This window comes from Rhinopithecus bieti, unplaced genomic scaffold (assembly GCF_001698545.2).
Source record: "Rhinopithecus bieti isolate Rb0 unplaced genomic scaffold, ASM169854v2 scaffold_22522, whole genome shotgun sequence".
Classification (NCBI taxonomy): Eukaryota; Metazoa; Chordata; class Mammalia; order Primates; family Cercopithecidae; genus Rhinopithecus; species Rhinopithecus bieti.
The window spans coordinates 3,235,703-3,302,603 of record NW_016811454.1 but is presented as its reverse complement, the minus strand read 5'-3'; the positions used below and the strand labels follow the sequence as shown (position 1 = coordinate 3,302,603).

The 66,901-nt window shown below is 40.4% G+C and overlaps 1 pseudogene; it reads left to right on the top strand.

Moving 5' to 3' along the window:
- Positions 1 to 14,501: 14,501 nt before the first annotated feature.
- Positions 14,502 to 15,024, top strand: LOC108543429 (destrin pseudogene; annotated as a pseudogene).
- The last annotated feature ends 51,877 nt before the right edge of the window (positions 15,025 to 66,901 follow it).

The following is a 66,901-nucleotide window of genomic DNA, read 5'->3' as shown; positions in this document are numbered from 1 at the left end:
CCTTCTCTGCATTAATTAGTCTAGCTGTCAATTCTTCCACTCTTTTTTCAAGATTTTTAGTTTCTTTGCGCTGGGTACGTAATTCCTCCTTTAGCTCTGAGAAGTTTGATGGACTGAAGCCTTCTTCTCTCATCTCGTCAAAGTCATTCTCTGACCAGCTTCGATCCGTTGCTGGCGATGAGCTGCACTCCTCAGTTGAAAATGCAGAAATCACCGGTCTTCTGTGTCTCTCGCTCTGGGAGTTGGAGACTGGAGCTGTTCCTATTCGGCCATCTTGCTCCGCCCCTCCAGTATCCACATTACTATTTTCTTCTCACAGACACCCCTACTTACAAATATACTGAGTTCTTTTACAAAGGAGGAAAATGGCTGCTTCAAAACAGAGCAATGAATTACCTATAACAACCCTGAGATCTTTTGCTTACCCATATTGAGATTACTTGATTTATCTTCTCAGTCCAATGTTTCAAATTTGTGACTATGTTTTTACTTCTTGCTGCTGTGATATGACACCTTTAGGATTTTGCCCATGTGCTAGCTACCTCCTGGTATACACAGTGGGCATGAAGTTTTAAAACAGTGCTTCCTAGCTATCACCAATGGAACAAAAGTGCTTCCCGTTTGCGGTAGAAATCACCCCATGTCGTCATTTGTCAGCTAGTTGCAAAGGAGCTAAAAAATTCTGAAATCCTGTTGTAAAAGACAATCCTCTCCAGACTTGTCCAGCACTTCCACTTTGCAGCCAAACTGCAAATGCCATCCCAAAGGTATTAGGTGGCTCTTTTTCTATGTTCATGACAAGAAATAGGAAAATGAAAAGTTGCACGAAGCTGGGAAAATTGCAGAAACCTGGCAGGGGATGACTTTCACCTGAGCAATTTGTCAGCTCCAAAGGGACATGTAAAGCAAGTTTTAAGAATAAGAGGCATCCGGTTCTCATTCTGACTGGTTTGCCTGGCCATAATTATTGCAATGTGGGCTAACATCTCCAGCCCCGCAGTGCACCTGTGTAGGCTCAATAACTACAACTGACCTACAGTATTAGTTAACGTTGATGACAAAACTCCGAAAGGTCTTTATTTATTACAGTATGTTCTCTTTTTAACTGTAAACATATTGTATTTTCCCCACTCCAGCCTGTCAAAATATACTTGCATATTTTCCCCTCTCACCTCAAGGGAAGGAGCTCAATGCCCTCTGACTCCATTACTAGGCTTCCTTCCCCAGGACCATGAGGGAACTAGCCCAGCAATGGTGCAAAATGGTGCAACCCCTCCGACATATGAATCTCCTGGGAGTCAAGTCTCTTGGTAAATATGTGCCTTAGACTTGAGAAGTCTAATTTTAATTCTCTCCTGCCCAGTCCCCTGGTCCTGCTAGATTTGTAAGGACCTAATAGTCTAAGACAATACCCAAAGTGAAAGGTCAACTTTTTTTTTTAAGTAGTGATTTGTAAAGAATTCAGGGCCAAGAACTGTAGATACCAATCCTTATTCAATCACTAGTTTGCAGGCCTTTTCAAACCTTTTAATTGTTGTGCTTTTGTGTGTGAAAGAACTAGGACTGCCCTACCTTACACTAATGCTGTAAGGATTATTAAGTGTCAGAAAATCCCTCTGCAAATACAAAATGCTATGTAAATAATAACAAACTACTTGAGCAGATATTATTGAAGAGATCTTGAACCAGCTGTCCCTACGCATACACATACACACACTCAGACACACATGCACACACACAAACACTGTGGATGCTAAAGGATTTATTGATGATGATTCTCATGTGGATAAATGGCTTGAATGCAGGCTTACCTGATGGTTGCAGCAAACACTGGTTGACCTCCTAAGGTCCTTTTTTGACCTATTAACCTGTCTTTTCATGTTGATGATACTAAACCTAATGAATATAGAGTGGGGGCCATTTCTAAATGTACCCTCAGCAGTAAGGACAATATTTATCAGTATTACTGAGCTTTAGGCTTCATTTACAAAGTGTATTAGCATCAATCATTTTACAAGTATGTATTTCCCAGAACGACTGCACTTTGTAAAACAAACAAAAGAACTCTGGAAGAATCAGTGGATATTATAATATACGGCACAGTGCTGAGGTAACAAAACAGTTGTGTAATTATTCCCAGCATGACATGTTGATGCACAAAAACTTTGGTTTCTTTTAAACAGTGTCTCAATTTCCCCACATCAGTGCAGGAATCACTGACATGCACAATTTTCCTCATCAGTATGATGCCCAATTACTTGAAAAGGGTGAAAACTTTATGCCACTTTCCAGCATGATGGACATAACCTTTAAATATTGGCAATTGCCGAGATGTTTCATGTAAATTTTCTGAACATAATTGTGACTTTTCTCTTGCCATCAGCTTTACTTTTTATTCAAATTAGGAAGTATTAACAAAGTTTTGCTTGTCTCTCTTAAGATTCAAATTTATAGCCATAAAGTATGCTTAACTCTCTGGGTAAATGAATGCTAAGGGAGATTGTGGAGTCAGCTTTGGGGATATTTTAAAACAGGAGTTTTCCTGCCTGAGCACTTTATGTATAGAATAGCCTGAACACAGAGTAGAGTTTTGCATAAACTCTTATGGTCCTATCTGGATATATTATCCAACACATAATTCTCATTTAAAACTCAGACCTAGTCACACATAAAATCATTAGATACTTTTGGCTTCATGTTGACCTGAAAGAGTGAATAGTCTTCCTCAAATGGAACATTAAATTTTCAAAATGTGGCTGGGCGTGGTGGCTCAAGCCTGTAATCCCAGCACTTTGGGAGGCCGAGGCGGGCGGATCACGAGGGCAGGAGATCGAGACCATCCTGGCTAACACAGTGAAACCCCGTCTCTACTAAAAATACAAAAAATTAGCCAGGCGTGGTGGCGGGCACCTGTAGTCCCAGCTACTGGGAGGCTGAGGCGGGAGAATGGCATGAACCCGGGAGGCGGAGCTTGCAGTGAGCTGAGATCGCGCCACTGCACTCCATCCAGCCTGGGTGACACAGCGAGACTCCGTCTCAAAAAAAAAGAAAAAGAAATTCAAAACGTGAATTTGTATAGCAAATAATTATAGCTGTGCATTGTGTATTTCAATAAATGTGTATTACATTTTGGGTATTTATGTAAATGAAATTTAGAAAACACTTCAGGGCATGGATGACCTCCCAACTACAATGCCCAATGACCTTTTCTATTTCTCTTCTTTGGTATTTTCCCATTTCCTTTATATCAAATAAACGTTTGGCACTCTTCTCTTGGAAATTATTTTTTTTGAGACAGAGTCTCGCTCTATCACCAGGCTGGAGTGTAATGGCAAGATCTTGGCTCACTGCAACCTCCACCTCCTGGGTTCAAGTGATTCTCCTGCCTCAGCCTCCCTGAGTAGCTGGGACTACAGGCACGTACCACCACACCCGCCCAGCTAATTTTATTTTGTATTTTTAGTAAAGACAGGGTTTCACTATGTTGGCCAGGATGGTCTCAATCTCTTGACCTCATGATCTGCCCGCCTCAGCCTCCCAAAGTGCTGGGATTACAGGCGTGAGCCACTGCACCAGGCTGGAAATTCTATCTACTCTTCATGGCCCTGCACAAACATGGCTTCCTCTATGACTCTATGACAGGCATTTGTTGGATTTTTTTGACCAGTTAATATCTAAATTCCCTTTCTAATTTGGGGGCACCCACTGCAGGAGTAGAGAAGGCCAGATAATTGTTCTCCAAGAGCCCTGGCAGCCAGGGGAGGGCACATGACCTAGGCTTAGCAGGTCAGATGATCCATCCAGAACTCTGTTCCTGGAGCACGGAAAGCAAGAAACCATTTAACTTCCACTGTAGTGGGGGAAGAGGGTCTATAACCAGTGTCTGGAACAGTGGCGGCCGTGGAGTCAGGAAACCAGCAGTGCCCACTGGGGAGGTCGTCACAGGGGTTTCTGATCAGACAATTCCTGCAGCACAATCAACTGTGTTCTCAACATCTTTGATTGCTCACTGCCCAAGCCTGTTTCTCAGTCTTCTTGTGGATTCTGTGAGTGACCAAGTCAATGTCCAATAAGGGCCTTTACAACTTAAGTGAATCAAGTTTTTGTTTGCAAACAAACAAATAAAAAAATCCAAACTCACCTGCACAAAATCACACCCCACCTCATGTGCTAAAAGAAATACCTCCTTATCAGAGCAATTTGGGGGTCTTGAAAGTCTTTCTCAATTATCTTCCATTTACATTTTCTACTCTCCAGCCAGATTGACCTAGTCAATGTTCTCTGATCACACTTTTTCCGAATCAGGTGCCTCAATTTGAATCAACTTTCTTGTTTATAAGAAGCCCGCCTGTCATTCAGATCTACATTAATCTGGCTGGGAATGGGGCCACGTTTAGTATCTGCCATAGCAACAGGTACCAGAGGTTTCAAATTTCTCCAGATGCCAGCTCCACTCCCCACCAACCAGACTTCCCTGTCTTCCTGATTGCCCCAAATCCCAGAAAACAGATGTGACCTTGATCTTCTTTGACCTCTCATAACATTTTGCATCTTTCTTATGTCAAATACCACATTCCACGTTGGAAAAAAATGGTCGTTTGTTTTTGTATTCAATCTATTCTAGATTGTGGGTTCTTAATAATATAGTAAAGGTTATAACTTATGTGTTTTATATCTGTACATTTTCTAGCAGTGATATTGCATGTTGGTTGAAAAACAAAATGGATATGTGTACATCTTTCTTGCTGAAATGAAGATTATTACAAGGCTTCTAATATACAACTTCCTGTGCCTCTAAAATTCTACCTACTCACTGCTTAACTTAAAAAAACAGAAAATATTATGTGATCACAAATTATGTTCTATGATCTCTACTTTAAAAAGAAAATAACATATTACATAGTCAAAAATTTAATAATTAGGTTTTTTAGGAAGTGAGTTAGTAAAATTAACTACTTTATTATGGCATATTTAACTGGATATTTCAGATATTTAGCAAACAGTTAATGTATCTGGATATGGTTTTGGGTGCAGTCTATGTAAATAGACAAGCATTGTTTTCATGCCAAATGTTCCTCATTAGAAGTTTGTTCCCAGACAGAAAGTGTAATACATTCTTTGATGGACACAGAGTTTCAGAGAAAGGAATAAAGGAATTTAGACAAAACTTAGGGGGAAAAGTCAGTTATTTGTACTTCTGTGTTTTATTTCTCAAGGAAATAGATTTGAAGAAAGCCTAGTTTTACACCATTAACAGCTGATATGGATGAGATAGAGTTGCTTGATAGCAAAGAACAGATAGGAAAAGAATCCATCTGTCTGGGAAGATCTTCATGGAAATGGATAAGTAGTGCCTATTCGGGAAAAAATTACTACACATATAATATATTTCTGGAAGGTTTTGTGCAAAACATATTTCTTGTCAGTTGCTTGTTTTCTTTTTAAAAAAGAAGCTTCTTTCGGGCTGGGCACGGTGGCTCATGCCCGTAATCCCAGCACTTTGGGAGGCCTACGCAGGCGGATCACCTGAGGTTGGGAGTTTGAGACCAACCTGACCAACATGGAGAACACCATCTCTGTTAAAAATACAAAATTAGCTGGGTATGGTGGAATGTGCCTGTAATCCCAGCTACTTGGGAAGCTGAGGCAGGAGAATCGCTTGAACCTGGGAGGCGGAGGTTGCAGTGAGCCAAGATCGTGCCATTGCACTCCAGCCTGGGCAACAAGAGTGAAACTCCATCTCAAAAAATAGCTTCTTTCTTCATGTTTTTTCCTCCATGACTGCATTTAGAAAACAGTGACAGGGTAAGTGCATTTGGGCTCTTCAGATAGAATCGATTCTGGATTTCTTTTATTACCTTGTCACAGTGCTTCAATGATGGTTCTAGATTAGATAAATTGATCACATTTGAGGAGGGTTTCCTGCAATTCACATATGAACACACACACACACACACACATGCTCACACATACACGCTCACACACACACTCCAAACATTCTAACCCAAAGCTGTCTTTGCTCTTTGCTTTCAGCATGGCTTCCATCCAGAGCCAATTACGGAAAACAACAGCTCCCCAGCACTATTGCCAACAGTAATCTCAAGGAAAGAATTGCACCTACTCAAGCCTGAGAACATATTCAAGAAGTTAATTATTTTCCTAGTGTGGTCCTTGGAGCAGCCCTTTTTTTTTTTTTTTTTCCTTTACCTTTTTCCCTATAAAGTGCCATGGGGTATTATTCCTGTGGAACATATGGGGTACTATATAAAACTAAGTTGTTGCTGATTTTACTTGAAATCAGTTTTTATTTCCTGTTTTATGTCTACTTGTTTACAGCACCTTGAAACATCATCCCTGTGCTGAGGCCTTCGCAGTCAGAGCCGCCTCTCCCTGGTTCCTGGATAGCTCACTTCGGAGTGCTGCATGTCCCTGCATGTCGAGGGAAGGAAAGAGGTAATGCCAGAAACTAATTTTCAAATAAAATGGCAACATGATTGAAATGCATTCCTCTAAATTCAGTATCAATTAAGTTTAATGGTCACAAGTCTTTCATCGATTTATAGAGCTGTGTATATCATGATTTTTAGAGAGAACATTACTCCCTAGACAGCTCTCTAATTGAGAAAAGGATTCTATAGCACAGAGACCTTCGATTAATGTTCTATAGACATAATTTGTAGCTTTTTGTTCTGCTGGTCACTGCACCAGTCATACACGGACTTCACTTAGCAAGTTTGGGAAATTTAGTTGCAGCCACAGCAAACAAAGCCTGACAACTGTATTCTCCATGACAACAGAAATCTAAAGAAATGGTTAGTAACTGATTGGGCTTTTGTTCTTGTCTCATTTCCCATTATGGCAAATCCTCAAGGCAGCATGGAAATAACAAATTTCTAGTTGCTATTTACACAGATAACTGCCCCCAAAAGACCAAGTAGAAAAAGTAGCCAATGGATTGTGCCATTGGCTTTATTCAGGAGCACGTTTCTAGAAAGAAACAGGCTTAGGACTTACATAGGCCTGGGTTCCAATGCTGGCTCAATGATACACTTGATGTGGACAACGTGACATAATATTGATTATTCATTATTGGCTTTGGAAGTCATGGTGAGTAACTTACATACAGCTGTATGTATCAGTGTCCTTATGTGGTAAGCACTTATCAAAGACTTCCCACTCTACTTCCTAACACCTTAGGGTCAATGTTCACTACACTTATGGGATGCAGTGACTTCCATGTGAAGGGTAACCCGTTAAAAAATCTCAAGAAATGGGTGAGAGTGGCATGGAAGTGTCCCTACACCACCCGCAGATGATTACATTCTAGTTGCCGTCTGGTTTTTCTGTTTTATATTGATTCTTGGCAGCGTACTATTGCTGGACTTAGTGATTGCTTACAAACTCAGCTTCCCCTAAGAACTAACGAGCTAATTTGAGCTTCCCAAGAATGCAGGGTAGTGATTAAAATGCCAAAGGCATGAGCCAGTTAAGCTCTAAAGAAGTCCTAAGACAGAAAGCAAAAAAAAAAAAAAACTGAGAAACTTGGAAAATCTAGTGACACCTCAGGACTTCACATACTTCCCTGGGCAAATCAGTGACCCAAAATTCATGCTGGCTCTGATGGAGGTAGGGGAGAGCTGGGACAGCGGCCACTTCATGGCACCCTTGGAGTTCCATGCCAAGAAAGGCTATTCGTTGCATCACATAGAACTGGATTTGGACCTCATCTCTGCCACTGGCAAGCTGTGTGAGCTTGAGGAAGTTACTTAACCTCTCTGGGACTTGGTTTCTATCTCTAAAAGGAGTACTTTCTTCATAGCATTGTTTTGGGGATTAGGTAAGAAAATGCACTGAAAACAAAAGGCCTAATGATGTGAAAAGTATTACAATTAAGGCTTAGAGAGCTTCAGAAAATCTCTTCAAGGTTCTATCTCCTCTCTAAAATGATTATGATAACGTTTCCCACTTTTTAAGGCTGTTGGGAGGATTATGAGCTAGTTCATGACTAGCATTTACAAATATTCCCTGGCATATATTAGGTTCTACATAAATATTAGAAATTTATATTCCCCCTATTGTCCCATTCCCTAGACCATTTGCTTTTTTCTCTACATACCACCCCCCAGCACCATGCTTGAACTCCTGTATATGTCTCTCCTCTTATGTCCAGCTAGGATTCCACAAAGAGCCTTAGAAACCAAACTTCAAATGGACAACATGGCTTCCTAATAGGGTAATTCTCCTATCTCTGCCCTGATAGTCATGATCAGCCATTTTTAGGTTAACTTCAGCTTTTCCTAGGAACAATAGCCATTAGCCAAGTAAATGTGACATCTCAATCTCTTTTATAAAAGTGAGAAGTGTGCTAAAAATATTGCTGGTTATTTCACAGTTAATCGGCTTCCCTTGAAGAGGTGGTATGCCTCTGTCCTTGTAGGAAGTCTCATGTTCACTTCTGGTCACCTTGTTTCAAGAGAAGTGGGAGTGAGATTGAAAAGTGCTGGAGAAGGGTATGATCTTGCTCAGAGGTGGAGGAAGATTTATGTGCTATGAGAAGCAACAAAGAAGAGGATTAGCAGAAGCTTAGGATGAATTTGATAGCAGGACTTAATATTACAAGGGCTTAATAAAAATTTATCAGTCCCCCTTTGTCAACTTAACAGCAAAATATGAGTGCAAGTGAATGCTCAACAATACCAAAAGGCTGCAAATGAGAATCCATACTGGAAAATAGTTATTCACACAAAATGTTTACTTGTGCAAATCTCCGATGTCAAAGACATTTCTATAACCAGGATTCTGTCCCTACATTTTAAAAGACTGAACAATTTTGTGCAATAAAAATATATGATTATGCAAGTATGTCCAACATGGGTAATTAAATTTCATGCTTCAGGAGACAAATTAGTTGTTGAGGGATATCTGGAAGACAATTCTTCTGCATGTATGTCATTTCACAGCTAGCCAGCCTTCCCAATGGGGCTTTGCTGTCCTGCTAGGAAACGAATAGGGGCACTGTCTAGAGAAACATTTAATAAAGCAAATTCCTTTTCATTTACTCTCAACATTTCTTACCCTCAATTTGAGTGTTGATTAGCCCTTGGAGTTTGAGCTTATGCTAGGCAGATCCCAAACTAAAGACCTTGAAGAGACCAGGTTTGTTGGTGTTCGTAGTTTCCCAGAGTGGCCTGGAAAATCTATTTGCAGGTTCTTAACCAAATTCTTAAGATGACCTCAGGCAAACTCCATCTTCCACTGAAGTTCTTTAGGCCCAAATGAATCAGGGAGAAACCATCACTGTGGAGCTTTACTTTGCAAGAATGGAGGCCCAGGAAAAGAGTTGATGATTTCTGGATTGTGGGCTTTCCAGAGTCCTAGTCAACTGCATCAATGAAGAGTGTACGTTTGGATTTAGTTACCCATTCTTGTAAAAATATAATTCTTCATTAAAAGTGGAAAGTGTATCGGGAGGAAATGGCAGTAAGATTTTATCTCTCATGAAAGAAAACTGTATCTTCTGAGAAAAAATGATGTTTTTGAGACGATTTTCTCAAAAATGATTTGAGAAGTGTCAAAAGAAAGGCTCTTTGTCAGGGAGATGCAGCACAGCTTCTAATAGACAGCATTTTCATACTCACACATATCAAATGGAAGGATTGAAAAGTAAGAAAACTTTTTAGATCATGACACTATTTGGATAAATTGCTTCTTTTTTACGTCTATGTTTTCACATTATTTTACACATTATTTTGGGAAGGACAAACCATTGTCAATTTTAAGCTAACTTTTGCATTAAAGTTAGTACTAACCTAACCTTAGTTTCCAGCATTTCATGTGTCCCTTCCCTTATTAATTAGGTGACAATCTACTGACTTCAGTTAAAAGCTCTATAGATCTAAAGGGCACTGGGTCCTGTCTGCTAATGGTCAGATTCCAGTTCTGGACTCACTCATAGCAGGGTTTACACTCTATGTCCTGATGTTCAGGGAGAAATTGTAGCCATAACTCCAAACACCATAAATAACTCAAGAACTCCCTTGAAGGTATATGAGGCAGGATAGAAAAGATTACTACTACACTCTGCTGGGTTAGACTCTTTATCAAAATCATCTCTTTTAATTTTCACAACTGTGAAAAATACACATCATAATGTGTATTTGCATTCCCATTTTGTGGATAAGAAACTAAGGCTCTGAAAGGCTGGAAAATTTAGCTGAATTTATTGTTCAATTATTAACTATGTTAATAATTTTAACTCTCACCTGAATGGCTTCAGATCCCATGTTCTATTCATACTCAGATCAGAGCAGGAAGGAGAAAGTGAATACGGCAGATTGTATTTTCTAAAAATGGCCACAGCAATATTTCCAATCCTGCATACTCTTGCAGTTTTGTCTCTTCTCTTGAGCATATGCGGCCTTTGTGACTATCTTGATGAATAGACTGCAACAGAGGTGACATTACAAGGTTTTCAGGGCTGGGTCATAAAAGGCAGTCTGCTTTCTGTCGCCTTCCTCCGAGTGAGCCTTCAGACGCCTTTGAGCTGCCACTTCTTGGAACAGAGATGAGCTATAACTACCAGGCCCAAATTGCAGATTTGCTAGCAAAAACACAAACACAAAACAAAACAAAAAACATTGCCATTGTTTTAAGCCACTACATTTTGGGATAATTTGTTATGCACCCATGGTAATAGTGACAATCACAGAAAATATTAACTCCATACTTAGAAGCATGATTTTAGCACAATAGGTGAATCATGCTAATATACATGTATGCTTGTATGCATAAATGTGAATACATAAATGTGGACACCCTGAACATGGATCTAGTAGAACTCATGACAAGGAATCATAAGCATATACCTCGCCTGCCTGCTCTATTCCCTCCCTACTTGCCCACATCTCAGAGACATTTCCAGAAGAGTCAAAGAGTAAAGACCCGTTTGCATGTGATTTTCAGACAGTTTTCTTATAGTGAACAGTGGCAGCTGTGGCTACTATCCACTAAGTCTGCTTTTTCATGTCCCTTTTTTTTGTTCCTCTGGAGAGCTCTTCCTGCACTCCATGTCGTCCCCAGGAGCTACCAGTTCTAATGCCCTGTTGCCCATCATTAACAGCACTTCCATAGAATGCACTGGCTCACTCAGGCGGGCAATTCAGTTCCCCACTTGCATCCTAGAGATTGGTTCAAGGATGGGCATGTTACTCAACCAAGGTCAATTTGCACGTAAGCTGAAATTGATAGCCGGACTCTGGAAAAGAGATGTCTTCCGTGGCTGACTCATTAGTCCCAGCTCTTTACTCTTCCTTCTATCCACACCCTTTGCCCTATAACTTTGCAGTTCTTCCAATTAAAATGTAAGACATATCTCCTTGCCCCTTGACTTTGGACTGGGCTACATAGCTTATTTTGGTCAATGGGATATTAGTAAACATAATGTGAGCAAGGGCTTGAAATTTGCTTGTGCTTTGGGATGTGTACCTCTGCTTTTAACTTGAGAAAAACTTCCTCGGGGAGCTTTGTTCCTTCATTGTTGGCCCAAGAATGAACACAAATGGAATAAAGCTACTCTGGCTGCCTCAGAATGAAGCAAAGCCTCCCTACAGTCAACCTTCGAATTAATGAAATAAATTCTTCCTATACTATGGAGATTTTGTGGTTTATACGTAGCATTTTTGAAAAACAATGGGTAACATACGTTTTCTCTCCGTGCAGCTGCTAAGCCAGAGAAAACATAAATTCAAGTTCCTAGTGTCTGTCTTGTGGAGACAGCTCAGCTGACAATAAGGCTAGGTAGGGGTTAGCAGAGCCAAGAGATGGAGAGAAAAACAAATCCATCTGAGCCCATGGACCCAGCTGCCTAAAGCGTTTGAATCTTCCTTTGTAGTTTCCAGTTACAGGGGTAACAAATCCCTTTTAAAATTATTTATTTATTTACTTATTTATTTAACTTCCTTAAGATCAGTTTGAATATCGCTTCTGTCACTTGATACAAGAATAGCCTAGACTAATAATGTGTCGTGTAAACCATCTCTGATGCCTTCCCTGCCTCTAGATTGCATTCTTCGCTGCTACCCACAGAACCGTTTCTGGCACCTGAATAACTGGCTTTCAGCCAGATACTGTGTTGGAGGGTATAAAAGATTTTCCACTTAAAGTTTTCTTAAAGCTATGAATGGTCCCATCGGCCCACCCTTCCTCCTGCATGGGATGCAACAGAACGGGGCCCACAGAGGACATGGCTTGGTTTCCATCAGGGGTGGCAGGGTTTCGCTGTCATTTGAAAAGACTAACTAGATTTTGACTCTCTTGGGGGTCTGGGAAGGACAGGAAGCTGTGGTTGAATGCAGGAGACTTCAGCTTTCTCTTTCTTCCTAGGGGCGGGCAGTATCTAGCCAAATTTGGAGCATGGGGTTGGTAGCTTCATGCTTGAGTTACTGGTTCGAATCCTAGAAGGTTGATTTATGTCCCAATGATACAAGATTCATGCCAGAAATAGAGAGCCCCCCGCCCCCACATATGTGTACATGTGTATTTTTCTGCTGTTTCCCAGCTCTTGGGGTATTTCAGAAATGTAACCCAAAAGATACTGTGAATATGTCCTACTCTGTGTGAATAGCATGGGAATGCCTGAAGAGCTCCATTTTTCTTACCAGTGAGTGAGATTCTAGTTTCGTGTCTTTCCCAGGTTATTCTCTTCTTGCAAGTCTCTTCCCCCTCCCTGCTCTTCCGTCACAGGGCTTCTATCCTACAACTCGCCAGCAAGAGCAAAACAACAGCACCTCATGCACATACTTGATAAGATATTGAAGGAGGTTGAATCGCCATGGTGAACAAAGGCCCCGGGCCCCTGCCAGCATGTGGGGCCAGGCCTAGAAATCAAATGTGACGTCCCTTCTGTGGCAGCCACTCCACATGCTAATGACAGGTCCAGTGGGCTTGTGTTCTTCAATTTTAATTATGAAGCAGAAGTGTAATAAGACCGTGTGGCAGGGAACGCTGTGGAGCTTGACAAGGTATTTTATCAACATATTATTATATTCAGACATAGGCGAGCCCAGAGGATGGTGCAGGGCTCTGAAACCAGCCGAGGTCTTGGCAGACCCACTGTTTCTCACCTGTGGGAGTGGCCTCAGGGGGAGAGGCTTAACCACCCTGAACATGAGTCTCCTCGGGCCTGGGAATACAGGTCAAGAGTGTTGACAGAAGGTGTCATAGTCCCCTGTGGAATCCGTCAGTGTGGATTTGGTTTTCTTCCTGAACATCCACACTCATGGCCACGTGAGGGATGTGGTCCCATCAAAGTCATGTTGTGAAGCGACCTGTTGCCAAGCTCCTTGGATGCATTAGGCATTCTTCATAAATGTCTCATGTAATGTTCACAACGATGCTGTGAAGTAGACCGTTGTAAACACTGCCATGGCCTCCAGGATCCATTTTCCCCTTTATCCCCACAAATGCACAGCGGCCTGCTTTTGTTCAGATGGACAATATCCCAACTAAACAAAGTTGATTTCCTGGGCTTCCTCAGAGCTACGGGAGACCCTGTGCTTCATCTCAGGCCAATGAATAGTACGTGTGAATCCCCTGGGGAAGGCTCTCTGGAAAGCTATTGCTTTCGGACAATAAATGACAGATTCAGTTGGCTTGTGCCCTTTGCCTGCTACTTAACCTCTTCCTTTTTGCCTGTGTGAAAGATCAAGATGCCTGGAAGGACAGCAGTCTCCTCACAGTCATGTGCATGACAGGACGGAAGAGGAGGATGAGAGAAGGAATCCAGACTCCTGACCAGTACATCCGTATCATCATCTCCATGTTACAGATGGGGCATTGAGGCTTAGAAAGGTGAAGCTGTTTGTATAAAGTCACAAATTCAAACCTCCATCTCTCTAAATCCAGATTCCATGCTCTTTCCATAAGTTCTGGTTAGAGTATAGTCTCAAGAGCAGAGATGTTAAAGAATATATGTGTGCATTATTTATTTTTATTTTTGTTTTTTTGAGACAGAGTCTTGCTCTGTCACCCAGGCTGGAGTGCAGTGGCATGATTTCAGCTCACTGCAGCCTCATTCTCCCACGTTCAAGCAATTCTTCTGCCTCAGCCTCCCCAGTAGCTGGGATTAGAGCACCTGCCACCACACCCAGCTAATTTTACTGTTTTTAATAGAGATGTGGTTTCACCATGTTGGCTAGGCTGGTCTCAAACTCCTGACCTCAGGTGATCCACCTGCCTCAGCCTCCCAAACTGCTGGGATTACAGGCATGAGCCACTGCACCTGGCTGCATTTATTCTTAACTCTAAAACATACTGTTGGTTCTAGGTGGGGCTAAATTCCTGGGACAGGGAAGCTACTTAACAGGCAGGCATGGATGGGAGGTCAGTGACCACGGAGGGCTCAGAAAATTCTTTCGTGGTAAGATTTGGTCCACAGCCCTGAGGAGGATACTCAGTACCCACTGGCTCTCTCTTCCTGCGACCCTGTGACTACTTCAGAGAAGATGGCCTCAGGAGTGCAAGTTAGTGATGATGTTGCATTTTTTATGACATGAAAGTTTGGAAATGCTCCATACCAGAAGAAATCAAGAAAAGAAAGAAGGCTGTCAATTTTATTTTATTTTATTTTTTGTTTCAGTGCAGACAAAAAGTGCTTCATGGTAGAAGAAGGCACAGAGATCTTGGTGGAGATGTTGGCGTAACCACAACTGGTCCTTTCAAGCATTTTGTGGGAATGCTTCCTGAAAACGATTGCCACTATGCTTTGTATGATGCACACTTTGAAACTAAGGAATACAGAAAAGAAGAGTTGATGGGTTTTTGTGCTTTTTTTTTTTAATTTTAATTTTTTTTGGCACCTAACTAGAACCTGTGAAAAGTAAACTGAACTACGCAAGCTCCAAAGATGCAATCTAAAAGGAATTTTAAGGCATAAACATGAACAGGCCAGAAGATCTCAATCGGGCTTGTATTGCTGAAAAGTTAGGTGGGTCCTTAATTGCAGCCTTTGAAGGACGCCCTGTGTAGATCATCATTCAGTGCCATACATTGAAAGCATCCATGTTTAATGTTATTCTTTCACTATATAAATAAAGCATATATATTTAGGCCAGGGTCTCACTGAAGGGGAGCTGTCTTGTCATTTTTTAGCGTAAATATTCTAGAAACACATGCAAACAGTCCTAAATAAATCTAAAGTCTGAAGTTAAAAAAAAAAATTGGGGAATTTCTAGGTATAGCCTTGTATATACTAACAGCAAGGCGATAGAATTAAATAAAAGCTACCATGAAGAAAGAAAGAGGGGTATCACTAAGTGGAAATTGTATGTAAATTCGAAGGAAGCAAATGAACTCCTATGGTGTTCTAGTGACAACAAATAGGATTTTTATTTTCTTCTCTACCCCTTTCTTCACCCCAGTGAAATAGATTTCAGAAGCACTGTTACATCAGAAAGGAAAAGAAAGAGATTGCATTTGTGTTCAAGACGCTGGATTTTAAAATTTTTGCTATTCAAAAGGTTCTGTGCCCTTTACAAGTAGGGGTGAAATTACACTGAAAATCACTTTTTTTTTATTATCTTTGAAATGGGGTTTTACAAAAGGGTGGCAGGAGGGAATCTTGTCACGGACTTCTTTTTCTTTAATGAGCTCTGGTTTCTTAATGTATCATGGATCTGCTTTAAAAACCTCTTTATTCACATGTAGTTTAACTCAGGGAGAATTAAGCAGGTCAAACCCAAACACGTTTTTCACTTGTACCAAGAGTAAATGATTTTCCCCTGGAAATACCTGAAGAAGAAAATTATAAAGAGAGATTTGATTCTAAAGTCCAGAACCCTTGAGCCCTGAACTTCAGGGATATTGTTCTTGCTTTGATCACAGATACAGAAAAGAAGAAACAAACCCCCAGTATGTTCTTATCTGTTTCTTGCCTTTAGAGGGGAAAGACCACATTGGATTTCTCCCAAGAAGTGAGAAAAGACATGCATAATTTAAAGGTCATTTCTGGAGGGATGTATGGCTTAGGACCAACTCTCCCCCAATCAGCTGACTTAGAACTGCGTTGTCCCCAATCAGATGGCTTAGTACCATCCCTTCTACATCATCAAAACTGCCCACAGCAGTCTGGGAGTATCCAGCAGATATTTATCTAGTTACTACAGTGCAGTGGGAATAAACTCAATGCTATAGGAAGGGAGAGATAATGGAAGATGTGGCATCGTATGTCAGGATTCTAAGCCAATCTGACACTCAGGGTTATGCTAAGGTCATGTGCAGTCCAGAGAAGGCCACTCCCTGCACTCCCTTCTCCATGCTGCAGGATTTTTATTCAGGTGAATCCAGATAAAAAATGAATATACCCTTAAATGGTGAAATCATAAGCAATGGCTGTAAGCAGAAGTGGTTCAGGGCCAAAGAAGCTGTTTGAGGTAACGGCACCTCCCAAAGACAAGGGACAGGAACAGGAAGGTAATTGATGCAAGGCAGTTGATGATCAGAAGATAATGCCATTTCCGTTCATACTGGCTGGGAGAGCTGGTTGAGGTGTGCAAAGGAAATAAGGCATGGCTGAGGCTGACACATGCTCATTTGTACAGATATTTTAATAATAATAGCAAACACTTAGTGAGGCTTTACTTGTGCTAGGCAGTGTGCTAAGAACTTTGCATGGAGTGCATCATTTTGTTTTCACAACTCTATGGAATTATTTCTAGATCCTTTAATAGAGAGGAAGATGAGGCTTGGAAAAGTTAAGTAACTTGGGCATGTCACTATGGTAGTTAGGGTGGTTAAACCACGATTCAAATGTGAGCAGCCAGACCCTCGACTTGAACTCTTAACCCTCACTAAAGTCACGATTTCTACTTTGTGCTGGTCAATGCCTTGAGCCCTGGGAATACCAGCGTGATTGAGACATTTCCTTCTGTCTTGGAGCTGATTATATTTTAACTTATAGATTTGCAATATTAAATATTTTTGCCATGATAATCATCTTTCTTTTGAGGACTACAAATATAATCTACCTGATACATTTGAATTCTTTCTAGTCATTTTTCACTAATTACCAGATTTCTTCCCTGCCTGACTTAGTGTCTTGTCCCAAATCAGATAGGGAGGAGAGGGGAAGGAATGGAGGTTAGAAGCCTCAATTCACCTCACCACATGGACACGTACAGAGAATCAGAAGTGAACATAACTTCTAGAATAAAAGCAAATCTCATGTGTTAGAGATGAGAGGAGGCTGGAGGAAAGAGAGATTAATTCTAACTGGGGGAGTTGGGGAAAACATCCGAGGAACAGTGACATTGGGCTGGGTATTGAAGCCTGGTTCATCACCTGAGTACCTGTTTATCCAGCCACCTAGACCCTGAAGCAGATTCATTCAAACTTTGTGGCCTGGAGATGGTACTGCTTGACACATAGAATTACCCCACCAAAAACTGCCCAAACTTCCTTCATGTCCTGGGGAAAAGGAAGAAGAAAAGAGGAAGGAAGGAAGGAAGGAAGGAAGGAAGGAAGGAAGGAAGGAAGGAAGGAAGGAAGGAGGGAGGGAAGGAAGGAAGTTAGGAGGGAAGGAAGGAAGAAGAGGGGGGAAGGAGAGAGGGAGAAAGGGCAAAAGGAGGACAAAAGGATGGAGGGAGGGAGATGGCATATAATGAGAAGAACAAAGGATAAGTAGGGAAAGAGCCTAGTTATTTCTTGAGCTCTCTCAGTACTTAAGGGCTCCCTCTGCCTCCAAATCCTAAATTTTGGAGCCACCTTAAAGAATCCCCTTGACACTGATTGTCCCATTAGTCAGTCTCAACCATGGCTTCTAGGAAATCTTGATCATTTTCAGGGGAAATGGTCCAGGCATGCATTATTTTTGTAAATTCCCAGGTGATCTAATGTCCAGCCAACATCAAACACCTTTTTCATGGACCACACAGAGCAGACAATCCTCTCTTGTGATTGTACTTCTGCAACTCTGCCAGGCTTTTGGTCTCACTTGGATGCTGTGTGGCAGGTGAGCCTTGTCCATGTTCAGATCATCCTCAATGCTGAGTTGTAAACTGCCATCCTGTCTGTTAAGTACCAGGGCCCTGTAGCCATATAAAAGGATTGAAGTCTGGAAGAATTCATGAGGCCCAGTTCTCAAAATCTGGTTCTCCATAGTTAGTATTTGACAGGAGTGGGGAATAAAATTTCAAGTTAATAGCAACCTCAGGGTTTTACTTCTTATTGAACTCCCCTGGAAAGAACCAAAGATCCAGTAGAAAGGGCTGACACTGTTTGAAGAGGGTCATTTGGTCCTAATGAAGAAGATAAACAAAGTGGGTAGTTGTTTCCTGCTTAGAGAAAGGTCACTGGGGTGACCTTGTGAACAGGTCTTGTGAATTGATATTTTTAAAACCTCCATCTTATCTTCCTTATCAATCACTTTTCACAATAAACAATACAATTTTGTGTAGCACATGTTATTTCCTCATTTCAAACGGCTCTCAGTAACACTATTTGGCTAAACGAATAAACAAAAAGTCTCTGGGAGGGCATGGGGATGTAAATTATCACCAACTAATGAGGCCAGCTGGGATCATTCTGACCAGGAATCTTTAGACCTTCTACAGTGCATTTACTTTTCTTCAATCCTCCACCAAACACTGTGCCAACAGTCTTCAGGCTTTAGCTTATTGACTAAAGTTGTCATAAAGGTGCCAACTTGAGCCCTATCATGGTTGTTATGTGGCTGTTGACAGTCACTGAATTAAAGACCCCTAAGACCTGCTGCTCACCCAGCCAACACTAGATGTGTAACAGATGCCCAGCAGGCTTAGGAGCTACCTTGAATGGATTCGTTTCTATCACCACATCCTCCATGTGACACTCTGACCTTGTTCAAGGAACACCTGTAGCTATTTCTCAAGGCATTCAGCAAGAACATGAAATGGTCTCAAGTTCAAAGGTATCCCATACTTTTTGTTCTTTTATTTAAAGCTTCTTGATGTCTTGGTCCTATTCACTGTGTGATTTTTTCTAATAATTACATACTAAGTCAATGGCCAAATATAAAATGCAGGAGAAAAATCATGTAGCTATATAAAGCCCGTGCCTTAGTGGACTCATTTTGTATTATAGTAAAGATGTCAGAAACATGGGAAATGTTAACTAACTAATGGTGTTCTGGAATCTTTCACCCCAAAAAATTCTCCGGCGAATCATTTTCAAAGAGCTCTTGAAATAGTTTTAGAGACTTTCGCAGTCTAAAGAAGTGGGTACACTGGATAGAAATAAAGATATTTGAGAAGGCTTTTGCCAAATACCCGGTTGTTATTCAGGAGGCATTTTGGCATTCAATTTACGAATTAATTATCCATTCAATTCCTTGAGAATGTCAGATTTCTGAGTGCCAGCGCAGGGACATCATCAGCACTCGGAGGGGGAGTGAGTGCTGGCCTAATGAGGTTTGGTGCTTTCCTCCCTTTTCCAGAATCCCCCACCCCAAGAACAAAGGCCTTCTTCTCCTCAGCCGGATATCTCAACAGAAACTTTGAGTTACGTGGGAGAAGGGAGAGAGACGATTAAAGGCCTGGAAAATGAGACCTATGAGAAATAGTGAAAGGAGTGGGGATTACTGAACCTGTGGAAGAGAAGCGGAGGAATGACTTAACAGTCTTTCCCTTCTCTTTGAAAAGCTCTCACATGGAGGAACGCAGCCAGCTGTTCAGCATCTCCGTGAAGACCAACCGGGAGGAAGCCGGTTCAAGCTGCAGCATTAGGGATTTAGAACACAAGAAAGAATTTCCTGGCTTTGAGAAATGTTAAACATCAGGAAAAGTTACCCACAGGGGTTGAAGAATCTCCTTCTCTTGGGGTATTTAAAAATAGATGTTCTTAGCTGTCTCAAATGATTTAAAGATCTTACCTAACACTTGGGGAGGGGTGGAGGAGTTACAACCAGATAATCTCATTCTGAGTATCTTTTGCTTTTAAGAACTAAGAAGTTATTTTCAAAAAAAATTTTAAGACATTTAAATTAGACTTACATTCTCCTTTGACTCTCCTTTGTCAATTTAGTATAACTGTATGAAGAAGCATTAAAAAAGGAGGAAACACCAGGATTTAAGGCAAAACAAATCTCATTTATAGTTCCATCTTTTTAAGCTATTTGTTCTTGAGAAGATAAAGACCTCAACTTCAGTTTCCTCACCCGTAAATTGGAGCTCAAACTACCTGTATTACTGACCTCAGTTACTATGAATATCAAAGGAAACATGAAAATGCTTTTAACAGTGCAAACAATTATATAAGTGCAAAACATCATTATGGGGAGGTATGTTTTACATAAACCCCTCAATATTTCTCTGTTTATTTCAATTCTGTAGGAGCTAAGAGTCAGGCCTGACAAAGTAAAGTTACGCTCTCCATATCTCTAACACATTGTCAAGAAGGAAGTGGAGAGGATTTTACTTTGAAATCTGGCCTTGGAATATTTCCTGATCGTCTGACAAACCCAAGGACTTCCAACTAGAATTTCAAACTTGGGCACACATCAGAGCTCCCAGTCGAGCATTTGGTGCAGTGGGATCCAGGTGAACAAGCTATGATCCTGTTCCAACCCTTCTCAGATAATTTTCATAAGGAAAGGAGTTGGAGGGGATTCATGTGGCTTAAAAAAGCAGTCAGGGAAAAGTTGCAAAGCAACCCCGACACAGGTTCTGAGGAATGGCTCCTTACAACATGCTGTAGGAAGCTCAGCCTCCTGCTCTCTCCTCTTGCAAGGTCTCTTTAATTTGGTGAGTGTCTGACTGTTTGGAAGTGTTGATTAAGAAACCACATCACTACTCTAGAGTCAGTTCCCCAGGGGCCTGGGTTTCACACGGAGGGGAAGCCATTGTTCTGCCACTGTGTGTGTTCCCGCCACCCTCCAAGTTTCCCTGTCATTTTCTTTTTTCAAAACTGCCTCCCACAGTGAGACAACTTCCTGGAGTCCTGGAGTGGGCCATTTCCAAGGTATTGGTATTGTTTTACCAGAGAAACTGCATTGGGATTCTACTCCAGAAAGAATCCAGTTGTGGCTATAGTCAGGCTTTCCCTCTTGCTATTGTAAAAGTGGATTTATCCCAAAAATACTAGGCAAAGAAAAGAAGGAGAAAAGAATTTCTTGACGGAAGGAGTGAGTGAATAGCTAGAGAACCAAGATGGGAATTACCATGAAAGCTTCAAGCTCAGGGAAAACCTGCTCCCGAAAAGGCAGAGGAAAGAATAACAGGGAGGCCTTTATTCTGCAGTGATCTCTACATAAACCCCTGGAGTTCAACACACCAGCAATCCTGGCAGAAAAAGCGCTCCGAGAGAGGCAGAGGACCCCCAAATTCATCCAACTGCCTCATGGTTGGAATCTGCGTGTGCAGCAAACAACCAAATCTCAAAAGGGAATACCACTGAGCATTTTCATTTTTGTTCTCAGAATAGTTCAACTTTTTCTAGGGCCTGACTCTTGAAGGCATATATATATATTTTGTTTGTTTGTTTGTTTGTTTGTTTTCTCTTCCTACTGGTCCCCTGGAAATTTCTCAGGTAAGAGAAGGAAAACAAGAGTGATAACAAATGCTGCTTCGGGGGGACAGTCACATTCCAGGTGAATTCCTGCTACTTAGTTCATTCCCATTTTGTCCTTTTTCCTAAGGGGAGAGGAGTGTTTTTTATGGAATGTTTTTTAGCCCACTCTACATGCTATGGGGTATTTCTTGCCATAGTGAAGCTCACACCACATCAAATATGCAGGGGGCCACTGAACCATGATTTCTTGAGTCATGCAGTTTTAGCCTTCAAACAAATACCTGTAAGGAAAAATGGGAGGGTCCCCCCCCAATATGGTTACGTACCATAGTGGGTTGTCGGAAGGAAGTTGCATTGATGAAACAATTAGACAGTGATTAATATGCGCCATAACTCATGGCGATATTCCTGTTTCAGCATTCACCCCTTCACAGAATGATGTCCAATTACTCACTATTGATCAGCAATTGTATTGCACAGAATAGAATGGCAGCGTCAATCCATTTCGTCCTATTGAGTTTCAGCCAATAACAATTGATATTTGGCACATGTTTCCCAGAGACATTTGTCTGCCATCAGGGAGTTGATTAACAGGTTGGCAGTTTGTATGTTTGTGAAAAAGGGAGGAAAAGTGTAAATCCCGCTTATGAATTTGTTCTCATACCTGATGTGGAGAATAAGGCAGTCGTTACAATCAGCTGTTTGCCCTGCCAAGCTGTTCGGATTCAACACTGTTCGGCCCTTATTTTTTATTGATAATCATGTGAATAATTAAAGTCCAACTACATGAAACCCACATAAATCATCTTCAGTAGGCACGTAAGGGACCTGGGCTCAGCCATTGCTCACAGCATAAATTAAGGCCAAAATATTCACAATGTAAACTAGGCATGTCATTGCCTCCCGCAGAATTCACAGTAACCTGCTTGTCACTCAAAACCTGTCACCTTCAAGGGAGTCAGTATGCAAAGGACTCTTCTCTCTCTAACTATCACAGGGACCACTGGCTACCTTTTGCCTTTCATTTGCCTCAACCATCGATGTTACGTAAGCAGATGACATGCTATTTGTTTTGAAAATCCCACTTGCTTCATTTGGCGATTCCTGCTGCGACCCTCACATTTGTTCTGTGCTTACTTTCAAAACGTCCAAGCCGCACCGTCCAGAGCTATTAACCTCTCTCAAGAATGTCATCAATCATGCCTGGCACATGGGCTTTGCTAGACAAATCTAACAACATCTGCCATGCATTCTGCAACTTCCTTTTGATGCCTCACACTTTATTTTCACTTTCATCTCTGTGTGCTGGTGAGATTTATGTCTGATCCCTTTCAGATGCCAAGGAGTTGGTAACATGCCATTCCTCCAAAGGGCAGTGTGCCGTGTGAGAAATTGGGGCGACCGCTAGTTCAGGGCTGGCAGGCATCCCGGTTGCCAACATCCAATGGCCACTGAAGCGTTTTGCCAGGAAACCTTGATTCAGTGGCCACCGCACCTGAGAAACCACTCATATGTGTACACATGAACAGCTGGCACATTAAAGGCATGTCTGGAAAAAATAATTTTATTTAGAAAATAGGTTACATGTCTTCTGCCTAGACCTAGGAATCATCCAAGAGCACAATGTTAGCCCAAACCCTGCTCTTTGTTCATCTGAACCTCCCCTTCTCCCCTCCCAATGGGAAATCCCACTTTGTGTGTGTGTGTGTGTGTGTGTGTGTGTGTGTGTGTGTATGCGTTATCACAACACTCTCAAGACCAGCAGTTGCCTGGCATCACAGGATCACACCTGCTGCCTTGATGGTGGCTTTCAAACATCTCAGATGACACCAAGTCATTTACTCTGACTGACATGTTCAGGAGCTCAAAGATCAATAGCTGTGGCTCCTCCTGGGGTTGTTAATGATTCCCCATCTATTTTCTTACAGGCAGACATTTCCTCTGGCCAGTGTTCTTAGGACTTTTGGATTGACGATCTTAAGAGAAAAATCTAAGGTCCTGGAATATTCATCAGGCCTATTATTCTATTAGTCACCTTGTGAAAACTTAAACTTGTCCGCAGCCTTTTGTGGCGGAAGGTAAAGAGTATGCAGGAGAGATAGATGGACTGTTAAATAAGAAATAGCCGCTTTCATGAAAATGTCATTAGTAATGAAGAATGCACTTAGGGTTCTCTACAAGGCATCCAGGGCTATTTAAATGATCGAGGAAAAGGAGCGCTCATACCTCAAAGGGTTTTGTTTGTTTGTTTTTTGTAATATTCAGTAACTTCACTCTTGGCTTACCAAGCCTAGTATTTCTCTTTTTCAATAAGCACTGTAAATTGTGAATCTTTATAAAAGAAAAATATACATGTTTATATAGTTTACAAGCCTACACATCTTCACTGAATAAAATTGAGTTTTTATGATAAGGCTGTAAAGTAAGGAATAATACTTTAAGGTCCTCCTCATCTTAAAGAATTCTTGAATTGCCGATGTCTGGGTGAAGAGAAAAATGAGAGCGTTGATTCAGGCAACACTGATGCAAGCGTATCCTAATTCTAAAGAACTCTCAAATATTTAATGATCAAAAAAAGTTCCATAATAGGCTTAAGTGAAGTAGGTAGTGAGACATGCATCATATGATGCCTATGATGAAGAGACCCGTAATTGAGGTGGTGAGAAAGAACAGCGCTGCCCTGAAATACATTGATATTACACTTTTTTCCACTTGGATGCCCTCCCCACGCACACTAATCCATGGATCTGAGGGGGAATAATCCACTGACATCCAATTTTCTGGGAGAATTTTTTTTCCCTTCCTGAATGAGGCAATTTGTTCGTGAAGTAGTGGAAGTATTAACTCTTTCTCAGCTAAATGATCCTCACAAAAGAAAGATTAAATCTGGCATTGGAGATTAAGGTCACTAATTCAAAAAACCTAGTCAGATGCCCTCAATTTCTAGCCACATCCCCTCTTGTATAGAAAAATAACAAGAGAAGCTGTGATTTCCCAGTAAAGCAGAAATAACAAGAAAAGTTCAATACTGAACACACAAGACTCTTACAAATAAAATGGAGCAACAGTTCAAGTGGACTCTGGATCCAAATATTTTCTCACTCAAAGACATGCTTAGAAAATAGCTTTTAAAAAAATCTAGTTGGTAGTTCTACAAACATTTATTGAGCACATACTGTGTGTCAGTTGTGCTGGGTTTAGGAAAAATAAAATAGCACAAGTTGTTCAGAGTGTAGTGGAAGAGATATGTGTGTAAGCAAATTATAGAAAGCCTGAAAAGTATTAAAAAGGCATATATAAAGGATGCTAAGGGAGCACAGAGGAGGGTGTATAGGGCTCTGCCTAGCAGACCTCAGAGGAGACTTTTTTCCTGGAAGAGTAGGGTTTTAGAAGGAGAACATGTCTGGGGACACAAGCCAGGAGAGAAACAGGCACAGTGTCACCAGCAGCCTAGCAGAGCAGAGTCACCAGGGCAGGGAGTTTAACCTGCTATTATGCATCATTTATAACAGTAACTTACTTTTTAAGATCATTTTCCCATATTTCAGAAATGATGCAGAACCCAACACAGAAGCGGAACTCTCTGCAAATTCACTCCCCTCACCCCTCATCATCCAGTTTCTCTGAGTCTCCAGGAGGTGTCTCCTACATATCCAGGTCCAGTGAGTAATCATATGGCTTCCACTGCTTCTCCCTCTTCTCCACTCCTGCTTTCCCTCTGCCAGGAGGCCGTGGGTCTGGCGGGTCCTGCGCCGGCTCACCTGCTGGTGGTGAGTGCTGCTACACCAGCCAGGCCCCACTTGTCAACTTAGCTTCCCAACTCCTGACAGACAGTGTCTCCCCACGAGATCCTGCCTCCACTGCTGGTATTTCTCCTTCATCCTTCACCTACTCTAGTGTTCTCAAACCTTGGAGATGTCAGGACTGGTCTCTATAACTGTGTTGTAGACTACAGAAAATACCCAAACATACTGTCGGCTCTTAGAAAAGTTGCAGTGAGGAATTCTTTCCATGTTCACACATGGTCCTCACTCTCTGAAGACACCAGCTCAGGGAACTAGGGGTAACCCAGTGCAATTCCCAGAATCACCCCACCCCCAACTAGGCCAAGCACATAAACCTGGCTTCCTTCCCCGAGGGGCTGGGCTTTTCTTCCAGACACAACTCAGCCCCTGTGTGAACACACTTATGGCAGGCCTACTACACCAGTTCACAAGGTGACTGGACATATCTCAGTCCCTGTGATGGATGTGGTTTATGTTCAAGCTGAGATATTTGCCCCATGCATGATAATTGGGGAAATTATATAGTGAATTCCTTCAGAAGCCTCATTAAGTCACTATAGCTGAGAAGAAAAGTCTTATATAGATTAAGATATTTAGTTGCAAGAGGTGAGAAAACTGATCTCAAATAACAAGGAAAATTGGGTGGTTCGTAATTGAACAGTGGAAGATTCTACTTCAGACACAGCTTGATCCAGCATTCATGCAAGGCATCAGGACCCAATTTCTCACCTCTCGTTTCTTGACTCCACTTTGTTGGCTCTGTTATTAGGCTGGTTGACACCAGGGTATCTGCCAGTATGTCCCACTACTGTATTCAAATCTGTTTATAACCAGTAGGAAAGAGAGAAGGTAAATCAACTTCCTTTTCTCAGAAGCCCTGGCAACATGTCTTCTTGTGTCTCCTTGGCCCTGACTGGTGAACTTCCTGAGCCATCATAATGGCTGGAGTAAGGCAATATACTGAATGGATTAGGAATGTGATCATTGCTCCACCCCTGTGTCTGGGGATGGAGAAACTCTACCTAGAAGCACATGACTGAGAGTGGATAAAGGAGCTATTTCCCAAAGGAAAATCAGAATACTGTTTTGTAAAAAGAGAGAAGGAATAGAAGCTAAAAGGCCAAAATTCAAAGTATAAATATTATACTATACTTTATGTTTCTAAAATATTGCCATCATATTGGCCCAAAGGTGATTTAACAACCTTGAGTATAGTTATTTGCACTGTGTAGAGTTTGATGAATGTTGAGACTCAATGAAATGTGTGTGGGTATGGGTAAGAAGAGGGAGATGGCTTAGGCAGTCTCACCTGGGTCTCTGGATACCTGGAAGAACATCCAACAGTGACCCATCATGCAGTTAATATGGGAAGTCTAGCACTACTTGGATCAATGAGATCAGAGACCAGAAAAGAATCAGCTGTAAACCACTAAAATTGTATACCCAAATGAAAAAGTAAAACAAAAAATAATTCGCAAAAATATAGAACCACAGATATAATCTATGAGTTAAGAAGAACTTCCTAACCAAGACTAGAAATTCAAAGGCTAGATAAAAAGGATAGACATATTTGAATATATAAATATTAAGAGTATTCCTATGGCAAAAGATCCAATAAATAAAATCACAGTCAAATATTAGAGCTAGAGAAAAAGGTTTATACCAGACTTAAAACAACTGGCACCTGTATCACACAAAAAAGCTCTTAAAATTGTCAAGAGTAAGTCAATCCAGTAGAAAATCAGGTAAAAGATAGAAATAGACAAATCACTGAAGAGCAAATCTAAACAGCCAAGCACATTCTTTTAGATGCTCAAATCCACTTGTAGTCAGGGAAATGCAAATTAAAGTAACAACGAGATGTCATTTTAAAGCCATCAGATAGACAAATTAGTAAGAATTATCACACCCAGTGACGGTGAGCTGGTGGAGATGTGATAGAAAGGGTACTCATACATCCAATGGCAGAAATATGGTGTCTTACAGCTGTTTAGAAAAGCAATTTAGCAATAATTATAAAAATTGAAACAACATTCACTATTCAATTCAGCAATTCCACTCTTGAAAATGTAGCTCATAGAAAGAACCAGCACATGAAGCTATTTAAGTATGCGTGTGTGTGTGTGTGTGTGTATGTGTGATCATTGTTCAATGAGGCAAAAAAAGACTGGAAACAAAATAAATGTTCATTAATGAGTGAACAACCAAAATATTATGGAATATTTACACCATGGAGAATTATGCAACCAATAAAAAGAATGAAGTAGAGTTCTGCCAGTTAACCTGGAGGGGTGGTCACAAGGTTTTGCTAGTAAACAAATCAGGTTGCAGAAAGTGTATGCAATGTCATGTAATGATGTAATGTAATATAATTGATTGCTTTTATAAAACAACATTGATCATTACAAATCTGTGTTATATTAATACAGAGAATGATATGGAAGATCATACAGTAGATTTTTAAAAATTGATTACTTGAAAAAGAAACATAGAGGTGTGGAGGGGTGGGTGACCAACCATCCTGGTTTGCCTGGAACTGAAAGGTTTTCTAGGATGTAGGGGTTTTATGGCTAAAATTGAGACAAACTCAAGTAAACAGTGACTGCTGGTCACCCTATTGGTGCGGGAATATAGGATGGAGAGGGAAGGGAAAGGCAAGCCAAAAAAAGGGAAAAGATACGACTAAAAATCATGTAATCATATATGCATTCATGTAAAATTATTTATCTTGGTTGATGTTGGTAAAAATAAGTTTTAAACATGTTTATTTTCACAAGTTTCTATAATAATTGAGGAAAGACTTAAATCTCACTCACAGACTTCTGTGATTTTGAAGAAGCTACTCTAGAAATACAAGGGCTAATGGCATCTTCGATGAGCAAAGAAATATCATCTATTTGTTTAGTCAAAAACATGTTCATTAAACATTTATTCCATGTATTAATTTACCTGTTAGTAACACAACACATAGAAGGCAGTCAATAAATGTGTCGAATAAGTAAGCAAATGCATGACCATAATTATAATGCATATAATTAATGTAATAACCACAATATATTGTAACACATATACAGCATGAAACATATTACAATAACAATCCTTTAACAGAGGCAAAAACAGAAGCCCAAGAGAACACAGAAAAGGTGCACTGCTTTTGCCTAGTGAAATCTTGGAAATGCAGCAGAAGAGAAATATGGAGAGTTTGAAAAAAGGAGAGTTTACAGCTAGGAAAAAGGAAAGAGGAAAATCCAGAAAGCAAGAACACCCCACACGAAGCCAAGAGTCACAGAAAAGCAAAGTGTATCTGGGAAAGAGTGTGACGTTCCCCAAGGCATGCATAGGGAAAAAGTGGAAGTTGGGAAAGGAGAGGTGAGAAGATGAGGCCGCACGGGAAGGAGAGGTGAGATGCCTTCATTCCTAGGCACCTGCCAAGCAGTTGGCATTCATTTTGAAGGCACTAGGAAGACAGGAAGTCTCACATCAGAGAAGAACCATAATTGGATTTCGTTTTCAGGAAGATAACACGAGCACCAAGATGGCAAATAGACTTTATGTCAAATGCCATTTCCAATTGATCGGTCATGAGAGATGAAGGACAATGTTAAGAAAGACTGAGTGGTCACCCATGTCTGGGCTTAGCAGGTAAACTGCCGTGACCGATTAGCAATGTCTACTACGGATGAGGGAGAAGGGGAATGGTGACAAGGTTGCTATGTGTTTTCCCAGACCGCACCTACTACCAGCAGCATGGAGGAGGGCCACATGGAAGAGATCATTGTCAGGGAGAGCGGGTGATCTACTAATCCATACAAGAGGTGATAGACATCTGGAGAGGTACAGTGGAGGAACTAGACTCACAAGAGATTTCAGAGGCGCAATCGGGAGGATCTGCTGAATGAATTTAGCAGATGAGATTTAGTGGATGAGATCCAGGCACTAAGGGCATCTCTGGCAAGCAAGCAAATTTCAGATGAGGATTGCTTTATGGTATTGGAACCACACCCACTTGGCCCCTTATACACCTCAGAGAGGATAAGATGACTCGGCAGTTCTGGGAACTGCCAGGGCACATTCAATAATTCCTGCCACCAAATCACTTTCTGATGTCTGTGGCCTGAGCTGCTTAGCCCAGCAGTTCTTGTGATTTATTCTCCAGAGCAGCTCCCGGAAGTTGAAAAGTCCTCCTAGAGCCAAAAACAGGAAGCATCCCCCACTCACCTGGCCCAGGGTCCAGGAAGGAATATGTGTGCTCTGACACACCCATGGTGTAAGTTCCCATTATGTCAGCAGTGTTTACCATCTCCAGGCACTTCCTATGACATAGGAGCACCACTAAATCTCTTCACCAGCAGAGGAAATGACTAACTCCAGGATGTCATCCCTTCTCTCTCTACCCCACCCCAACCAAAATGGAGACACTGTTGGACTTTCACTAAAAATATCAACACCATCTAAAAATAAGGTTCATCAACTCTGCCCTTGCCCCAGAATTCCTGACCCGAGCTCCTCTGACATCACCACTGGCCCCTGTCAACGGAGCCTCTCAGAGCCACCTCCTAGCTGTCCTCTTAGCTAAAGTTCATTTTGTAATCAATCCCCACCAGCTTTCCCACCAATGAAATAACGAATAATAGACGGCCATGATTGTATCAAACAAGTGTTTTCCCAGGAGATGAAAGGTCTTCCAAAACTCTTCCACAAGCACACGCACCCAAGTGGGTTTATTTCCTGTCTGGTTGGCTTCCTCTGGGCTCATTACGGTTTCAGTGTCATTTTCCAGAACAGGAAAGAGAGTGTAGGAGTGTGGCCTTTAGCCGTCTCAGGTGGACATGCAGCGGCTGACCTGTAGGAGAGTCTAAATGAAGCCATTTGTTAGGAAGCCATTGACAGGCACTTGGGGTATTCAGTAGTGGCACTGTTAGTACTTACTGCTGGTTCCTGGGGCACTCAGCCTTCTGCAGAGCTTTCTATTCTGTCTTGAGCTAAGAGACTCCAGCTGAAAATTGGCATTTGCTTTGGCGGTGGTGGTCTAGAGGAGAGTTGGGAAGAAATACCTAATCTTTAGTCCAAAGGAGAAGGATGGGAGAGATAAGAAATAATTCTAGATTCAGTTTTTTGTTTTTGTTTTTTTGAGTCCCCAGGCTGGAGTGCAGTGGTGCGATCTCAGCTCACTGCAAGCTCCGCCTCCTGGGTTCACGCCATTCTCCTGCCTCAGCTTCCCAAGTAGCTGAGACTACGGGTGCACCGCCACCACGCCTGGCTAATTTTTTTTTTTTTTTTTTTTTGTATTTTTTTGTAGAGATGGGGTTTCACCGTGTTAGCCAGGATGGTCTTGATCTCCTGACCTCGTGATCTGCCTGCCTCGGCCTCCCAAAGTGCTGGGGTTATAGGCATGAGCCACCGTGCCCGGCTAGATTCAGCTCTTAACTCCTGTATTACTGGAGGTTTCTCTAATGACTGAACCAACTTATGAGTTTTGCTCCCCAAACAAGGAGGCAAGAAAGTCTCAAACCTTACTCCGAGAGGAAGTAGCACAGCATAGTGGATAAAGGCTTTGAAGTTAGAGTCTCTGGGGTTAAATTCTGTTCTTGTTAGGCACAGCTGTGTGACATTGAGCATGTTACTTAGGCTCTGTAAGACTCACGTTTGCTTCTCAGACGTAGACTGGGGTTTGTTATGAGGATCAATTAAATAAGAAATGAACAGTTTATACAGTCAGTGCTCCATAGAGGTACCTACCTGTTTTCTTTATTGAGTGCCTTGCCATGTGCTCGGTGTTCTTCTATTGCTGGAGATTCTACAGAAAACAGGACAGACAAGGCCCAACCCAGAGTAGGACACAGAGGGAGCCATTCGTGGATGCTGAGTGGCTGGTTGGTGGAAATGACATGTAAGCTCAGGGAATGAACTGAATAGAGGACTGGGTGGGGCAAGACAGTCTGTCATTGTTAGTCCTCACTCCAACATCCAAAGAGCTCTGGAGGAAGGAGAAGGAAACTGACATACAGAAACAGCCAGGATGTTTGCACATGTGAGGCCACTCTGGTGGGATGGTGTCTTCTCAGGGTTCCCCATCAGCTTGAGCACAATCTCAGGAGGAGCCCAAGGGAAGGGTTCAAGGATGGGGGAACACACAGTGGTCACTGCAAGTCTAGCCCCCCAGCAACTTTGTAGGCAAAGGGACTCCAGCTGTCTCCAAGGTACACCAAAAGCAGAGAAGGCTTGGCCATTGTGTCTCCAAGGTGACTATGAGGAGGGAATTGTGAATATCAGGAGGCAGCTTAGGTGACCAGAAGGTAGGTACAGAATGATGATAGTGACAGAGTTTATGAGGAAAGAAATATACTGTAAGTTTGTGGGTTCAAATGGAGCCACTGAACTGAATCCATTAGTAAGTTTGGGAACCTTACTTAATCAGAAGTTAGTTTGATTCTGCTGTGTGCCTCAAGCAGCATGGTGGGCAAAACTTTTTTGCTGTAAGAGTCTTCATAATCCTTCTCTCTCCTCCACTCTGGAGCCAAGATAAGGATCAGATGCTGTGATGTATTGTAGCTAGCTCTCTCTCTCTCTCTCTCTCTCTCACACACACACACACACACACACATACACACACCCATTCTTAAGCTCTTTTTTCCTCCAAATTAAATGTTTTCTTGGTCATTTGTATAACAACATTGCAGCTTATATATTGTTGAATGTTTATTTCTCATTTTGAGCAGCCATGATATGTTCAATTTGAAGTCGTACCTAGGGAAGCCCTGGCAGAAGACAAAGGAGACATACGGAATGAAGCAGGGTTTAAGACAGAGGACAGCAAGAGGTCGGGGGTTGGTTTGCGAGCTACTACTCTCTTACTCTGTTGGTATTGGCTCCAGAAGACCTGGAAAGATGCCAGGAATGAGCAAAGACCCACCAAAATAAAACAAACGACAACAAAACCCTACCATAAACAACGAGAAAACAAAAAAGAAAGAAAAAGAAAAACACCCCATCAGGTTGTATGAGGTCGTAATGGAGTTCTGTCTGTGAGATGCTTTCGGGGTGACCAGGGTACACTGGCTGCTCTTGTCTTCCACCCCAAGGCAAGTCAGCACCCTCTAGAGCCAAGGAAAGCTCACCGGAAGCTGAGGGGGACAGCAGGGATACAAGAGTGGGTGGCTACCATATTACTTAGAGTGTCAGCTCCATGAAAACAAGGATTGCCTTTCTTGTTCAGTGAAAACCGCAAGTGCTGGGGACATAGTAGCCTCTCAATAATTATCTGTTGAATGAAGTTCATCATAATGTTGGTAACATTACCCTGCCATTCCTTCAATACCTTAAGTTTTGGATCTACTGTATGGGGTAGGGGTGTATCATTTTTCAAGAAATATCAACAAACACAGGGTTTCATTTCAAATGTAGGTTATCATTCTAGACTCTCACTGTGTTAATGCCTTTTCCTAACATTTGAGGGAAACAAATCCAGATCACATATATCATATTCTGTTTCACAAATTCTAGTAAGGCTCAACACTAGTGCCTATTATTATTACTTAACTTTAGAGTGGACCAATAGTATTTACAAAGCGGTATAGGATGTTACAGTCAAGGTTTCAGCCCTTTTCCTTGAAGCCAATTACACACACCCCAAGAGACTGCTTTCTTGTTTTGGAGGGTCATGACAGAGGATATCCCCTAGGGGGCAGTGTGTGCATGTGTTTCAGCCACCCAAGGAGCGTATTTCATGGCCGCCGCGGTAATTGCGAAGGCTACAGGAGATCTGGGGGTCTAAGACACGAATGCACTGTATGAAGTTGTCTTTTAGGCATAGCAGAGTGGAGACGACCTGAAAGAATTGCGCAGTAGAGAAAAACCTAGTGACACAGCAGAAAATTGGGGGATGGTAACTTTCAAGGTTCCAGCCGCCTAATTGCTTAAGGTTCAACACAGGAATCATTTGACACGCTCCTTAACATTTGCTAAGGGTTTTTAAAATATTTTTATTTATTACCTTTTATATTTCACGTTTCTGACATCCATGCAGAATTGTGTTTCATTTTCTTGTTTATTCTAGGTGGCAGTTCAAATTCAATTGAAGTTAACCAGTTTTAATTGAGTAATAATAGTTGATACTGTATTATTGAGTGCTTATAATGTTCTGAGTGTTTTACTTACACATTACTTTAGTTACCGTTTCCACATCACTATGAGGTGAGGATTGTTAATATTCTCACTTTATAGATGGGAAAACAGTGGCAAGAGAGTTTACGTAACTCGCCCAAGCTTAATAGTCTGAGTCCAGGACACATTCTCTTAAATATTTTACTATGTCGCCTCCCAAAGAAGTGCCTCTCTAACTTTTAAATTTAATTTTATTTTTGAGAAAGGTCTTGCTGTGCCACCCAGGCAAGTGGCTCACTGCAACCTGGACCTTCTGGGCTCAAGTGATTCTCCCACCTCAGCTTCCCAAGTATTAATAGCTGGGACTACAGGCATGTACCACCATGCCCTGCAAATTTACTGTAGAGACGGGGTCTTACTATGTTGCCCAGGCTGGCCTTGAACTCCTGATCTCAAGCAATCCTCCCAACTCAGCCTCCCAAAGTGCTGGGATAACAGGCCTGAGCCATGGTGCCCAGTCCCTCTCTAACTTTAATGAGTTCACAGATCACTTTGAGACCTTGTTAAAATGCAGATTCTGATTCAGTAGATCTGGGTGGGGCCTGAGAGACTGCATTTCTAACAAGCTGCAGGTGATGCCAATACAGTTGGTCCGTGGACCACATTTTGAGTAGCAAGAACCTAAAAAGGAGTGTGTATTGAGGGTAGAGGGATGTGAGGATCTAAAGATGTGCATGGCATAGTCCCTCCACTCAAGCAGATTATACCTACCAGAGAAGGTTAAGACAACTACGGAAGTGGTGGATGTTATGAAAGAAAGTGTATGTCCAGGGCCACAGCGGAACAAGCACAGAGCAACTTGATAGGTTCTAAGTGAGGGACTTCCTTCTAGGATAGGACAATGCACTTTGGGAAGGACAAGCAGGATGAACGAGGTACAGTTCCTGCCTGTGAGTCCTTTGCAAGCTGGTGGGGCAAGGTCAACGGGCACACAAATAACCCTAGTACAGGTGTAGGTTTTACAAAAGAGGCTGCCCAAGAAGATTCTGGGAACAGGAAGGAGGGACAACATGAGGGAGGTGAGCATTTCTTTTTTTTCTTTTTTTTTTTTTTTGAGATGGAGTCGAGCTCTGTCACCCAGGCTGGCGTGCAGTGGCACTATCTCTGCTCACTGCAAGCTCCGCCTCCCAGGTTCACGCCATTCTCCTGCCTCAGCCTCCCAAGTAGCTGGGACTACAGGCATCCGCCACCATGCCCAGCTAATTTTTTGTATTTTTAGTAGAGATGGGGTTTCACCACGTTAGCCAGGATGGTCTCGATCTACTGACCTTGTGATCCACCCACCTCAGTCTCCCAAGGTGCAGGGATTACAGGCGTGAGCCACAGCGCCTGGCCAAGCATTTCAATTGAGACTGGAATTAGACAGCTCAAGGAACAGAGCTCTCAGCTGGCTGCAGACCTGGAGAAAGTCCTCATGAAAGAGATGGAATTTGAGATAAGCCATGAAAGACAGATGGGGTTTTGACAGTGCATAAGGAAGCTTATTTCAGGGAGGAAAAACCAGTTTAACCCAAAAGTTCTGGAATACAGCAGTACAAAGCAAATTTGGGGCTAATGGCATAGTCTTATTTTCCTATCTAGACACTGTATGGTAGTTGTGCTGAAAACCAGGCTTTACAGCAATGATTCTCAATCCATATTGAAAAAAATCACTTAAGGAGTGGAAAAAGATTTCGATGCTGGGGCCTCATCTCCAGAGACTCTGATTTCATGAATCTGAGTCAGAGGTGAGAATCCGTATGTTATTAAATCTCCTCATTTTTGTTTAGATAATACGTATGTGCTGCCAGATTTCAGAACCATTACTCTAAGCAATGATTCTCCAATTGTGCTGCCTGGGTCCCAACCTGGACCTACCGAGTCTGAAACTTTGGGGGTGGGGCCAAGAACCTCTGTTTTAACAACCTCCAGCAATTCTAATGCAAGCTCAAGTTTGAGAACCAATGTTCTAGAGCCTTGCTCCTCCAAGTATAGGCCACTGGAAGCTTACTACACTCCTGGAATCCCAGGCCGCCCCTCAGGATTGTTGAATCAGAACTGCAGTTTAACAATATCCCCAGGTGATGGGTGTGTACATTAAAGTTTGGGAAGCCTGGTGATTTTCAGGGTGAGCAGTCTAAACTTTTGAAAGATAACAGTGGAAAGCAGCTGAAGGTTATAAAGTGGTGGTATAACTGATGAGCGTCCCAGGAAGAACCAGTGGCTAACTGAATGTAAGATGGATTGAATAAAACAGATCCTACACAATACACCTTAAAAATGGATCCTGCAAGACGATCCAAGAAAGAAGTCCCAGAGAAAATCCCCTTGCCACTTATACTTCCAAGACCTTTTTCCCCTATTCTTTCCCTCTTCTAGGCTCCAGGAGAGAACAGCGCACTAGGACCTCTTGCCTCGCTGCTTGGAGCGAGGGCCCTGGTTTCACTGGTTTCCTTTGACGGTGGAATCCTGCCAGCCATTGATCCAGCAGTGGGAGTTATCACAGCAGTGCAACTGCAGTCAGGCCTCAGCTCCAGCTTGTATAATATTTCTGATAATAAGAGAGCCTGAATGAAGCATCCTTTAAAAGGCCTTCACTGTTAATTTGGCACAGGGAAAAAAGCCAGCATATTATACTAGGTTTTCCAGTCATTCTGCCTGTGCTATATGGACTCTTTGAATAGATGTCCATAATGAGATTACTCAAAATGGAATTCATTACCCGACTTCAGATTTATTGCTTTTTAACTAGAAATATAAGGCTACACATACTCCCAGCATTGGTTGTGTGACTGCCCTGCTTCTCCATTCCAGAATGGATACGGGAAACTAGGGTGAAGAAAATGCCCAGGAAGCCTGGGGGTCGTGGACAGTAAGAACGGAGCAAACAATGTGCTTCATTAGGACGGGAGCATTGGAACCCCGGGCCTCTGCTGCTAAGTTCTGCTTCCACAGTCTCACCATGGGGATCACAAGCCAGTCACCTCCTCACTAGCATAATTGGAAAGACTCTAAGGGGCCCCGAAGTGCTGAAGTGCTGTAAATTAGCAGCGTTCAATTCTGATGAACATTAAAGGGAATGTGCAGTTAATTCCTCCACACATGCTGATCGCAAAGTCTTCCCACTGGGGGCTTTTGGCTTGGAGCATTACAGGGCCATTTGTTCTGCCTGACTTCTCCACCAGGGCAAGGACCTCAAGGTGAGTTAATAGGCTTGGCTTCTCAGCACTTTATTTTAATCTGTATTTACCATCACCATATATATTTTAACAAATCTCTGGTGCATGGCATGCCATTGAGCACTGCACAAAATAGATAAGAGAGCCGGGGCCCTGGTTTCACTGGCAGAGGGCAGCATCTACATTCAAGGGGGTAGTTGAGAAATCCTGCCTTGTACGATAGTTGGTGGTGCTGCCTGGTTGCCACTGGCTCTACCGTCTGCCATGTCTTCCTAGACTTTTGCTTCTTTATGCTGGGGCCGCCTCCACTGGACTGGCAGGAGGAAAGTGAGGTCATGTCTATAATATCACCTCTCACAGCCTCGGTTACCATTGCCCATTCAATTTTCTCTGTCCTCTCATTCTTTCTTTGTCAAACTCTCTGTCTGTGGCATGCACTGTAAAAATATTGCTGATGGTGGCTTTCCATGAGATAATAATCTTAAATAGATGATACTTACATGGCTAATAGGATACAGTAAAACAGGATGGGTAAATTGATAATTGCAGATTAGAAGGAAATACAATCAGCAAACAAAACAAAAGCCGAATTTAGGGGGTAATAAGCATGATGTGTTAGAATTGTTAAGAGTGAGATATTTTCATATACAAGTCTTTATCCCTGAGGTAAAACCAAAGCAGTCTCTTTACGTGTTGTGGAACTGTGTCTGAAATGGTACATTCTATTTGTTTGTTTAAAGATTTCACATTTTAAAAGCAAAAGGAGCTATCATTACAGATATTTTTCTTCATTGCTCTAGGAACTAACAGGGAGCAAAATGTCATCATGGCTTATAATATTGCCCTGGACAATTGCAGGACAAGCCACTAGCCTGAATTCTCGTTGTTATTTTAATTTGTATGTAAACCTTGTCAGATATCTTAGACATATTTTCAAAAATGCAAACTAATAGCCATCATGATCTGATGTTCCTGAGACAAATGTGACAATGACAATGTGTTGTTAAAGGCCTCGCTTGCGCTATCAAAGTAATGAGACTGTGGCCCAAGCTGCCTGATAATTTCAGCTATTTTTTTAGTCAATATGGGTCATCACTGGGGTAATAATACAGACAGACCTGATATCAGCTATTTATATAGCTAGAGAAAGTCACATTTTCCCCTTTCTGGTGAGTGCAAAGTGGTACAACTTTCTTTGTGTTCCATGACCTTCCAATCTTTCACAGGTTGTACCTCTAGCACTAGCCTTCAAGAATTACTGAAGTGCTGGGAACTAGCCCGTGGTACATCTGCCCTGGTTTGCAGGCAAAGATTTAGCATCAGGTAAATCTTTTTCAATGTACTGAAAGCCCATGAATATGAATTGGACGCCCAGGGAGGTATATGTAAGGACGTGGCATTTCTTCTATTAGGTTGGTGCAAAAGTAATTGCATTTTTTTGCAGTTACTTTTTAGAAAAGCCATTCTGTCTTCTTCCTCCTCTTAAGCTTGAGGCTCCTTGGAGATCAGATGGATGTGCTTATTAGAGTTTCTAGTGAATTTTCATTACTGTCCGGCTGAAGCCTCAAAATACAGGACAATGAGTTCCCCATTTACTATTGTCTGGGCCAGGAGTCACTAGAATTATCAATATGATGTTTCCAAATGACACATTTATTTTGTAGAATTTTTGAACAGAGGACCTAAAATTGCTGATTTTTGTTGTTTGTTGGTGTGGTTGTTCCTTCTCTGTAACATGTCACAGAACAGAACTAAGACTCTTATCTGAAATAATTATTAATACAGTCACGTATTGCTTAACAATAGGAATGCATTCTGAGAAATGCATTATTAGGTGATTTCATTGTTCTTCGAACATCATAGAGTGTACTTACCCAAATGTGATGGTGTAGACTATTACACATCTAAGCGATATGGTATAGCCTACTGCTCCTATGCTACAACTTACACAGCATGTTATTTTACTGAATACTGTAGGCAGTTGTAACACATGGTAAGTATTTGTGTATCTAAACATAGAAAAGTACAGTAAAAATGTGGATTGTAATCTTATGGGACCATCATCCTATATGCGATCCATCATTGACTGAAATGTCATTATGCCATGCATGACTGTATTAAGTATTCATTGTTGAAATATGCTTCAATTGCAGAAATTGGCTAAAGGTTTCAGGGAAAGAGGCTGAAAAAGTTTAACAAAATCCTTAAAGAGAAAATATCTTGTACACTAATATATCTGAAAAGTTTATGGTAAGACGGCCAGGTGCAGCGGCTCACACCTGTAATCCCAGAACTTTGGGAGGCTGAGGCTGGAGGATCACGAGGTCAAGAGATCATCACTATCCTGGCCAACATGGTGAAACCCCGTCTCTACTAAAAATACAAAAATTAGCTGGGCGTGGTGGCACGTGCCTATAGTCCCAGCCATTCAGGAGGCTGAGGCAGGAGAATTGCTTGAACCCGGGAGGCGGAAGTTGCAGTGAGCCAAGATGGCACCACTGCACTCCAGCCTGAGTGACAAGCGAGACTCCGTCTCAAAAAAAAAAAGTTTATGGAAACACGAACACACTTTTGCCATTTGACTACAGTTGCTAAAATGTTCACTTCTTTCTTTTTTATTATGTAAGTAATGAGTCCTTTATCATTCTAAAAGCATCAAACTCATATAAACTTATAAAGCAAAATTTGAAAATTATCCTTCATTCCCTTGCCCTTTCTCCATCTCTATTGTTTCTAAACTCTCACATCCATCCCAGGAAATTATATGCTTCCTTCCAGTTCTTATCCTATGCTTTTATAATATTCATGTACATATGTACATATCTTTTAAAAATGTAAATGGGATCATATCATGCATATTGTTCTGCAGCTCACTTTGACCACTAAATATGACCTGAAGGTTTTTCCCCAGCAGTAGACACAGCACTCTCCCATTCTCTTTCACAGATGCCCAATGTTCCATATTAAGGATGAATCATAGTTTATTTGCATGTTCTTCTGTTGACTATTATTATGACTTTTTACATTTTTCCTATTTTACACAGAAATAGGAAAATGTCAGAACATTCTGGAGTCCATGTGCAAGCGTGTCTTTAGGATGCATTTCTTTTTTTTATTTTTTTGAGACAGAGTCTTGCTCTGTCACCCAGGCTGGAGTGCAGTGGCACGATCTCGGCTCATTGCAACTTCCACCTTATGGGCTCAAGCAATTCTCCTGCCTCAGCCTCCCTAGTAGTTGGGACTGCAGATGTGCACCACCATGCCCGGCTACATTTTTTATTTTTAGTACAGGTGAGGTTTTGCCATATTGACCAGGCTGGTCTCGAACTCCTGACCTCAGGTGATCCACCCGCCTTGGCCTCCCAAAGTGCTGCCATTACAGGTGTTAGCCACTGTGCCCAACCTTAGCATGCATTTCTAGTGCAGAATTCCTTTCACAATTTTAGTAACTACAGCCACTCCCCTTCCAAAAGGGCTACCCAGTGATATTACAGTGATATTGCTGTATCACCAGTGGTTTTGCAGTTTCATAGTCAGGGTATCCTTTCAAATATGTTTTCCTAGAGATAGTAGGCTCAGTACTTTGGAATCAAGCAACCCTGAGTTTATATCCCAGGCAGTCCAAACACTTAGCTCCCTGGGCAAGTTACCAAACCTCACTCAGCTTCCATTTCCTGCTCATAAAATGAGGATAATATTACGGATTCTTGGGAGTTTTGGGAAGGATAAATATGATAACACCTAAAAAGCACTTGGCACATAGTAGGTGCCCAATAAGCCATAGTTATTAATGAATCCAGATATGGCTTGAATTCCACAACTTGAGAGAAGGAATACAGTAACCAGCAGTTTGCAAAAGAGATTTCCTGAGAAGAAAAATATTCAGATGAATATATGTATATGCTACATTTTGTTGGTTTTGAATTTTATCTGTGTTTTTATCTGTTTATTAAAAAGATCAGCCAGACGTGGCGGCACACGCCTGTAGTCCCGGCTACTTGGGAGGCTAAGGTGGGAAGATCACTTAAGCCCAGGAGTTTAAGACTAGCCTAGACAACATAGCAAGACCCCATCTCTAAAAATACATATTATATATGAAAAGCCACTGATGATATGTGCTTCTTCAACCTTTGATCTACATCTGTGTTCAGTCTCAGGAAGTAAACTCGGTGCAGACAGTATTTCTTGTTTATTTCCGTCTATTTTGTATAACGTAGAGGTTTGTGCAAGGAGTTATGTTTTGTTAATTACATTTTTACAGGTTAACATTAAAATGAACTGGCATTCCCTAAGCACACACTGATGTAGATGTCCAATCTAATTTATCACTTAGTCCTCTGGCTTAATGATGAAACCTGTCTTTCCCTGCCCCACCTCCCACGGCCTCTGTGGCCAGAGCTGTCTCTACCGCTGGCTCTTCCTGAGATTCTGGCTTTGTATTATGGGTGATTGCTGGCACCAGTTTCTCTGCACATCTGGGGGACCCTTCTAAGGGAACACTTTTATTTTAAAATCAATTTACCTCATTTGATTTGCTAGTTTTCAGCTGTTGTAACAAAACTGTTCATGTACTCGATCACTCAGATTTGGATGGAAATATTTGTCCTATTATCCTGAGTAATAGCTGAGGCAGGACACTCATTTACTCCCAGCAAACCACCTGGGACTTATAAAAGAGGAATGGTTTCCAAATCTCTATGACCAGTAATATCCCCATTGCCCTAAGCCTATCTCAATGAAAGAATTAAAATTTGTTTTCTCAGCTGGCAGCTGACATCCCCAAAAGAGAAGCAGAGGCAAATACAAAGGGATCCTTGTGAGTAGCCCCTTTTATTAAAAAAAAAAAGGCTTTTCGTGGTTTTAATAAGAAAGATACAAAAACAGCACTGAAATTCAAAACCAACAAAACGCTGCCCAAGCAGACCTTCAGGCAGAAGATGGCATGGTATGGAGAGGAGAATAGCATCGTAGCTAAAACATAGTCCCTGGCCCACTCCTCCTTGCCATTTTGCAAGTCCATGACCTTGAGCATGTAACATGACCTCTGTATACTTCATTAATTGCACCAATAAAAATAAGGTTAATTATAGTATCTACCTAAGAAAACCAACGTGGAGATTAAATGAGTTTCACAAATATAAAGCACCTAGTGCCCCATACAAAGTAAGTGTTATATACATGCTGGCTACTGGAATTAGTATTTACAAGCTTAGGATCTGGAATAGGCTGCCTGAATTCCAGCCCTGAATCTGCCACTTATTACCTGCATGACCTTGAGCAGGTTACCTAACCCTTTAAAATGTGCTCCCGCATATGTTAAGTGGGAATGATAATGGTATGTCAGGGAATTCTTTGAGAAGCAATGGGTAAGCTATACAGTGTTTGGCATTTAGAAGGTGCTCTGATATTAAATATAATATGCACTGATATTATATTTAATATGATATATTATATTTATAATATAAGTGCATATTATATTTAATATAATAGATAATGCTAGATGAATATACATTTATATTTAATCATAAACATATAAATAATAATAAATATATTATAACTGTTAAAATATATTATTTATATATAAATATAATAGTGCATATTATTTTGGTAAACTATATTGCAAGATATTTGTGCCATGTCTATAACAAACTCTTCTGGTATGAGCTGACATGGATTCCTGCACTCTTTCTTTCTGCCTTTTGGTTTCTTACAGAGTTTGGTTTTAAACAAATGAAGTCCCACAAAGGACTATGTAGCAGCAAAGAATGCCATTCCTTATTAATACATCATTATTGTATGGATGAGGCAACGTGCAACCAGGGGACCTTGGGCCTCAGCCAGAGCAGTCATCTCAAGTAACAAATGGACGTAATTATAAGGTGGTTTTACCTAAAAGGTCAGCCTCAGCCCTGTCACGGGAGGCTGGCGTCATAGGAAGCTTCTACTATATTATATTGCACATCAATATTAACATGTGTTCTATGACTGTTATGTGAATGTTATTTAGAGACCTTAGTTTTCTGCTCTGTGCGCACAATCATGCACACACACACACACACACACACACACAAATGCTTTTAGTGGATACAGTAGACCCTCTAAGTCCCATAATTCTGAAAGCTGACTTTGTTTGTTGCTTGGGGACTCTGATTTTGCAGGCTAGTTGCACTGTTGAAATGAGTCCCTGCTGCTTGTAAGTCTTGTTCCATAATTTCATTTGGCTGAAGCAGGAGACAAGTACCTCATTTTAATTAGAATTTCAAGCAAACTGCATTATGTTGTTACGTGTTATTCTACAAAAAGATACCACATCAAGGACAGCTGTTGATGGAGTAAAGCATCCTGTTAACTCTGCCTGAGAAACAAAAACACTTTCATTCACTTCATCAGTTCTGTCACGATGCTGCTTCTGACACATCCCATGGAACAGAAAGATGTGCCCTGGAGCTCTCCAAGACAGCAAATGTTTGAAACAAGGTGCTAGGTAGTAATCCCAGGGCCCATGAAAATGTGACATCACCATGTCATTAGAGAGCAAATTGCAGGTCCTATCCTGCTGTCTGTCTCTGCTGGCTTGCTGCAAATCACAGTACTCTCTAAGGAATCCACTCTCTGCCTGTTGCTCTGAGGAAAGCTGTAGACTGTGTTGAAGAAAAAAGGAGGCTGTGCTGCCTTAGACCTGCAATTAAGTCCCTGCTGCTCTCCAGACCAATGAGTCCTTCCAAGTAGTAATCTAATTTATTTTTCCCATTTTCTAAGTAATGCTAGGGTAAGCGTGTTCATCATTTTAGACTCACTGATTCTAATTCCTAATTCAGACTTGTTTGTTCAGTAGAAGGTAAACAACCCCCAAGCTATCACCCACCCTCATTTATTTGGAAAGAGAGAGTTTCAGTGGGAGAAGATAAATAGCATGTCAAACATGGTTTGGAGGGGCTGCAACTGAATAATTTCTAGTTTCCTGTGTCTGTCTCCAGCTGTTGTGGCCCAGTGTGACTCTGGCAGCTGTGTGCTGGCTTGGCTGAGCTGCTATTCAGTCAAAGCAGATCAATACTTGTAAGCATTTGTTTGATATAATAATCTCAGGCCAGTCCAAGAATTCACACATTGAACCACATGGATGGAAAGGACTGGTTTCCAGTTATCTGTCTGTGCATACAAGATCAACTGGTTGATGCCTGTAATCCTAAAATCCCCTAGAAAATAAAAGGAAGACCACATTTAGAGGATTGGTGGACTCGACTAGCCCTGGGGATGAATCAATTCAATTCCATGAACATTTATTGGGTGCTACTATAGACAAGGAAACATAGGATATGTAAAGATCAGCAAAACACAGTCCCAATTCTTGAGTATAATTTAATACCAGGTTATAAAAACATCAGTAGTTAATTCATTATTATTTAGACTTGGCCCTGTTCCAAAAGGACTTAAGATGTAAGAATACTCTTGAAAATATATACAGTGGGTCAAAATGAAATAAAATAAGATTACATGAGAAGAGTTTAGGGAAAATTAAGGTGGGGAAGTTCCATGAAGCTGGAAGTTTAGAAAATGTAGACCATGAGAAATAATGCTGACTTACCAGTGATGGATCATAAATTTGTCTCAGAGCTTCTTAGAAGCCTGAAAAACTGGAAACAAAATGGATTTATTATATGATGGACAAGGTCTATGTTGCTCTTACTCACGAAGGAGGAGGGCTATACCAGGTATGGAAATGACACAGATCTTTCTCACGTAAAGATGACTTTGATTTGTTCTAGTCAGCAACTACAAGATACTTATGTAGAATGCAATGATTTTCATAAGCTGATAGCAAGGACTGTTTGTTGCTTATGTAACAGCCATTCCTTGTTACCTTCACCCTTACTGCAAATAACTCCTTCTACCATCACATGCACACAAACTGAAAATGCTAGATAGTGACTCTTGCAGACTCCCCTGGACATATGGCTTAATCATGGCCAATGGAACCGCAAAAGAAGGATGCTGGGAAGCTACTGGTTAAGATTTCCCCCTCTGATAAAAAGACACAGTAAGGGAGAAGCTGCCTTTCCTACCTTTGGATTGGTTGTAAGAAGACATACCCTGAAAAGTGTCATCATCTTGTGACCAGGAGGGGATGAGCTTTTGAACTAAGCCTATATGATGAGTTAGGAAGTAGGGCAAGTGTTTCATGAAGTCACAGAAAAAATAAAAGCTCAGATTTCTGCTCCAAAAGTAAGATGGGCAAGAAAACTCATGCCAGAATCTAGAAAAAATTTGATGTAAATTTTAAGCAAATAGATCTGGACGAGAAACATCTACTCAGGTTTCATAGAGATGATTTTTTAAAAAGAAAGATGTTTTTTATGGCCCAGTTAGAAAAGCTAAGTAGTTTTTCCACTCTTCCTATAGGATGTTATTCTATGAAATGAGCAGAGGCCTGTTGGCCTTGCCCTTCCTTCCCACCTTATCCTTCTACATCCATGTTGAGAATGAAAACCCCTATAAACAACTGCATTTGTGAGATAGAGTGGACTGTAGGAGGGAGAAGAGGCAGCAGCATAGATAAGCTGGGAGAGGAAGGTCTTAAAATCCTCATAGGTAAAGTCTATGGGAGAAAATAGGCAGATAACGATCATTGCAGCAACACAATCTCTTGTTTTTCAAGCAGTAAGCCGACTTGGGTACCAAATAACCAGGCAGTAGGTGATGGAAGAAATGACACCCTGATAGAGCAGTGACACCCTAAAAACTCTGAGACAGAAAATTAGACTAGAAGATGTTTGTGTCAACCTTCCCTCCAGCTCAAGATCCGAGAAGGGAGTTCAGCCACCAAACAGGCAAAGAGAGTAATTCACTCACCCTGTCTTGATAAACATGAAGTCTGGATATATTTATCCATGTTCTAGCATAAGTAAAGATACTAGAAGCATGAATGAGACTGGTGAAAACATATTATAGCAGAAAGAAATGGAAATATTTGACTCAAGGGGGTTCATCTCTGAAAATGATCTATGACGCAATTAAAAGACTGTCAAGAAACCATTGGGAATCCTTGAAAGAACGCCAAAAGACAGGCCACTAGAAATCAGGAGCTTAAGGAGAAGGATAGCTCAGATTAAAGGTGAAATTAAAATTTAGATTAGTGAAATTAACAAGGAGCCCTAAAGATCTAAAAAGATCTAAATGGGACTTCCGGGTAAAGATGGAGCTTTGATCAAACACGTCTAATTTTGTTCCCTCCTCAAACCCTTATAACACTATAATAGAGAGATTTTTGTTTGGTCTTGTTTTCATATAGCAGTCCACATGGGTACAGAAAATGGAAGCAAAGAAAATAGTGGCAAAATTTTGATGCTGTAAAATAGACGGCCGTATGGAAACAGACTTAACAGATCTGAGAAAGCGGAATCCTCAACTATAGGTAGGGAAAGCTGAGAACCAACACAGTTTACACCACAGTCCCCCTCCACAGACTCAGAAATTAGCAGCACTAGTCCTTCTGGAAGCCAGGATGAAAGAGGGCAGGAGAAAAACTTAGGAGGATTGAGAAAATTAGGAAGAAACTAGATCTCTGTGCCTTCCCTCTCCCTTAGATTGCCACTGGATGCCGTCTCTTCTCCCCAGCAGAAGCCTGGAGGCTTATATTATAGACAGGGCAAAATAGAAACTCTCAGCTTGAAGACAACAATGGAGATCTCTCAGGTTTTGTACCAAAAATAGGAAGATTAAGTACCTGTTTGCATACTGACTGCTGAGCACTAGTTTCCTCTTCCATTGGCTCCCAGAAGGGAACTTTATTTCCCATGAAAGAGATGGATGAGTCTTCTCTGGGGGACATGATCATCCCGTGGTGCTGAAAGCCCACACCATATAGTTGGCTCTCCTTTTCTGTGGCTCCTCATCCACGGATTCAATGAACTGCAGATTGCAAATATTCAGGAAAAAAAAAAGGTGCACATAAAAAACCCAATAAAATATAATAAATATTTGCATAGCATTTCAATTGTATTAGGTATTATAAGTAATCTAAAGATGAGTTAAAGTAAATAGGAGGGTGTGCACAGGTTATATGCAAATACTACACTCCATTTTATACAAAGGATTTGAGCATCCGTGGATTTTGGTTCCACAGGAGTTTTGGACCAATCCCTGCTTATACTAAGCGATCACTGTATTGACAATGGGAATAGTAAGCACTCAGTGGTGATTCACAGAGGACAGTCTGCATCTAGGTACGCGGAGTTTCAGGCAGCCGTTTAGCACTCTGCTCTTTAATATAAGCAAACAATCAAGGTTTTCCATAAATCCAAGAAAAGCAGGTAGTATGGTGGGGGATGAGGGAGGAGAAAACAAGAGAAAAAATGAAACTGGATGAAAAAGGCAATGTGCAGGGAAAAGAAAATATTAAAAAGTAAACTGTAATGAGTATCTTTCAAAATATAAAAGATTTGTATACATGAAACAAGAACAGGGTACCCTAAAAATGGAACAAAGAAAGAAAGAAAGAAAAAAATAACAAAGCTTTGGGTATAAAATGCAATGGAAAAATGTAATTTACACAAGTGTTAGAAAAAATCTGAATGACGCTGTGAAACTCTGAATCAGTCATATGAAAGTTAAACTTGAAAAGTGTTCCTGGATTGCAGAAGCAAAATCAAAGAGATTTAAATGGCAAACAGAGGATAGATATGGAAGATATGTAATGGAGAGCAAACACAGATCACTGGTGTTCTCAGATCAGTATAGATAGAAGAGAAACCAAAGCGAAGATGAGAAAAACATTTCTGAGCTGAAAAAAAGATCTGTATTTACTGATTGAAAGCACCCACTACATCAAAGCAAAATGATTTTTGAAAGACCCAAATGAAAGTACATCCTGGCCAAACTTGAAAACTTAGAAGAATGAAGGGGATTTATGAGCCCCTTGTCAAAACAAATGAATAGATTAAAAGAAATACAAATAAGACTGACCTCAAATACCTTTTCTGCAACTCGACATACCAGAAGACAGTGGACTCATGTCTATAGAATTTTAAAAATAAACAATGGCAGGGCGCTGTGGCTCACTCCTGTAACCCCAGCATTTTGGGAGGCCAAGGCAGGCGGATCACCTGAGGTCGGAAGTTCGAGACCAGCCTGACCAACATGGAGAAACCCCGTCTCTACTAAAAATACAAAATTAGCCATGCGTGGTGGTGCATGCCTATAATCCCAGCTACTTGGGAGACTGAGTCAGGAGAATCACTTGAACCCGGTGGGGCGGAGGTTGCAGTGAGCTGAGATTGTGCCATTGCACTCCAGCCTGGGCAACAGAGTGAAACCCCATTAAAAAAAAAAAAAGAAAGAAACAATTATCATGTAAGAAATTTGTACCTAGTCAAATTTTGTGTGTGAAGGCAACAGAAGAAAGTACTTACAAATATGCAACGTATCATTCATGTGAAAAAAAATTATTTGAAGCTGTAATTGAAATGCCTGAGAGAAAGAACAAAATTTTCAAAGTTTCAAAATATGAAGATAATTGTATAAACCATCTGGCTGCAAACATTGAACCATTTAGAATTGAGAGATATCCAAATTAATTTTTGTAAATGTTATTATAAAAGTGGATGCCAATTTCAAAACGCATTTTTAAATTAGAAGATATATAATGGTTGGAAGGAAAAAAAGAAGTGTGGGTGGGAAGATAGAAGTGAAAGAAGAAAAGGGAGAGGGAGAGCAAAAAAGTTCACTTAACGTTTTGATTACATGAATGATGACAGAGAGGTGGTAGGATAAGTCTTAAACTACTGAGTTTAAGCACAACCTAAAATTGTTCTTAAACTCAATAGTTGTCAAATGTTGTTGTGCATTGGGATCAGCTGGGGATCTTTATGAACCACTGATGCCTGGCTTTCACCCTCCCATGGTTTCATTTAATCGATATGAGGTGCCGGAAAGCTCCTCTGCCACTTCCAATGTGCAGCAACATTTGGGATCAACCGGCTTAACTCAATAAATAGAAAAAAGTAAGACTGGCAAGTAGATTTCAGCTTGTGTTTCAGCCCTTCTTAATTGGCAATGACTGCCCTAGGGCTTTGCTGGGGTCATATCCGGCTCAATGGGAAACTGCTCTGATTCATTTATACTGACTTCACTGGAAAAGGAGAGAATGACATCACACACTGGCCATCCCTGGGTTGAAGTCGATTTCTAAATTAAAGTAACAATTAATAGATTTAAAATAGGCTGGGTGCGGTGACTCACGCTTGTAATCCCAGCACTTTGGGAGGCCTAGGCGGGCGGATCACGAGGTCAGGAGATCGAGACCATCCTGGCTAAGGCGGTGAAACCCCGTCTCTACTAAAAATACAAAAAATTAGCCAGGCATGGTGGCAGGTGCCTGTAGTCCCAGCTACTCGGGAGGCTGAGGCAGAAGAATGGTGTGAACCCGGGGAGGCGAAGGTTGCAGTGAGCCGAGATTGTGCCACTGCACTCCAGCCTGGGCCACAGAGTGAGACTCCGTCTCAAAAAAAAAAAAAAAAAAAAAAAAAAATTTAAAATAATGATAGGTTCCTTCAAAATATTGGAGAAGGTAAAAGTAAAATCATATAGTCATATAAAAGGCATTAAAAAGGAAGGAAGGAAGGAAGGAAGGAGAAGGAAACATAAGGAGAAATTTTTTAAAAGGTGGTGAAATATGATCAAATATGTTCATGAAGTCTATAAATGCAATTGGTGGAATCCCCTTCTTTAAAAGAGAATATCTTTAGATTGTGTAAGAGAAGGGCAATCCATCTATGTGACATTTTCCAAAGACCCACAAAATTACTAAATAAAAAATGCATTAAAATTTACGTTAAAAAATTAAAACGTGGCAAACATATCAGGCAAATACAATATGAAAGAATTCCAATACTAACAACAAATATAATAGAAATTAAAGTAGAAATATTAAATGAGATAAAGATGTCCTGTCAGAAAGGATATTTTACAATGAATATAAAACTGTCATGAAATTTTATTCATCAGATAACATTATATCAAAATACAAAAAGTGAAATCTGCTATAAATTAGAAATGGACAGAAGTACAATATCAATGAGACATTTTAACATACCTCTTTCTCTATTTGACAGGCTAATAAAAATATAAATCAGTTTGTACACATAATTATAAAATACATCTTTATTTTCAATACTAATGTAACACCTACTAAAAAATAAAAGATCATGCATCAACACAATTACAAAAAGGCAAAAGTATATAGTTCCTGTTCTCATTTATTGAGTCAAGGAGAAAATTAACACTACAATTAAAAAAACCCAGAAATTAACAATGATGAGAATAGTACATATCACAAATGCCCTACGACAGAGGTGACTATGAGAAGAATGTCATTTCAAGAGGAAAGTTTAGGTTGATGCTGAGGGCGATGGTGACTTCAGTGTATAATAAAATCTACCCATGCCTCTTATGTTCCTTCTTCCGAAGAAAAAGTCTTGGATTCCAATGCTACCCCTAGAGCTACAGTGATAGTCTTCTCCTTTCTTCTTCATTTTGGATTTTTTGAAAATTTTAAAATTCTGCTCTGTGAAATCAATGTGAACAGAATGAAACAAAAAAAAGCTACAGACTGGGAGAAAAATATTTTGTAAAACATATGTCTGATAAAGGACTTGTATCTAAAATACACGAAAACCTCTTAAAACTCAACATTAAGAAAGCAAACAACCTACTTAACAAATGGGCCAAAGATCTGAAACAGATACTTCACTACAGAAGTATACAGATGGCCAATAAGCATATGAAAAAGATGCTCGACATCATTTATCATCAGGGAAATGCAAATTAAAACAAGAAAGCAACACCAGTGCATACCTATGGCTAAATGACTAAAATCCAAAAAAACTAACAAGTCCAACTGCTGGTGAGGACGCAGAGCAACAAGAACTCTCATCCATTGCTGGTGGAAATGCAAAATTTACAGCCACTTTGGGAAGACAGTTTGGCTGTTTCTTACAAAGCTGAACAGAGTATTACCATACCAAACAGCAATTGTGCTCCTAGATATTTACTAACTGATTTGAAAACATATGTCCACATAAAAACCTGCATACAAATGTTTATGAGAGCTTTATTCATAATTGCCAAAAACTAGAATAACCAAGATGTCCTTCAATAGGTCAGTTGATAGACAAACTGTGGAACACCCATACAACTAAATATTATTGAGTAATGAAAAGGAATGAGCTGGCGAGTCATGCAAAATATGGATGAATTTTAAATGCAAGTTCTAAATGAAAGAAGCCAACCTGAAAAAGGCTATGTATTACATGATTCAATTTACATGACATTTTTGAAAAGGTAAAACTATAGATATGGTAAGCAGATCAGTGGTTGCCAGTGTTGCAGGGAGCCAGTAGGGAAGGGCTGGATAGGTAAAGCACAGGAGATTTTTTTAGGATGGTAAAATTATTCTGAATGATACTGTTACAGTAGGTAGCTAGTCAGGCATAAGCAGGGTGGGAGAGGGCTCCTCCTCCCTACCCCCAACCAGGAGTGTCAGGTGACTATCAGCTGATGGTCAAGTGGTTATTAACTGTCTCTCTAAAATAATAATTGGTCATAGCTGGTGCCAGGACAAGGCAGTCTCCCAGTAGAGGAAACCTGAAACTGGTGATCAGCAGTTTCTTAATAAGATCTCAGGAGCTGGGTGAGTAGGCTCAAGCATGCACATTCAGAGGCAGAATGGCAGAGTTTAACTGGTATGTGACCTTCTAGGAAGATTCAGCTGGTCAGGGAAGAATGCCTCAAGTGAGCACGTGTACAAGTCCAGTAAACACACTGCACAGGCCTCCCTCCCAAATGCTAGCAGACTACTGTGCATGTGGACAGCCCACCCCAAGGGAAGAACCAGGGAAGAAGAGATGCAAGACCCCAGAGGCATGCCAGTGGATCAAACCCCAAGTCAAAGTTGAACAAGGCACTCCATTTTGCAAGTCACCTGCTTGGCCCTCTTCCAAGTGTACTTTACTTCCTTTCATTTCTGTTCTAAAGCTTTTTAATAAATGTTCACTGCTGCTCTAAAGCTTGCCTTGGTCTCTCTCTCTGCCTTGTGTCCCCTCAGCTGAATTCTTTTTTCTGAGGAGGCAAGAATTGAGGTCGCTGCAGACCCATACAGACTCGCTGATGATAACAATACTGTAAGAGTGGTTCCATTGCATGATGCATTTGTCAATACCCATAGAACTTTATCACAAAAAGAGTGAAACTTAATGTTTGTGGATTTAACAACAACAACACAAATCATTAGGCAGATGGGGCATCCTAGGATGGAATGACAAAATAACTGCATCTCAAAAGCATATAACAGCATTACCAATGTGTCAAACATCATGGAAGAGGGTAGGGGGAAGATACTGACCCAAGTAACTCTGGAAATGAGTGGGGTCTGTAAGGTCAAATGAAAGTGCACAAAACCACTATACTCTAATTGATAAAGTTGTTCCACATAGAAGTGTGGAGGTTTCTAGATGAGCAAGGGCAGAAGGCTAGAATGAGCCATGTGGAAATGGATTAGAGTTGGAGGCATCAGTATGAACTCATGCTGACATGAGAGACAAAGAGAGAAACATTTATAGATATTTGTCTATATATGAACTAGTATGCACACATCTATTTCCTTCCTCTGTTAGTTGAGAGGGAGTAGAAAGAAAGACACCCTAGTAGCAACAAGCATACCTAACCCAGATTTAGTTTATAATTCCATTCTTCAATAAAAGGAACCAGGACTCCTGGGAGAAATTACTATTGCAAGCCTGAGGAAAGAAATATACAAGATGGGTCTGGAGTATCTTGTAGTGACAGAAATTAAAGAAGTGGAAAAAAAAAAAAAAAAAAACGCCACAATAACAGTGGTATGTCAGAGAAACAGAAGGGCTAATTGAAAGAACTTTCAGTGGCCACAGCCAGAACAATTTCAGAGGAACAAAATAAATAAAGTAGCATTGTTTATAATCAACAAGAAAAGAGACAAATCTCCCAAACAGCATTCCAAATAATTTCTGCACATATTCTGCCTTCAAGTAGGTGAGTATAAATCCCACTTCTTAAGGGTGGATTATGCATAGTAACTTTCCCACAAAGTGTACATTATGGATGGGGAGGGGAAGAGAGGAACTTTACAGTGGAAGAACCTAACAAACGCAGTCTTAGTAAGGTCATTAAGGTTAACATCAGCAGTGATAAGTTATGCTGATAGAATGTGTCCTTGATATGATGCAATGAGAATGGCACCTTATCTCTCTGGTCTTCCTCCCTAAAACCCAAACCCCAATGTGATCATGACAAAAACATCAGATAATTCTATGTGAGGGACATTTACAAAATAGCTCATCAGTACTCCTTAAAATTGTCAAGGTCAACAAAAATAAGGGAAGTCTGAGAAACTGTCATAGTCACCAGGAGCCTAGGGAGATATGATGACTAACTTTAATGTAGTACCTTGCTTGGGATCCTAGAACCATAAAAGAACATAGGTAAAAATGGAAGAAATCTGAATAAATAAACTATGGGCTCAAGTTAATAACATATCAATATTTATCATCACAAATGTACCATACTAATGTAAGATGCTCGTAGGGGTGAGTGGGTGAGAGGTATATGGGAACTCTCATATTCAAACTTTTCCATGAATCTAGATCTCTTCAGAAACCTACTGTAAAATAAAAAATTTATTTTATAATCTTTAATAAGAACTAAAATCTAAATCTCTGTAGTGAAAAATCTATAGATTGCATTACACTAATGTTACTTTGTACCTGCTATCTCCAGGGTCACCTAGCCACCGATAAGAATGAACCAACTGAGAGCCAGTGCCAAGTGCCAGACTCTGAATCTGGGCCAAATAGGCTGAAACCCTTCTTCCACATCTGTTTAATGTTTTTGACATTCCTTGCATCCTCCTTGCTGAATCTCCATAAACTAAAACCAAAAACTGCTGCTGTCCTAAAGCACCTGCAACTCCTCCTCACCCCATTCCCTCCAATCAGACCCCTCAGATGTAGACAACAGCATCAATCAGACTCAATGGGACGTGATGATCAGTTAATTTCCCCTATTGCTAGCTCACTCCTTCTTCCCTGCTGGGAGCTTACAGCATGCTGAGTGGCCAAGGCCAGGCTACTTATGATAGAGTTGATTAACCAAATTAACCAAGTGTTTTGCTTGTGCATATTTACTTCCCACTGTTTACTCTTTGGCCATTTTAGTACTTGTAAACATATACCAAAGGCAGCAATAGCAACCAACCCTGAGCCTTTGACATGGCATCATACGTTGAGGGGCACAAAATATATACGTGTATATGTGTTAAAAAGAATCTTCAAGAAATCACATTAAACTGTTAATAGTGGGTACTTCTGGGAGGAAGAAAGGGAAGGGATAAGAAAATAAATGTTGCTGCATTCTTTTATTTGCTTTTTATTTACATCTGTAAGGATTTATTTTTACACATTTCTACACTGGATTTTTTTCTACAGTGAACACAATAGTACTTTGGTAATTAAAAACCTACTTTGACTAGGGGATACACACTGTTAGTTAAAATTGTTGGTGCTGACTCTCAAGAAATAATTTCTGTTGTACAATGTGGATAGAATTCAAAGAATTTCAGGGGTGTCTTACATAATTATGGCTAAGGGTAAAGGTTAATGGAAAACTGGTATAACCTACAAATAGGCTCTCTTAGGACTCAGAACTATACCAAGCAAAGAAGCTAGGCAAGATAAGGTTTTGAGTAAAGGTAAGACGATGATGGAGTAGATAATGAAGAAGGAAGGTCATAAGTTGCACCAACAGCATTAAGAACTATAGCTCCATTTCTGTGCCCTTGCTGCTAGAGTGTTCAAAGACTTAACAATTTCATCCATCATTTTCCCTTTTCTCTTTTCCCTTTGGATTAGGAACTATCACTGTTCTTTGTATCTTTTCTCTTCCTTTTCTTCATACTACTGTATATCAAGTATGATGGTAAAATTATTTGATTCATTCACTGGTTGAAGAAAAGAGTGAAGAAGGAATCACAACAAAAGTGCAGAAGAAATGCACATGTGAGGGAGATCATGGTTTGAAGGGAGTGGTCCATTGACATCCTGTACCTACATATTGCCCTTGGTGTGTCCTTGGGTTACTTCTTGTTGGAAAGTGTTTACGACTGCCTAGAGGAGTTTCTTTAGAATTATGTGTGTTGACAAACTTATGTGTGCTCTGAGCAATCAAAGTGTAAAACAGCAGAAAATGTGGGTGTTTCTTCCCAGATACATGTACAATTCTAGATAAGTCATATATCAAAAGTCAAAGAAGTCATATATCTCCTTTAAGGGAATTCCCCAACTTATAGGGATAGGATTCCTTAGTGGTCATGGTTCTATTCTGTGATCCTGTCCTTTTGGCCATGACAAATTGAAACAATTCTAAGTCAGAACTGATTAGTGATAGTCAGGAGGGTGGTGTCGTGTGATTTAAAAAATGGCTGCTGAGGACTCACTCATGCCTTTAAGGAAAGGAGAAGACTTTGCTCACTGACTGGTCAGACATCTCCTGAATTATCCTTATTAATTTTGGTAAAGGGTATTCAATGGTATATGGTAAGATCAATACAGAATTTTCTTTCAGAAAATACAAGAAAATACAGCATTAATATAAATAATGATTTAAAGTTCTCCCAGAAAGGTATGTCCCTATTAATGTATACCTATGTGTAATGTATATATAATGTATATAAGATTTTTCATAGCACAGATATATTAGCTATATATAAAATAATTGACTTCATACACAAATCAAAACAGAAAAGGAGTGAGTTTGAGAGAGTAACAGGATAAGGATATTTTATTTTTTAGATATTTCAACTTTAGTGAGATCTAATTTACATACAACAAAATGTACATACATATAACCCATGGTAGATGTACTTTTTGATGCATTTTAACAAATAAATATGCACATTTAGTAACCCAATACAATCAAGACAAAGCATTTCCATGACTCTCCAAGATTTGTGTCTCACACTCATAATTTTTTTGAAAATTATTTTTTTAAAGCTGCTATGAACACATGTTTACAAGTCTTTGTATGGATATTTTAAAAAAATTTTCTCAGGTCAAATCTTAGAAGTAGAATTTCTGGGTTGTATGGTAAATGCATAGAAACTGCCAAGATGTTTTCCAAAGTGACTGCACATCATTCTACATTCTCACCAGGATTTTATGAGTTCAGTTGCTCCACATCTGTATTAGTTCATTCTCATGCTGCTAATAAAGACATACCTGAGACTGGGTAATTTATAAAGGAAAGAAGTTTAATTGACTCACAGTTCCACATGGCTGGGGAGACCTCACAATCATGGTGGATGGTGAAGGAGGAGCAAAAGCTTGTCTTAAATGGTGGCAGGAAAGATGGAGTGTGCAGGGGAACTGCTCTTTATAAAACCATCAGATCTTGTGAGACTTCTTCACTATCACAAGGACAGCATGGGAAAAACCTGCCCCCATGATTCAATTACCTCCCACCAGGTCCCTTCCGTGACACGTGGGGATAATGGCAGCTATAATTTAAGATGAGATTTGGGTGGGGATACAGCCAAACCATATCAACATTCTTGTTAACACTTAGTATGTCAGTCTTTTTCATTTTAGTTGCTTTAATGAGTGTGTAGTAGCATCACATTATACTTTTAATTTACATTTCTCCGATGACTAATGAAATAGATTTTTTCATGTGCTTATTTTCCATTCACATGTCTTCTTTTATATAATATAGGTTCAAATCTTTTGCCCAGTTTTTATTGCATTGTCTTCTAATGATTGAATTATATGTGTTCTTTATATATTGTGGTTACAAATCCTTTGTTAGATATACGTATTATGAATATCAGCAATCAGTCTGTGGCTTACCCTTCTATTTTGAGAATGCTTTCTTATAAAGAGAAAGAATGTTAAGACCAATTAATCAATATTTTCTTTTATAATTAGTGCTTTTGTGTCTAAGGAATCTTTGCTGATTCTAAGGTCACAAATTTTGCCTATATTTTTTCTAAGGGTATAATTTTTAGCTTTTATTCTTGAAAACATGATCCACTTAGATTAAAGGGTCAAAGTACAAGCAAGGAAGGGGTCAAAATTTGTTTCCTTTATCAACATCCTATTTCCAATATTCAATCATTGGTTAAAATGACAACTTTTTTCATTGAATTACTTGGGCATGTTTGTTGGAAATCATGTGTGGGTCTACATCTATACTCTTCATTCTGTTTTAATGATTTATATGTTAATTCTCACAAAAATATTACCATGTCTTGATTACTTTAGGTTTATAATAAGCCTTGAAATCAGAGAGTATAAGTCATCCAAATGTGCTCTTCTTTTGCAAAATTGTCTCGGGTATTCTAGATCTTTTAAATTTTAGAATTAGCTTGTCAATTCTACATAAAACCCAGCTGGGGTTTTTATAGGGGTTGCATTAGATGTAAAGATCAATTTAGAGGAAAATTCTTATTTGATCTTTGATATACTTCCTCATCTGTTTATGTCTTCTTTAATTTCTCTTAGCAGTGTTTGGCTTTCAGTGTACAGATTTTGCATATAACTTGTTAAATTTATGTCTAAATATTTCATGTCCTTTGATATGTCTAATGGTACATTTTAATTTATTTTTTCAGTTGTTTATTGATAGTATATAGAAATATGTTTGATTTTTAATATTGTATACTGTGACCTTGATAAATTTGACTTATTAGTTCCAGTTTCTTTTTTAACCTACTTTAGAATTTTCTACATACATGGTCTGCAAATCAAAACATCTTTTTCAAATCTGTATATATCAGACTGTTTTTCAATTCTGTATGGCTTTTATTTAGTTTTCTCCTCTTATTGTATTGGCTAGCTCTTGCAGTACAACCTTAAATATAAGTGGTGATAGACAATCCTGCCTTCCTCTTCATATAAGGGAAAAACTTTTTTATCACTAAGAGTGATATTTGCTGCTTTTTTTTTTTTTAATAGATGCCCTTTGCCATATTGAAAAAGTTCTCTTCTATTCCCAACTTGCTGAGAGATTTTATCAAGAAGAGGTATTAAATTTTGTCAAAATGGGTTTTTTCTGCTTCCGTTGAGAGATTCTTATGTGTTCCCGCCCTTATTATGTTAATGGAGATTTGCATTAATAGATTTTCAAATGTTATAACAACTTGGCTTCCTGAGAACAACCCTTTTTGGTCATTATATATTATGCTTTTTATATACTGCTTTGCCCTATATCAAGAATAAATCACGGATGCATATTGTAGGTCTTAGAACAATCACTGAAAATATAGAACAAAGAGGCTTAGAGAATAAGACAATAGTGGAGTTGGAATTCATTATTGGAGTTGTTTCTCTTCATATCTTTCTCTTCTCCAGTACTTTTTCTTATAAGACAAATCCCAGCTACCTCATCCTGCCCAAATTCCAAACTCCATCTTTTAAATTTAGTAAAACCACTGTATTCCACTTGGGTTTCCCCTCCCTGGGAAAGGAAAGCAGAAAGCTTAGGGATGAGTATTCTGTGTTTAAAAGAGCAAAGAGTTAAATTGATGATTGTTTTACATTCATGCACTAATTAATTTTTTTCAACAAACATTTTTAGAGTTAGGCCTCAAATATCTAGGCAAAGATACTTAATTTTTATTATAGCATTTAACATTTAAATTCTTCTGCCATTCAAAAAATATAAATGCACTACCCATTGTGTAGTACATTTATATGTTTGGGACATGTACTAATGGAGACATATAAATGTAGTTGGACTAGAGATACCTTTTTAATGCCAGAAAATGCCCTCAGATAGAAAGCCAGTGTGAGGTACAGTGGCTCACCCCTGTAATCCCAGCACTGTGGGAGGCCATGGCAGGCTGATCACCTGAGGCCAGGAGTTGGAGACCAGCCTGGCCAGTGTGGTGAAACCCCGTTTCTACTAAACATTAAAAAATTAGCTAGGCATGGTGGCATGCACCTGTAATCCCAGCTACTGGGGAGGCTGAGGCAGGAGAATTGCTTGCATCCGGGAGGTGGAGGTTTTAGTGAGCCAAGATCGTGTCACTGCACTCCAGCCTGGGCGACAGAGTGACCCCCCCAAAAAAAAAAAAAAAAAAAAAAAAAAAGTCAGTGTGAGTCTAGGGCTCCACTTGTTTTTGGCCTTCTACTATGGATCATAGTATTGTATTGCCTATTGTCTAAAAATGGCTGGAAAAGTGTCTTGCTTTCTAGTTATTTTCATTGGGAGGGAAATTCTAATACCAGTAATTACAATAATGGCCAAAAATGAAAATCACCTAATAGTGACTTTTAACAACATAGTCATTCTACGAGTATTCATGTACAAGTAGGTAATATTAATACATAAGCCTGTGATGTTACCGTCACCTGGAATACACAGCATCAGAGATTTGAACTTTTTTTTAACAGAAGTAATTTTTTAAATGGCATAAAAATAAACTATCTTTGTCCAGATACTTGAGGTCTAACTATAAATATACTGTAGGTGAAATGATGGCTTGACAAGGAAAGTTCAACTCAAGATTGGGTAGCTATCCTTTAAAACCAGTGAAAAGAAAATCCAGTTGAGAGAAGGAACATGACTAAGCCAGTTAAAACGTACTTGTTAATTACTGAAAACAGTGACCAAAGTTGGGGGTTTTTAAAAGATAAAAGTGAAATTAACTACTTTGAAGCAAGTCAAGGAGGGGAAGAAATGATGATCATTAGTCTGAGAACGTTTAGGTTAAGGCAGAGGGCTAGAGCCTCAGACCCCTTGAGAACTTTTCTGATTTAAAGATTCTATGATTAAAAACAAAAATTTTAAAAGCCATTGCATTAACAGGCCTCATTTATAAGCCATTAACTAAAGTATCACCTATCGACATCCTATTTCTAGTTTTTAAGAAAAGGAAAAGGAAAGTCTTTTCTTCACTGTGTACTGCATTTATATATTTGGGACATGAACTAACGGAGGGATGTAAATGTAGATTGGACTGGAGATACCTTTTGTAAGATATTATAAAATCACACCATTATTATAAATACCACTCTACTTACTTTCATATTTCTCAGCTCATCAACTCTTCTCTACTTTCCTGTATTTGAGGAAAAATAAGAAAGTAACTTTCTGCATAATTCTCTATGCCTTTATTTTTTACTTTTTCTTAACTTCTAAACAGCAACCACAGCTATCAGCAGTAAGCTAAGAGATGAGTGTTCTGTGTTTAAAAGAGCAAAGAGCTAAGTTAATGGTTGTTTTACATTAATGCATTGATACATTCTTTCAACAAACTTTTTCTTCTGCTTCGTCAGGAATGACAAATAGATTTCATATTTAATGTCATCTCCTAGTGACCGATAGTAGCTGATTGGAACCCTGTACTGAGAATGAAAACGTCTTTCTGGCTCAGCCAGATTGATTTTCAATTGAATCCTGCCCTAGACAAAGAAGGAGGAAGTAGCACAAAGATATATTGCCATCTCTTCACAAGTCACCGTACTTGGTTTAAGGGATATTTGGTGTATAAGACAAAATCCTGTTCCTAAAACCAATGGGGAATAATTCTTGGAATAATGAGAACTATAAAAGCAATAATAGTGTATCAATGAGGGCTAGGTCAGACAAACAGAAATCAGAGCCAGGCATTTCAAGTAGAAAGGGGCTTAATAAAAGAGATTGGGTAGTTATAAAACTATTGGAAAGGTTGGAGGAAAGCAAACCAGAGAAAGCTACCACCTAATCTTAGCTTTGCTTCCAGCTTTCAGAGAGTGAGGAAATTGCAAGATCATTTGAGAAATGCTGGCGCTGATTATAGCTGCCTACCGCATTGAAGTATGTGAAACTGAGCTTCAGGGAAGTCAAGCAATTTATTCAGCCACTCATTTGAAAATGGAGCCAGGAATAGAACTCAGGTCTTCCTCTCAGTTCACCAATCTTTCTATAATACAGCTTCGTTTCTTCTCATTCAACTTGCACTGTCATTGTTCTGATGTACATACCTATGTCTTGATCATTGTTTTGCTATGTCATTTCCTCTCAAGTCCCAGGCTTACTTTTTAAAACATACACACACACAGACACACACACACACACACTTTCCTGTACTATTAAAACTTATATAGGCTCTTGGAAGTCTTACTTCTGGAAGTTCCACCCTACACCAAAGCAAATGTACTAATGTGCATCTACTTTTGGATAGAAAAGTGTGATTTTGCTTTTGAAATAATTTGGCTACAGATAACTAATTTAATTTGAGATTGGCTATGATTTCTTGGCAATTACTTTGTATAGTTGGAAATTCTTGCAAAGTGAGAAAAATTTAACCTTCAAATTGTTTTAAGTGTAATGAAATATTTAGGAGTAGTAAACATGACAATTAATGAAGTTGGGCCAATGTTACATTTTGTAGATGTTTAAACATTTGTTAAATTCAATTTTGCAGTTTTCCTCTTGAAACCAATGCTTTTTTTTTTTAGGTCCATAATGCTAAACTCCAGTTTTTCTAGTGCTAGTTGGCAAAATGGCCCAGGGCTGTCTCTCGTGGATATCACCAAAGATAGCTTTCTGTGAGCCTCTCTGCACGCTGCTCCCACTGAATGGAATTTCATGGAATTTCAGTCTCATGAGTGGTGCAAGGTCAGAGATAATGAGGTCCACACACACTTGTGTCTGTGTCTTTCCACAGTGGCAGACTTCCACTGATGCTATTTATTTTTTTTTTATTTTTTTTATTTTTTGAGACGGAGTCTTGCTCTGCCACCCAGGCTGGAGTGCAGTGGCCGGATCTCAGCTCACTGCAAGCTCCGCCTCCCGGGTTTACGCCATTCTCCTGCCTCAGCCTCCCGAGTAGCTGGGACTACAGGCGCCCGCCTCGTCGCCCGGCTAGTTTTTTGTATTTTTAAGTAGAAACAGGGTTTCACCGTATTAGCCAGGCGGATCTCCTGACCTCGTGATCCGCCCGTCTCGGCCTCCCAAAGTGCTGGGATTACAGGCTTGAGCCACCGCGCCCGGCCCCACTGATGCTATTTAATCACAAAAGCCATGGACTACATGGTTCCCAAGGAGGCAGTTCTCCTTAGTACTTTCCGTTCACTCAGTGGTCAGAGCCTTGGACACACAGGCTCAAGTCACTCCACAATGCAGTCAAGATTGCAAACCCTACATAATAGTATACTTAATCAATATATAAATGCTATAGATTAAACATTCCACAACCAAAAAAAGTAACATTTAACATCAAGAGAAAGGGGATAGGAAAAAGGGGTTAACAAACTAGTCCGGGAGGAGTGACAAAAACAAAAAGCAACTCCTGGTTTGAGCCAAGAGGTCCTTCAGTCTTGCAAGGAAGAGTCTTTGATGTGGGCAGAGTCTTCAGCAGAAGATGCTGGGTTCACCACGGGTGACAGGAAGATGGTGTCAGTTAAGACAGCCATATTGAACTCCTGAAGTCCTGCTCTGTTTATGGCCACAGAGTCCTCTGGTGAAAACTGATAGTGGAAGGGTGTGCTTGCTTATATCCTTATCTGGTTGAATGCAGTCTTTATAAATCAGGCAAAACATCTTATCCCTGTTGGTAAAGTGCCCTATGAAATGTAAGATGGAGTCTTTTTCTAAGATGGAGTTACTTATGTCAAGGGTGCACTCTATACTTGTTATCCCCAAACCCTCCCAATCCTGGTGCACACTCTTCAGGGTTTACCATCTCATCAGCTCTTTCTTAAATCCACCCACACCACCACCTTCCTGTAGGGCTGATGCCTTCTTCTTCTATGTGAAGTTTGATGGAGAGTTATTTATTTACATGTCAGCATCCCTTTTCAAGACAGGAATATTTTGAATGTTGTAAGAGTTTATTACCTCAGCACAGGTCCTCATGCATGTGCAACACACTACTAAAACATTGTATGTTAATGTAAATTCATTAAAGATACATTCAAGGACCTTCCATGTGCAAGATACTAAAGGGAGTTTATCAAAGAAGGGTTGACTACCATTCTTATCTTCAAGACACCTCCAATTTTTGTAAAGAGTTTTAATATATGAGATAAGAATAATTTCATTTCTTAGATTTTAATTTCTTGATGAATTTAGTCACTAGATTCACAATTCTGTGGTCAGTGTTGTAAGCGTAAACATTTGTAGTTTATTTTCATATGGCTTCTTTTTGAAATTCAACATACAAGAAATGTGTGGACAAAAGAATGTGGTGAAGGGGTTAAATTGTGTTATTCTGGCATGTTGAGTATTTAAGTTAAAGGCACTTGAAAAACGCAGGTACAAAAAGGTCACTTTGACCTTCATATGTAAGATGAAATTCTTGCGTGAAAAATGCCCTCCCCATACTAGAAAGATACATTTTCCCCAGGATGAGAAATCAAAACCAAGAAAATACTGCATAGACCTTGTTAGAATAACGCTTATCTTTTAAGCTTTCTTGCATAGTTTAGCTGCTTCTTTGCCCAATTCACTATGTAAGTAACTGACTCTAACTACTTCTTCAGGTCTTCATTTCCTTCTGAGGACTCCCATGCATGTATAATTTGTATCATGCTTTTCTTCTATTAATGTATGTTATGTCAATTTACTTCTTAAACCCAGCTGGGAACCTAAGAGAATGGAGGTGGAATTTTTCTGCCTCTACAGTGGTACAACAATAATGTGTTACTTTACAGTAGGTTTTAGGATACCAAAACATGTTTAGGTACATAATTTTATTTGATCCATACAACTATGTGGCAAAAGTAGAGCTGGTTATATCATTCCCACTTTACAGATAAATAAATTGAGGTTCAGAAGGCTGACAAAAGGCACAGTCAGAACTTAGGTTGACATCCAAGCCTAGCTTCACACTGTCACTACACACTTTGCCCCAGGTTCTAGAATGTTAAATTTAAGGCAGAATGGTTATAAATTAGCAAGTTGGATAATTCAGCAGTGAATGTAAATGAGAGTTATAAGATAAATGACATTTAGTGACATTAATTAACTGATTAAATTAAACCTGATATTTTAATCAGAATTTGTTTGTGCAGTGCTAGATAAAATGAAATGTAGTTTAACCTAGTTACTTTAAAAAATTCCAGTTACCATAACAACTTCTTGTGATTTCAATTAAAGGTGGTCTTTTCTTTATATTATTTTTAGAACTTTAGTTACCATAACAACCAGATGCCGTGTATTTGATCAGTTAAATCATTCCCAAAGAGTTAAAATATGATGTTCTCTTGGAAACAATCAAAATATGATAAGTGGTGTGTCAGGAATTAATGCCCAAATGGCAACGCAGATGCAATTTTTCAAGGAGCTCACATGTGAAATAAAAGACCAATGAATCTTCCTTTGTATGTGGGCTTATGATGTTTCTCAGTTACAGAAATCAAAAAGAGATTATTTATCAATTGGAGGAAAGCGGAGATGTCAGGTTCTGGGGTAATAGGAATTGTCAGAGCTACAAAGAGAAATGATGTAAATGATAAATTCATTTTCACTGGGTTTGGGGGCTTTGCTGGAAACAGTATTACCAGAGCTTTGCTCAAGCTGGGAGTGGGGAGAGGAGTTTGGCTTTATACAATAGAAAACAGCTCTGCCTTTCGCGTGTTCATTTCCTCCCCCATGCCTCGCCCTGTAAAGGAGAATTTCTAAAGGAGTCTCTTCCTATCTTAAGAAACTGGTTTCCTAATATCAATGAGAGGAGCCACCACTCCTATACTAATAGGCTCTGCAGTTATTGAAATAGAAATTGGGAGCAAGATGACCACAGGGGAGGTCTAAAGAAAAAAAATGAAAGCAAGAGAGTTCAGAAATAGGAGAATGGCAGACCAAGAAGATGAAGGAAAGAACCCAGGCAAGGGGTAAAGTACAGGATAAGACAGCCCAAGTCAGGAAGGTAGAACAGAGCAAGGGGCAAAGCAGAAACCAGCCTCACCTGCAGCCACGTGTCCCTGGAAAGCAATGAGGAGGCAGAATCAGTTAAACGTGCTGATGGCTATCTACCTCCAATCATGTGAAAATACTTCTGACATATTGGGCCCAAATGCATGGCAAACGAACATCAGGAAAATTCCCCTGCTCTCCGAATCAAAGTCCTCACCTGTTTGAGGTAAATTGGCCCTTCCAGGCAGATGTCTTGCTTTATTTGATGGGCAGCCATCCACGTGGAGGTGGTTAAGGACAAAAGATGCATCTGTTTGCCCTGAAGCAAGGGCCAGGTTGCCCATTAAGTGACAAATAAAGATGGCCTCTCCCTGTTATCACCCTCTGCCCATGAAACGAGGAGAGAGCCGCTTTTCTTGCCCACAGCCTGTGCAGAAGCAATAGACGGATGGTGGGAGTGTCAACTGTGGATTCCGGGCTTAATTGTAGTCCTCTTGCTTAATGAGGTTTCGTGAGGAGGAGGAGGTGGGGGATTGGTGTGTGCTCCTGTGGCTGGGGGTTATTTAATTAAAAAACAATAAAGCTGCCAGCTGCCACTGGTTAACAATCTGGAACCCTCCCTTTCTTCCTCCCAGACGTGAACACAACACAGATAAAGCCTCTCTAACCGGCTTGTGAGCTGAGGCGCTGTTAGCACCCCCAGATCAAACCACCCCATTTTCTTCCTAAGCTCTCTTTGGTTGCCAAAAACATTGCTAGCAGATCTATGGAGAGTTAAAGATCCCCTCAGAGCCAAATTACGAAAAAGAAAACAAACAAAACTCCTATCTACCCTTTTTCCTTGGTGCTTGTTTTGAGACAAAAAATATACCCTGGAGGCCGGGCGCGGTGGCTCACACCTGTAATCCCAGCACTTTGGGAGGCTGAGAGGGGCGGATCACGAGGTCAGGAGATCTAGACCATCCTGGCTAACAAGGTGAAACCCCGTCTCTACTCAAAATACAAAAAAAAAATTTAGCCAGACGTGGTGGCGGGTGCCTGTAGTCCTAGCTACTTGGGAGGCTGGCGTGAGCCAGGAGAATGGCGTGAGCCAGGAGAATGGCGTGAGCCAGGAGAATGGCGTGAGCCCGAGGCGGAGCTTGCAGTAGAGCTGAGATCGCGCCACTGCACTCCATGCCTGGGCGACAGAGACTCCGTCTCAAAAAAAAAAAAAAAAAAAAAAAAATAATATATATATATATATATATATGTGTGTGTGTGTGTGTGTGTGTGTGTGTATGTGTGTATATATATAAAATATATTAATATATATTATATATATCCTGGAATGGACACGGGGGAGACGATGCAGAAAGCGGGTATCTTCCGGCTCCTGTCTCTTGTGTCTTATCCTGATATGAACACATGGACAGGGAGGCTCTCCCAGGAAGAATGCATAGTCTCCTACCTACAGGGTTTCTGTCCTCTGTCCTCTGTGTCCAGGACTTCAGCACTTCCAACAATCACCTGGGAATTTGCTTTAAAAAAAATACTGCTTCTCCCAGCACTTTGGGAGGCCGAGCAGATGGATTACAAGATCAGGTGTTCAAGATCAACCTGGCCAAGATGGTGAAACTCCGTCTCTACTACAAATACAAAAATTAGCGTACGTGGTGGCAGGTGCCTGTAATCCCAGCTACTCGGGAGGCTGAGGCAGAGAATTGCTTGAACCTGGGAGGCGGAGGTTGCAGTGAGCCGAGATCGTGTCATTGCGCTTCAACAAGAGCGGGACTCCGTCTCAAAAAAATAAAAAATAAAAAAACCTCAGGCTCTTCCCTGGAGATTCTGAATAAATTGGTGTCTGAATCTGTGTTTTTACCAAGGGCTTTCGTTGATGTTTCTGATCAGAAACGTTTGAAAAATTATCTTCTCATTACCTGTTTACCCGAGGGACCTGAGTGGAGCCTGGAGAGAAGGGAGTGAAACGGAAAGTTCCTTCAATGGGAAGGGTTTAGCCTTGCATATGTTTCTCAGTTACCAACAAAGGCCCAAAGCCTGTCTGTGATTTTTCTGTTTAAAGAGATACCCCATCTCCTAACACCTCCAGCTCAGCTAGGGAAAAGCAATGTAACACAACTGCAGGGTGGGTTTCTAGGGGGTAACAACTAGGTACTGATTAGCTGTGGTATCTTAACAGCATTCTTGTTTGAAGCATCCCTGTGGCAAATTATTAACACACTATAGTGAGGCTTAAACCAGGAGACCCCCACCTCCTTACTAATTAATCAAACTTCAAAAGTTCAATCACTAGTAGGTGACAACCATGTCTTTTTGCCTGACGCTGTGTAGGTTTTAGCA